At 44.3% G+C, this 72,089-nt stretch overlaps 4 protein-coding genes across 6 annotated transcripts; 3 read left to right on the top strand and 1 right to left on the bottom strand.

Annotated features, from left to right (window-relative positions):
* Positions 1 to 12,830: 12,830 nt before the first annotated feature.
* LOC115135702 (short transient receptor potential channel 7-like) lies at positions 12,831 to 25,942 on the top strand. Its single transcript, XM_029670678.2, has 12 exons — positions 12,831 to 13,574; positions 20,084 to 20,846; positions 21,665 to 21,847; positions 22,233 to 22,397; positions 22,529 to 22,745; positions 22,927 to 23,169; positions 23,641 to 23,905; positions 24,058 to 24,253; positions 24,553 to 24,774; positions 24,874 to 24,960; positions 25,075 to 25,150; positions 25,235 to 25,942. Exons 1-12 carry the CDS (start codon positions 13,183 to 13,185, stop codon positions 25,372 to 25,374), a joined length of 2,949 nt encoding a protein of 982 aa, XP_029526538.1. The 5' UTR covers positions 12,831 to 13,182; the 3' UTR covers positions 25,375 to 25,942.
* Positions 25,943 to 28,461: 2,519 nt separating this feature from the next.
* LOC115135701 (eukaryotic peptide chain release factor subunit 1) lies at positions 28,462 to 37,194 on the top strand. Of its 2 annotated transcripts, none has more exons than XM_029670675.2 (11): positions 28,462 to 28,794; positions 29,204 to 29,314; positions 30,485 to 30,660; positions 30,801 to 30,940; positions 31,227 to 31,365; positions 31,464 to 31,654; positions 31,782 to 31,911; positions 32,041 to 32,223; positions 32,341 to 32,405; positions 32,627 to 32,774; positions 32,919 to 37,194. In XM_029670675.2, exons 2-11 carry the CDS (start codon positions 29,229 to 29,231, stop codon positions 32,999 to 33,001), a joined length of 1,341 nt encoding a protein of 446 aa, XP_029526535.1. In that variant the 5' UTR covers positions 28,462 to 28,794; positions 29,204 to 29,228; the 3' UTR covers positions 33,002 to 37,194. The 2 variants fall into 2 exon arrangements, with proteins under 2 accessions (XP_029526535.1, XP_029526537.1); XM_029670677.2 differs by having other exon boundaries at positions 28,462 to 28,829.
* Positions 37,195 to 38,826: 1,632 nt separating this feature from the next.
* Positions 38,827 to 50,805, top strand: LOC115135699 (F-box and WD repeat domain-containing 11-B). The gene is made up of 13 exons (XM_029670672.2): positions 38,827 to 38,978; positions 41,711 to 41,773; positions 43,928 to 44,150; positions 45,342 to 45,528; positions 45,732 to 45,822; positions 45,910 to 46,047; positions 46,228 to 46,346; positions 46,465 to 46,714; positions 48,285 to 48,403; positions 48,539 to 48,649; positions 48,976 to 49,054; positions 49,137 to 49,301; positions 49,873 to 50,805. Exons 1-12 carry the CDS (start codon positions 38,940 to 38,942, stop codon positions 49,296 to 49,298), a joined length of 1,581 nt encoding a protein of 526 aa, XP_029526532.1. The 5' UTR covers positions 38,827 to 38,939; the 3' UTR covers positions 49,299 to 49,301; positions 49,873 to 50,805.
* On the bottom strand, positions 50,418 to 57,851 carry LOC115135700 (fibroblast growth factor 18-like). Of its 2 annotated transcripts, none has more exons than XM_029670673.2 (5): positions 57,163 to 57,851; positions 55,789 to 55,834; positions 55,514 to 55,691; positions 53,176 to 53,282; positions 50,418 to 52,856 (listed from the first exon to the last, which is right to left on the bottom strand). In XM_029670673.2, the coding sequence occupies exons 1-5, from the start codon at positions 57,192 to 57,194 to the stop codon at positions 52,569 to 52,571; spliced, it is 651 nt and encodes a 216-aa protein (XP_029526533.1). In that variant the 5' UTR covers positions 57,195 to 57,851; the 3' UTR covers positions 50,418 to 52,568. The 2 variants fall into 2 exon arrangements, with proteins under 2 accessions (XP_029526533.1, XP_029526534.1); XM_029670674.2 differs by having other exon boundaries at positions 55,795 to 55,834.
* Between the last annotated feature and the right edge of the window lie 14,238 nt (positions 57,852 to 72,089).

Raw genomic sequence — 72,089 nt, 5'->3', positions numbered from 1 at the left:
ACTGGTGTGATTCCTTATTTTGTATGTCAGAGGATGTGTTTGTTCGACATACTATATTTCCCATCTACTTTCCACAACGTTTGGCCTTGCTGAACGCATCCAAAGTTTTACATACACTCATCTGCCTCCCATAACACAGAAAGCAACAGAGGTTTGCAGACCCTGACTGCTGACCACAACCAGTAGTTTGGCCTGTTCTGGACCCATGGCTCCTGGAGCGGTCTCCACTGCACTCTTTAAGAGGCCTCGGACCTCAGAACCAACCGCCTCAATATGTCGCCATAATCCGTCACATTTGCCCGAAAATATCTGTATGCAAAATAAGGTCACCACTACGGTCTGTCAATAATTGCAGATTAACTTCATGATATATTCAAATGCATTTTTAAAACCGAACAAACAAAAGCATAATGGATAACGATCTACTACATGATCTGTATTGTTACACTGATAACATTGCAGTGGTGCATTCAGAAGTGGAGCCTGCTGATTATTCTCACTTTACCTGAGGTAGCAGATTTTCCAGAATTGCAGCAGGGAAAAGGAGATACTAAATCCCTGTTAATCCATTTCTGCCCATTTTTTTGCACTGTCTTGCAGGCCTTCTCATGCAGCTGCAACTGTAAATGCATTCGTAAATCAAGACCTTTCTTGAGTTGGGCTCTGGGATGGTGCAACTGTTGAGAATGTGAGTTTATGGTTGTGTGGGGGGAAAGGGTTGAGTGTATGTGTGTATCCCACAACTGTTGCGAAGGAGTAAAATATGTTAGGGACAATAGAGGATGATCCACAGCTATATATATAATACAAATCGAGGTGAGCGCGATGGAAATGCATTTGGCAGTTGATCTACTTCAATTCAGTAAATGGCACTGTGTGCTCTTTTCGAAGGATGGCTCCCAGTCTGTTCAGGGCTATGGGATGCGGGTGGTCGGAGGTGATCTGCCGGGCATTGGGATGACGGCCCAGCTCAGGATGAGGAAGGCTTTTAGCAGGTGGAATGGTGGGGAGCAATTGGAGGTTTACTTAGTAGCAATGCAAATATCATGGTACAGCTATATAGACACTCAATCATCATGTTACTTTTTAATGGTGCGTTTACAAACATATATTTTGATAAATAGAATTGAAAGTTGTCTCATTATGGTAAGTGGTGAAATAAGTATAGCCAGTTACAATTGTAATGGCCTAGCAGATAGTAAGAAAAGACAATCAGTATTTACCTGGCTAAAAGAGAAGGAATATAATATATACTGTTTACAGCAAACCCATTCTACAATTTTAGATGAAGTTTTGTGGAAAAAGAACTGGGGGGCGAAATACATTTCTCCCATGGGCAAAGAAATTCAAAAGGAGTGATGGTTTTAATTAACAGTGATTTTGATCCAAATGTGCAAATTGTCCAAACAGATTATCAAGGTAGATGGATCATTTTAAATATGTTATTGTCCAAACAGATTATCAAGGTAGATGGATCATTTTAAATATGTTATTGTCCAAACAGATTATCAAGGTAGATGGATCATTTTAAATATGTTATTGGACAATAAACAGATATGGCTTATTAACCTATATGGTCCGAATAATGATGATCCAAGCTTCTTTGAAAATATTTATGAATTTATCAACTCTACATGCAACACTAGACTCTATTATTATGGTGGGAGATATTAATACGGTCTTAAATACCTCTATGGACCGGAAAGGAAATCGCACTACAAACTATCACCCTCAGGCACTTAAGGAAATCATGAATGTCATGGATATATTGGAATTAGTGGATAAATGGAGACTTAAATACCCTGACCTAGTGAGATATACATGGCGGAGGTTAAATCAAGCTAGTCGTCTTGACTACTTTCTTATGCCATTCTCTCTGGCACCAAAAGTTTAAAATGTGTTGATAGGGGACAGAATGCGGTCGGATCATCACATAATTGGCATATATATTACTCTTACAGAATTTCCACGTGGGCGAGGATATTGGAAATGTAATCAAAGCCTACTAGATGATAAATTGTTTAGATCTAGGACAGAAGAATTTATAACTGACTTTCTCCTACATAACATAGGTACAGCAGATCCCCTTACTGTATGGGACACTTTTAAATGTGCCTTTAGAGGCCATGCAATTCAGTACTCATCTATAAAACAAAAGCAATTTAGATCAAATGAGTCCATATTAACAAAGGAAATTGAAGGACTAACAGTACAGTTAGATAGCAATAAAAATGGTACCATAGAGGCACAGAATAAGTTAGAGGAAAAACAAAAAGAAATGGAGGAACTTATTCAAGAAAGATCCAGTGTAATAGATTATAAAAAATAAAGCGAACTGGGTGGAATATGGGGAAAAATGCACCAAATAATTTTTCAATCTTCAATATAGAAATGCTACCAAAACAAATGTATTAACTTGTTACAAATGATGGAGTCACGCATGATTCACCAAAATATATTTTGAAAGAGGAAGTAAAGTACTTTAAGAATATGTTTTCGTTTCAGGCTCCTCCATCTCCACTAACTGAAACTAATTGTACGGATTTTTTTCCTAATAATATTGTAAAATTAACATCTGTACAGAAAGACTCTTGTGAAGGCCAAATTACAGAGGATGAACTGCTTGATGCAATTGGGGCCTTTAAGGCTGGGAAAACTCCAGGGCTGGATGGCATACCAGTGGAAGTATACAAAACCTTTTTTTGATAAACTCGAAGGACCATTTATTAGCATGTTTTAACCACTCCTATATAAATGGTAGATTATCAGACACGCAACAAGAAGGTCTGATATCATTATTACTGAAACAGGACCCGAGTGGTATATATAAAGATCCGGTCCATTTAAAAAATTGGAGACCTCTTACTCTTCAGTGTTGTGATGCAAAAATCCTAGCGAAATGCTTGGCACATACAAAAGTACTGTCAGATATTATTCATCCTAATCAGACAGGTTTTTTACATGGACGATACATTGGAGATAATATAAAACAAGTACTGGAAACAATAGAATACTGTGAAATATCGAGGACACCAGGCCTGGTTTTCATAGCTGATTTTGAAAAGGCTTTTGATAAAGTATGACTGGAGTTTATATATAAATGCCTAGAATATTTCAATTTTGGGGAATCTCTTATAAAATGGGTTAAAGTTATGTATAGTAACCCTCAGTGTAAAATAGTAAATAATGGCTACATCTCAGAGAGTTTTGGACTCTCTGGAGGAGTAAAACAAGGTTGTCCACTATCGGCATATCTATTTATTGTTGCCAAATTATGATAAATGTACCATATTACGTATTGGATCACAAAAAAATGAAAATTTTACATTACCATGTAGTTTACCAATGAAATGGTCTGACGGAGATGTAGACATACTCGGTATACAAATCCCAAAAGAAAGAAATGATCTCACTCCAATATTTTTTTATAGAAAGTTAGCAAAAATAGATAAGATCTTGCTACCATGGAAAGGAAAATCTATTTGTCTATTTGTGGAAAAATCACCCTGATTAACTCTTTAGTCATATCACAGTTGACCTATTTGCTTATGGTTTTGCCTACACCTAGTGACCTGCTTTTTAAATTATATGAACAAAAAATATTGAATTTTATTTGGAACGGCAAGCCAGACAAAATTAAAAGGGCCTATTTATATAATGAATATGAATTCGGAGGGCAGAAATTAAATATTAAAGGCATCAGTCATACAAAAGTTATACTTAAATCCAAACTGGTTCTCTAGTAAATAGGATGAGACATTCGTGCCAATGTTCAAGAAGGGCCCTTTTCCCTTTATTCAGATTACACCGGCCCACTTTCCAAAATATATTTAATTTTTTAAACAAGCCTTAGAAAGTTGGTTGCATTTTCAGTTTAATCCACCTGAAAAGATAGAACAAATATTGCGGTTAAATTCAAATATACTAATTTTATTTTTATTTTTTTAATTTCAAAGAAATGTTTTAAAAATGTATAATTTTTGTGACTGATATCATAAATAGGACTGGTGGAGTTGTGTCACACATGCAGCTAACACAGACATATGGAAATGTCTGCTCTATCCAAAATTACAAACAATTAATTGCAGCATTACCACAAATGGAAGAGGCAAGTAGAAGGGGAAAAAAGTATGTCGGCCCTGTATTAAAGAACATAAATGGTTAAAGAAAAGTGTGATAAATAAAAACATATACCAATTTCATTTAAGGACCAAAAAACTGACAGCTTAAATTGCAAAATAGTTGGGAAGAGATTTCCGATGTATCCATTCCATGGCACATGGTTTATGAATTGATACGCAAAACAACGCCAGATGCAAAACTTCGAATTTTTCAATTCAAATTACTGTACAAAATTCTTGCAACCAATAGAATGTTATATATATATGGGGTATACAATTTTCCCAGCTCTGCAGATTTTGCTGTGAGGAGGCAGAGTCGTTAGTTCATTTATTTTGGTATTGTCCATATGTAGCTTGTTTTTGGTCACAGGTCCAGGAATGGCTGAAGAATTGCAACATTTGCCTACGCTGCAGATAGCAATACTGGGTGATTTGAAAAGCCATAGTCAATCAGTAACATAATAATTATTTTAGCAAAAATGTTTATTTTTAATTTACAATCCATTGAGAATAGAAAGGTTCAATTCGTTTGTGAAGCATCACAGCACAGTTGAAAAATAAATGGCAAATAGAAATCCAAAATGGATGATGTTGAGAGATAGATGGGAGGGGTTGAATGGAGCTGAAGGGTGGGACTAATAACAAGATAAAACATGTAAAATGTATTTATGGTCAGAACATTTGTGAAATAGCACAGTTACAAATAGAAATCAAACTGGATGGACATCAGAAACAGAGGAAGGACTAAAAACAAACAAAAAATAACTATTGTAAAATAGACTGTAAAATGTGTATAAGATGTATAAATTGAAGGTAAAAAGCTGACGTGTTTATTCCAATTGGGGGATCGGTGGTAGGGTTTGCGGGGAATAATAATAAAGGTATATTCTTTTAAAAATGTATGTCTATATATAGGTATATGTATGCATGCGTGTATGGATATATATTTACCCCAAAAATATATGGGGAATTGGAAATGATGCAGACCATTTTAAAAAAGAAAGGAAAAAAAAGATGCCTTAATAGAAAATGACTCAAGTGAAAGTCACCCTGTAAAATAATACCTTAGTAAAAGTATTTGGTTTTAAATATACTTAACTACATTTACTTTTGATACTTAAGTTAAAAGTACATATACTTTTTTTTAAAATCCTTATTAAGCAAACCAGACTGCACAATGTTCTTGTTTTTATTTTATTTACAGATAGGCAGGGTCACACCAACTCTCAGATTTCATTTACAAACAAAACATTTGTGTTTAGTGACTCCGCCAGATCAGAGGCAGTAGGGATGACAAGGGGTGTTCTCTTTATAAGTATGCGAATTTGACCATTTTCTGTCCTGCTAAGCATTCAAAATATAATGAGTACTTTGGGTGTCAGGGAAAATGTATGGAGTAAAAAGTATATTTTCTTTAGTAGTATCTGTTCTGTACTATTTATATTTTTGACAACTTTTACTTCACTACATTCCTAAAGTAGTACTTGCAATTATTTGTAGTACTTTAGTACCACTGATCCAGTGCTTGTCATGAATTTTGGGTTGACAATTAATTATAGTTGCTATGTTTAACTAAATATAATACCCAACAGTAAATTGAATGTCCCTAAAAATAAAAAATAAACTTTTAGGTCTCATGGGTAGCACCCTAATAGGCCGGTGCACATTTCACATGCACACTTTCCATATCTCAAAGCCATATCAAATATCTTGGTTGATAAGTAGTTGCCATTGAGCTGAATATTGAGACTTGAAAGCTGAGAACCTCTCTTCGACGGGGACAAGGGGACGATGCTTCCAAATCGGTGTCTTTCCCGCAATTGCATTTTGAAATGTTATACGATCAGAATGCAGTTCTCTCTTGAGCACATGGGGGAGTGGAGAGTGGTGTGCTCATCACAGTAGCAGGCCCTAGAGAGGGCACAAGGGCAGGGCAGACACTTTCATTACACATAATTTTGTGTCACTTCTAGCATGAGGATAATGCTCTTTACTGTTTGACCAATTCATGGTTTTACCCATCTAAAAAATAGGACGTTTTGAGTGAGGTGATAATGTCGAATGTGCTCTAAGTTTTATAGGCACCCATTCCATTTTTTACCATCCATGATCTTGGCTGTCTAACTGATGACAGAGTCGGAGCAGGTCTCTTTGCTGATGCCGCGTTAGCCCAGTTTTCTGACTCCTATTTAAAGTCGATCTTGGTAGGGGGCCGGCCATTGCCCACTGATCAGTCGAAGGCTCATTATAGATAACAATAGTATAATAGAGAAACAGGCCCATATGCTGCCAGGCAGGTCAAATTTTTCCATGTTTAATTTTGATATTTAAAAAGAAAGTGCGTCAATTTCAACCAGCACACCCAACAAATGGTCTAGCCCTTCTGGCATTTGCCAGAACTGCCAGATGGCCAACCCACTCCTGTCCCAAACCAATCAGCACCATCCCTTGCTAACAAGCCTTAATTGGTGGTCTAACTGTCACTCCTTGACAACACTTAAAAGTCAATGCAGATTGAGGAAAAGAAAGTCACTATTTAATATTGACTTTGCCCAGAGGGTATCTTATGAAGCTATATCTACTCAAGGTTTTCTAAAGATTCAGCTTCAGTTACCTTTACATTCCAGCTCAGGCTTGATCCATACTTAAACTGTGAATATTTGTCTTCCGCCTGCTGCAAACTCCAGCAGGCTTGTAATTGTGTGTGCATGTCACAATGGCTCGTCAAATGCTGAAAAATCCATGGGTGAGTCACTGCCTAATTTTCATTTGTGTCAATCAACATTTTTAAAAGTTCTTGCAAATCCAAGTAACATTGGAGCTATCAAGGAACTATAACTGATGAGCCATTCGCAGTTTCACTGTACTCTATTAATGTGTACTTTGACTTCGAATCATATTTTAGTGGTCACAAACACGTGTTTAGCAGATGTTATTGTGGGTGTAGCGAAATGCCTGTGCTTCTAGTTCCGACAGTGCAGCAATATCTAACAAGTAATATCTAACAATTTCACAACAAATACCCAATGGACACAAATCTACAGAATGAAATTAAGCACATATAAATATATGGACGTGCAATGTCAGAGCGACAAAGACTAAAATAAGGTAGAATAGTATAGAATACAGTATATACATATCAGTAATGAAAGATATGTAAACATTAAAGTGACTAGTGTTCCATGTATTAAAGTGTCCAATGATTTCAAGTCGGTGTATATAGGCAGCAGCCTTTCTGTGCTAGTGATGGCTATTTAACAGTATGATGGCCTTTTTGACCTTCCTGTGACATCGGGTGGTGTAGGTGTCCAAGAGGGCAGGTAGTCACAGAAGAGGACTGGCCACCCCACATAGCCTGGTTCCTCTCTAGGTTTCTTCCTAGGTTTTGGCCTTTCTAGGGAGTTTTTCCTAGCCACCGTGCTTCTACACCTGCATTGCTTGCTGTTTGGGGTTTTAGGCTGGGTTTCTGTACAGCACTTTGAGATATCAGCTGATGTACGAAGGGCTATATAAATAAATTTGATTTGATTTAGTCGTCGTCCCCCCCCCCCCCCCCCCCAGTGACGCGTTGGGCAGACCGTACCACCCTCTGGAGAGCCCTGCGGTTGTGGGCAGTGCAGTTGCCGTACCAGGCAGTGATACTTAATCTTTGAGACAAGCATATGCTACTACGAAGCTTAACCAGTTATCCCCCAACAACATTGTGTTTAAAATGGGCACACAGCAAGGCGCAGGGGCACAGTCCTTTCATTTTATTTCATCACATCATGTTTTTATTGCTTGTTATACTTCAATTGTACTTTATGTTCATGATTTTCATATTTAATGTCACATATGGTGTCGCACCAAAGGACTAAAAAAAAGACTCATTTTATGGCACTGCCAGAAAAGTGTCATATTTGTATCAATATTTCTAAAAAGCTTAGTCTGTCTAGACCATGTGCTCCATCAATGACTTTTGTACTTCCTCATTGCAAGAGGACCATCCCCTGTGCAATGGTGCCCGAATGCATACCCGTTTTTTAATCACAGTATTGTGTCACACCAAGTAGACATTGATTACATTTTGTCACCAAAACCAATGACAACTATTTGGAAATGTCATGAATTGACATGGAGACTTTTATTTCTTGAAATAGACTTGTGTGTCACGCCCTGACCTGAGTATTCTTTGTTTGTTTTATATATTTTGGTTAGGTCATGGTGTCACATGGGTGATGTATGTGTTTTTCTACTGTCTAGGGGTTTTGTAGGTTTATGGGGTTGTTTACCATCTGTGTTTATGTATGTCTATGGTTGCCTAGATTGGTTCTCAATTAGAGGCAGCTGTTTATCGTTGTCTCTGATTGGGAACCATATTTAGGCAGTGATCTTCTTTGGGTATTTGGTGGGTTATTGTCTATGTGATGTTGCATGCTAGCACTCAGTTTCGATAGCGGTCACGTTCATTTTGTTTGTTTGTTTGTTTAGTGTACTTCGTGTTTTTTTGTCATTCTTTAAAAGTATGTATTCACACCACGCTGGGCTTTGGTCTCCTCACTACGATGATCGTGACAGAATAACCCACCAACAATGTACCAAGCAGCGTGGTAACGGACAGCAGCGGCAAAGAACGCAGGACTCATGGACTTGGGAGGAGATTCTGGACGGCGAAGGACCCTGGGCACAGCCAGGGGAATATCGTCGCCCCAAAGCAGAGCTGGAGGCAGCGAAAGCAGAGAGGCGCTGGTATGAGGAGGCAGCGTGGCTGGAAGCCTGAGAGGCAGCCCCAAAAATGTATTGGGCGGGGGCAAACGGGGAGTGTGGTGAAGCCAGGTAGGAGACCTGCGCCAACTTCCCATGCTTACCGGAGAGAGAGGGACCGGGCAGGCACCGTGTTATGTGGTGGAGCGCACAGTCTCCCCAGTGCGTGTGCATAGCCCGGTGCGGTACATTCCAGCTCCTCGTATCGGCCGGGCTAGAGTGGGCATCGAGCCAGGTGTCATGAAGCCGGCTTTACGCATCTGGTTTCCAGTGTGTCTCCTCGGGCCGGAGTACATGGCACGAGCCTTAAGCATGGTGTCCCCAGTTCACCAGCACAGCCCAGTGCGGGCGATTCCACCTCGCCGCACTGGCCTGGCTACCGGGAGCATTCAACCATGTGAGGTTGGGCAGGCTCGGTGCTCAAGAGCTCCAGTGCGCCTGCACGGTCCGGTCTATCCAGTGCCACCTCCACGCACCAGCCCTCCGGTGGCAGCCCCCCGCACTAGGCTGTCTCTCAGTCTCATCCCTACAAGTGCTCCCACCTGCCCAGCGCCGCCAGAGCCTCCCTGCTGCCCAGCGCCGCCAGAGCCTCCCTCCTGCCCTGAGCCGCCAGAGTCTCCCGTCTGTCCTGAGCCGCCAGAGTCTCCCCGTCTGTCCTGAGCCGCCAGAGTCTCCCCGTCTGTCCTGAGCCGCCAGAGTCTCCCCGTCTGTCCTGAGCCGCCAGAGTCTCCCCGTCTGTCCTGAGCCGCCAGAGTCTCCCCGTCTGTCCTGAGCCGCCAGAGTCTCCCCGTCTGTCCTGAGCCGCCAGAGTCTCCCCGTCTGTCCTGAGCCGCCAGAGTCTCCCCGTCTGTCCTGAGCCGCCAGAGTCTCCCCGTCTGTCCTGAGCCGCCAGAGTCTCCCGTCTGTCCTGAGCCGCCAGAGTCTCCCGTCTGTCCTGAGCCGCCAGAGTCTCCCGTCTGTCCTGAGCCGCCAGAGTCTCCCGTCTGTCCTGAGCCGCCAGCCAGCCAGGAGCCGCCAGAGCCGCCAGCCAGCCACGCCCTGACCTGAGTATTCTTTGTTTTCTTTATATATTTTGGTTAGGTCAGGGTGTGACATGGGTGATATATGTGTTTTTTTACTGTCTAGGGGTGTTGTAGGTTTATGGGGTTGTTTACCATCTAGGTGTTTGTGTATGTCTATGGTTGCCTAGATTGGTCCTCAATTAGAGGCAGCTGTTTATCGTTGTCTCTGATTGGGAACCATATTTAGGCAGCCATCTTCATTGGATATTTAGTGGGTTATTGTCAATGTGATGTTGCATGTTAGCACTCAGTTTCGATAGCAGTCACGTTCATTTTGTTATTTTGTTTGTTTGTTTAGTGTTCTTCGTGTTTTTTCATCATTCATAAAAAGTATGTATTCACACCACGCTGGGCTTTGGCAGTCTTTTTCAAACCAAACACAAGACCTGTTAGTTTTGAATGATGTGTCTAATGTAGAGACCTGTGTTTTTGCCAAAAAAAGTGTGTTTTACAATTGCAAACTAAGTGTAAAGCAGATAATATGCTTGCAGTTTTGCAGACTTGGTCTGAAGATTCGGTACATGAGTTCATGGTTTCACTGAGCGTGCCTCAAGTATCACTTTTAGTGTGTAAGAGATTGTAAAAAAAACTGCAAGACTGACTTAGCAGATAACTTCTTTGTTGAGGAAAAATGTACTTTTCTCTCCTAGCTATCTGAAGATGATTACACTAAATGTAAGTCGCTCTGGTTAAGAGTGTTTGCTAATGACTCAAATGTAAATTAATGGACCAACTCCGATTAAATTCCTCGGCTGCATCTGTAATGTCGCATCACTTCCACAGTAACATGATGTTAATCCTGTGGTGATGTGGTTAACTATTTTGGGACAGCTTAACCAATATCAAAGTGTGTGTGTGTGTGTGTGTGTGTGTGTGTGTGTGTCCTGTTCCTCTCAGACAGGCAGAAACAGCATTATAAACAGTGATGGGATTATTGGTCCATGTGAAGCTGGAACACTCGGCTTTTTGTGTATTCTGTGGGAGTTCAGTTATATTGTCCTTCGATACTCAAAGACAGTCTTTAAGAGAGTCAATAAAACATTTTGGGAAACTTCAACACATTTTCTATGAAGGTAAGAGTAAATGTTACCCCTATATCTACATCTAACCGATAGATGATACATGTGTATTATGCAGCTTACGTCATTTGAACTATGGGACATTCTGCATCTATCCACGTTTGCAGCATGTAGGTCTATACCTCGGGTTGCAAAGCTACCGGTAATGTAACAAAGTTAGCAGAATCGTCTGTAATTTTGATAATTAACAGTTAATGGCAATATATGGTAATTTTATATTTGAATCATTTATTTTTAAAAGTATTCATATTTGTTTGTTATCTGTGTCCATTTTGTCCATGTGTTTCTAGTGGGTAGATCATATGGTTGAAGAGAACTGCCTAATTAATGAAAACATATTCTAATCAACAATGGCATTATTTTCTATTAAGTTTGCAACTCTTCCAACTATTTACTTTTTTCACAACCGCCACAGGTTTGGCGCCAAAATACTGAGAACAAAGACATAAAAAAATAATAATAATAATAATATTGACAGTCAAATAAGTCTATAGAAAATATATAAATTCTATTTCATGCTTAAACTCTCATATAAAACACTAATGATATTCACTAAGTTGATGGTTTATATTTAAGATGTTTTACAGCTTCGTCATTCTATTTTATATTTTAAAATCATCTTATTTAATTTTTTTTATACATTTGACAAGGCCACACAAAGGACTAGAGATAATTACAGACACCTGTGATAATCTGTAGTACCCGAAAGGGCCACCCTACCTACATGTACAAAATAACTTGACTAACCTGTACCACCGCACATTGACTCGGTGCCGGTACCCCCTGTATATAGCCTCATTGTTGTTTTTATTTGACTATATTTACTTTAGTTTATTTAGTAAATATTTTCTTAACTCTCATGAACTGCATTGTCGTTAAGGGCTGGTAAGTAAGAATGTCACTGTAAGGTCTACACCTGTTGTATGTGGAGCATGTGACTAATACAATTTGATTTGATGTCTTGTGATAAATTACATAAAATCCTTAAAAGTTACCAAAATTCTGGCAGTTTACGGGTTCCCTTTACAACCCTACCTATACCACCACTACACATTATACATTTTCATATGGCCCAGAGATCTAATATTCAGTATGTTAAGTAGCCTTCATTTATGTTATGATACCCTTTGTCTCGTTAAAACATATAATTTTCACTCTAATTTTGTGGAAATTGATTTCCTGGAGCAGCACTGTCTGTGACAGAGGTGTTCCTCCAGTAATCGAAGCCATTAATCCTGACATCTAATTGGTCATGCAAGGCCATTGATTCGGCTAAACCAGAGGGTCCCATAATAACCTGGACTCTGCTGTTGATCCGTTTTTTTTCCCAGCACATTCTGTACTTTATCTTTTCTTTGTCATCTTAAATGCTTTTTATTCATTACAGCTGCATATGCAACCCATATAGGCACATCTTTTGTATTCTAATCTAATCCACTGAAAATAATTAGATGAATGGGTGCAAGCAAGATTGCATACACATTATGATTTGTTATAAATTCTCACAAAATCAGGGCCCGACCACACATCATTCAAGTTAAAAAATCCTTAAAATAAAACCTTCAGCCACAAAATATCTTTCAATCCTCAATGCAGAAAGGAGGAAGCTGAGGGCCAAATTAGTTATGTTTTCTGGCAAAGACAAAATTGTTTTAGCTTGGATGGTGTGCAGTCACATTAGATTAGCATAATGTACAACATGCTGCACTACAGAACAGCCCTGTTTGCGCCTTTGAAGTGGATCAAAGCCCCACAACAGGATGTTGGGATTTAATAGACAGACCCAATTCATCAGAGAAGATTTGGCAGTTCACAGGCGGCAATTAGTGCACCTGACATGTTATATATGGGTACCTACTCCACTACAGATCACACAGGAGTTGAGTTCATGTCAAGCCTTTCAGAGAAGAGTTGAAAACTGAAAAGCCGTTTTGATTAGGCTACCACTGGCTGACAGACAAAAAGGTCCCAATTGAATTGGATTACAGCCTACTCCATATTTAGGCGTGTATCAGTTGCAGAGAGAGAACGAGAGAGAGAGATTTTCTCTTGTCAATTTATTGCGACTGCTCAAGAGTGTTTTATGGTTAACTATTTGGTCAATCTTTCTATTCAGAACCACTAGAAGACTGTTGGAACTGGACGAGAGGTAAAGACACCTGGAGCCATACACTCGTGATGAGGGCAGCAGCGCTTTCCTCCCCACCTAATAGAGACTGTCATGAGAGCGCATCTGAGCAGTGGGAGGTTGATCCTCAACCATTACCATCCACTGTCGTCGATGACACCCAGTTTTTTAATCCCCCAATTTTAACCCGATGTATGACTCTGCCAGATGCTTTATACAGACGACGACAGAATCCGAGAGGAGAGTGGTATGATAACACGGTGTACAGTGACGCCAACCATCACGACCAACAAATCGTCTCGATGAATACATATGAGGACCACAACGGTGCATATCAGTCTCAAGTAAAAGAAATCCCTTGGAATTCAGATGTCGGGCTGCACGATTTCAACAGCCAGTGGGATCATTCTGAGTACGATCACAGCAACTCACCTCAGAAAACGTAAGTGCGACACTTGTTGGGCGATACCGTAAATAACCACCATAATAATATCAGGACATGTTATCATATTACCGAGAGTGGTGTATGTTGAGCCAGTTTTTACATTCTACATCAAGGCAGTGGTGCCTGGTGAAGTGGGTATACTCTAATTTAGCCGAAAATGTCCCAAACGGTCCGCTCAGCGAAGGAAATAGGCCCTGTGTGAAAAATAATATGACAAACATGTGACATACACTCTGAATTACCTACAATTATAATTCCCATATTTGTCGTTCATAGCCAGGCCAACCCAAACTGTACTGTGCAAGTAGGCTAATAGTAGGTCTACTACTGAATGATACATAAGTCCGTCACCTGAGTCAGAAATTCAAAGGTTTCTGATTTTTCTTTTATTATTCAGGTTTTTGCTCAAACCTCTTATAAGGATCCGCCCCGTTTTCTTTCAATTTTCGCCTAAAATGACGTACCCAAATCTAACTAGCTGTAGCTCAGGCCCTGAAGCAAGGATGTGCATTTTCTTGATACCATTTGAAAGGAAACAGTTTGTGGAAATGTGAAAAGAATGTAGGAGAACATAACACACTAGATATGGTAAAAGATAATACAAAGAAAAAAAAAACTGTTCGTTTTGTTTTTGTTTTTAACCATCATCTTTGAAATGTAAGAGAAAGGCCATAATGTATTATTCAAGCCCAGGTGGAATCTAGACTTTGGCCACGAGATTGCAGCAATTTGTGCAGTTTTAGACTGATGCAATGAACCATTGCATTTCTGTTCAAAATTGTGTATAAAGACTGCCCAAATGTGCCTAATTTGTTTATTAATAGCTTTGTGTTCAAAATTGTGCACTATCCTCAAACAATAGCATGGTATTATTTCACTGTAATAGCTACTGTAAATTGTACTGTTCAGTTAGAATAACAAGAATTTAAACTTTCTGACAATATCAGATATGTCTATGTCCTGGGAAATTCTTGTTACTTACAACCTCATGCTAATCGCATTAGCATACATTAGCTCCACTGTCCCGTGGATGGTACAACGATCCCAATTATTTTAATGTCACTTTTTTTTTTTTATGCATTTTTCCAAAACAATGCTTAAACCACAATGCTTACTCAGTGCTTCCTCGGAAGATCACTCTTGATGTCTGGAAAAAATCTAAGACATTTAGATTTTTCAGTGTAGTTAACCTTCAATTCAAGTGCACAGGCACCTAGCACTGTTGTCAGTTAGCAGTGTTTCTGTAGTACAGGAGATGGAGTTTGCAAAACAGATGGCCAATGGATTAACGCAAATAATCATGATATCATTCTGCCTGGTAGGCATAGAGTATCATTAGTATGGCTATATTTTTCCTGTCCGTTAATTGTTTGAAACCTGGACGTTTTACTTCATATGAGGAATGTCTTATCTTGCTTCAAAGTTACCTATAGCCAAAATCCCACCATAGAAACGTGTCGGCAATTATTTTTATAAAGACTTCCTCATACGTTCACATAGACTTCTTATACATTCTCCTGTTCTGTTGGTTTTCTTTCAACTTTCGTTCGTTGTCATTTCATAGTCATATTAGCAACTCACGATGGTGGTTGCATCTTTAGATCTTCCCTCTTTCAAAATGTCTAACTGATATTTCAATCTCTGTCCTTGAAACCGCTATGCGCAGTGCTCATTTTAGAACTGTTTTTCCGGCAAATTGCATTTTGGAACAATCGTACATAGGCCTACCTCTATTGCTGCGCCTAAAATGTGATGATGTAATAGTTCATCAACATTTTAAGCTAAATATTCTGATCTGTTCCATCAGCCTTATTAATTGATTTGGCGCATACCGCCACTACACTACTTTGATATGCATCCGTGGGGATTATTAAGAAACGAGTATGCTCACATACAATAAGTGGGTATACCTGTGTATACCCTCCACTACACCACAGCATCAAGGGAAGTATACTATTATTTCTAACAAACATATCTACATATATTTCAGGATGTTGTGTATCCCTGGAAATAATTCAAATTAATGGAAACATATTATTGAAAACATAGCTTGTCCAAAAAAAAAGTAGTGAACTTACCCAGTGTCAGGGATTCTTGAAAGACTCTTTTTAGTACACATTTTCAAAGACCAAAGTATCAGCTATCAAGATCATCTAAAGGAACAACCTAATTATTTTATCTTGAAATGTAACTTAATAACTGGATTTATGTAAACTCCGTAAGACACCTTAAATGGTGTATTGAGAAATATTTTAAGTCAGACAGGGCTATTCCAAGAAATTACATTATTCATTGTCGATCGTTTTTGGAATTTCAAACACTTGAGAGTTTGAAATAGACAAGAGCATTGACAGGCATAGAGCCGCCATCTTTTCTATTTCAAATCTTCTCTCATTGATTGAGAAATGTGGGTGTCCACCGCAAAGTGCTGAATTACATGGTGACACTCGTCTCGATCAATGAGAAGATTTGTACCCGTTGTATTACTTCATGGAGCAAAACATTTATTTAATAACGGATCATTTTCTAAATTCAAATGAACCCCTTGGAACTAGACATTGAAGTTTAGAAGATGGTTGTCTTCCAAGTCGGAATTGAGGAAGTATGACCAAGTAAAGGTTGGTCGAAAATTCTGTGCTCTGCTTTACACTACCTACTGTGTAACTATCAGAACTCAGAATAAGACCCAGATGCAGATCATTTGAATCATAGAAGTTTATTTACAATGCAGGGGGCAGACAAACAGGTCAAGGGCAGGCAGAGGTCGGTAATCCAGGGCAGAGTCTGTAAGGTGCAGAACGGCAGGCAGACTCAGAGCAGGCAGAATGGTCAAAACCGGAAGAACTAGAAAACAGGGACTAAAGCGAAAATGAATATAGAAAAACATGCTGGTAGGCTTGACGAGACAAGACAAACAGAGAACACAGGTATAAATGCACAGGGGATAATGGGGAAAATGGTGTAGCTACCCCTGTACTCCAGGTTGGCTCAGTGGAGAAGTCACATAGATTTTTGCTATAGGTCAAATCAAAGGAACAAGCTTGCCTTTTATAATGTGCAAAATGTACACAACAATACACACCAACCTCAAAAGTAAAATAATGGAATTAAGAAATATTAGGATGAGCAATGTCAGAGTCAGGAGTGTGTGTGTGTGTGATGGGATGTAATAGACAATATGGACAGTATATGGATAGAATGTGCAGTATATCTGAAGAATAGTATATGTAGTGCAATAGTTAAATAGGATAGACCTTGACGACTACAGAAAATATACATATGAAGTGGGTAAAATAATATGTAAACATCATTATAGTGACCGGTGTTCCATCACTATGCACTGTACATAGGACTGCAGCCTCTGAGGTGCATGGTAGAGTAACTGGGTGGTAGCCGGCTAATGACAGTGACTAAATTTCAGGGCAGGGTACTGGGCGGAGGCTGGCTGGCTGGGCGGAGGCTGGTGACTATTTAACAGTCCGATGGCCTAGATAGAAGTTGTTTTTCAGTCTCTCAGTCCCAGCTTTGATTCACCTGTACTGACCTCATCTTCTGGATGGTAGCGGGGTGAACCGGCCGTGGCTCGGGTGTGTCACGTTCGTCATAACGATGAGACCAAGGCGCAGCATGAGATGAATACATTCTTCTTTTATTAAAACGAAGCACACTTAAACAAAACGAATGTGATGCTATAAACACGAGTGCTGGCATGCAACTACACACAGACAATAACCCACAAAACCAAAATGGAAATGGCAACCTAAATAGGATCCCCAATCAGAGACAACGATAAACAGCTGCCTCTGATTGGGAACCAATTCAGGCCACCATAGACCTACATATACCTAGACAAACCAAAACCCCATAGATGTACAAAAAAACCTAGACAAGACCAAAACACACATACCACCCTCGTCACACCCTGACCTCACCAAAATAATAAAGAAAACAAAGATTCCCCCCCAAAAGGTGTGGACTCCCGGCCGCAAACCTAAACCTATATGGGAGGGTCTGTGTGGGCATCTAACCTCTGTGGCGGTTCTGGTTCTGGACGCCGCCCCCTTCTTTACACTGAGTCCGCTCTTTTAGCACTGACCCGTGGATCATCGTCGGAGGCTCTAGACTGCGGATCCTCGCCGTAGGCCCCGGGCTGGGGACCCTCAATGCGTGGATCATCGCCGGATGTTGTGGACTGTGGCCCATCGCCTGGAGGCCTGTCGTTTCGTTGGAGACCCCGGGCTGTGGCCCGTCGTTTACGGTTCCGGGTAGTGGCCCGTCGTTTGCGGTTCCCGACAGGTACTGCTTCCGGATGCTCTGGACTGGGTACTGTTGCCGGATGCTCTGGACTGGGTACAGTCGCCGGACGCTCTGGACTGCCGAGGCACACTGTAGGCCTGGTGCGTGGTGCCGGCACTGGTGGTACCGGGCTGGGGACACGCACCTCAGTGCGAGGAGCAGGAACAGGGCGTACTGGACTGCCAAGGCGCACTATAGGCCTGGTGCGTGGTGCCGGCACTGGTGGTACCGGGCTGGGGACACGCACCTCTGGGCGAGTGCGAGGAGCAGGAACAGGGCGTACTGGACCTTGGAGGCGCACTGGAGGCCTGGTGCCGGCACTGGTGGTACCAGGCTGGGGACACGCACCTCAGGGCAAGTGCGGGGAGGAAGCACAGGATACACTGGACCGTGGAGACTCATTGGAGATCCAGAACATAGAGCTGACTCAATACGTCCTGGCTGGATGCCCATTCTAGCCCGGAAAATGCGAGGAGCTGGAATAGAGCGCACCAGGCTAGAATAGAGCACTGGAGACACCTTGCACATCTCTGCATAACATGGTGCCTGACCAGTTACACGCTCCCCACGGTAAGCACGAGGAGTTGGCTCAGGTCTCCTACCTGACTCAGCCAATCTCCCTCGCGTCCCCCCCCCCAAAGAAAAATATTGGGGCTACCTCTCGTGCTTCCGTGCTAGCCGTGTACCTTCATTTCTTCGCTGTTCCTCTATTCTCCTCTATTTCTCCTCATAGTATCGCCATTCCCCTTTCGCTGCCTCTAACTCCTCCTTAGGACGGCAATACTCCCCCGGCTGTGTCCAAGGTCCTGCCCCATCTAATATCTCCTCCCAGGTCCATCTCCCCAATAAGCGCTGTTCCTCCTTTTCATGCTGCTTGGTCCTTGTTTGGTGGGTTATTCTGTCACGTTCGTCATAACGATGAGACCAAAGTGCAGCGTGAGATGAATACATTCTTCTTTTATTAAAACAAAGAACACTTGAACAAAATAACAAAACGAACGTGACGCTATAAACACGAGTGCTGACACGCAACTACACATAGACAAAAACCCACAAAACCAAAATGGAAAATGGCAACCTAAATAGGATCCCCAATCAGAGACAATGATAAACAGCTGCCTCTGATTGGGAACCAATTCAGGCCACCATAGACCTACATTTACCTAGACAAACCAAAACCCCATAGATGTACAAAAAACCCTAGACAAGACTAAAACACACATACCACCCTCGTCACACCCTGACCTATAAAAAAATAAGGTCAGGGCATGACAGGGTGGCTGAGGTCCTAGATGATATTCTTGGCCTTCCTGTAACACCGGGTGCTGTAGATGTCCTGCAGGGTAGGCAGTATGCCCCGGTGATGCATTGGGCAGACCTCACCACCCTCTGGAGAGGCCTTCGGTTGCGGTCGGTGCAGTGCCGTACCAGCCCGACAGGATGCTCTCATTGGTGCATCTGTAAACGTTTGTCAGGGTCTTAGGGGCTAAATCTAATTTATTCAGCCTCCTGCGGTTGAAGAGGTGCTGGTATACCTTCTTCACCACACTGTCTGTGTGGGTTGACCATGGTATAGCCATAGATTCCTGAAAAATAATTTATAAATCCGTCTTAAGTTTAGTACAACTGTCTTCCTACACCTGTCTTACTACATTATTTATGAGATACTACATTATTTATGGGTAGGCCTGCTATGATATGACATTCCTATTATGTCTAACACTCCCATTTTGAGTATTTGTAAACAAACATAATATAACCAAATGTGTAAAACTACTGTATCCTGTTGAGCTCATGGACCTTGATGCAAGCTCATGGACCTTGCATCACCATCAGTAACTTAAGTATATGTCTTGCTTAGCTAGTACTGTAGGCCCACACACAGCAAACCTCTGGCTGTCAAATAAAGCCATCATTCAACAGATGCAGATCACACCTATCTTCATAGAGACACACCTGTCATCCAATGGCTTAGTAAAAAAATCTGTGGAGACTAAGAATGTTGTGTATTATACATGCTGAAATTACATACTCATGCCATTGTAGCTAACAAAAAAACTATTAAAGCACTCCCGACTCTATCATTTGGAAAAGTCTAAATAAACATCTGCACTGAATGTTGTTTTCTTCAGCTTACTCTTCTCTTCAGTTCCTGTCCACTTCCTTGTAGTCTGAATAGTGTTTTTTTGTCACCGCCTTTCTCCATCCAGAGTTGAGAACATGCACCGTAGAAAAACGACTGTGCGAGAGAAGGGCCGTCGGCAGGCTATCCGTGGGCCTGCTTACATGTTCAGTGAGCGGGGCACCAGTCTCACTTCAGAGGAGGAGCGCTTCCTAGATGCTGCTGAGTACGGGAACATCCCAGTGGTGCGTAAGATGCTGGAGGAGTCCAAGACCCTCAACGTCAACTGTGTGGACTACATGGGCCAGAATGCACTGCAGTTGGCTGTGGGTAATGAGCACTTGGAGGTGACAGAGCTGCTGCTGAAGAAGGAGGGGCTGGCGCGTGTGGGGGATGGTCTACTCTTTGCCATCAGTAAGGGCTATGTGCGGATCGTAGAGGCTATCCTGGCCCACCCTGCATTCGGAGGTGGGCTGCGCCTAACCCTAAGCCCCCTGGAGCAGGAGCTAAGAGATGATGACTTTTATGCTTACGATGAAGACGGTACACGTTTTTCCCATGACGTGACCCCGGTCATCTTGGCTGCACACTGCCAGGAGTATGAGATAGTGCACACTCTGTTGATGAAGGGAGCACGCATCGAGAAACCCCATGATTACTTTTGTAAATGTAATGAGTGTCATGACAAGCAGTGCCGTGACTCGTTCAGCCACTCCCGCTCCAGGATGAATGCCTATAAAGGGTTAGCCAGCGCTGCCTACCTCTCCCTGTCTAGTGAGGACCCTGTATTCACAGCTCTGGAGCTCAGCAACGAGCTGGCTCGCCTCGCCAACATCGAGACTGAGTTCAAGGTGAGAGAAACACAAAGACCAAGCTTGAGGGTGAAGGAAAGGGTTTACTTTTCACCTATGTAATGTATTGGCTTGCTTTCTCTCACACATGCTCTCCCCCCTCTTACTCATTTTGCAATATTTAAAAGCTTTGTGCAGATATTTTTGTGAAAGCCCTAGAGCTGACTTTTGTCTTTTGATTACTCACAGAAATGATTAATTGGGAAGAGATCAAATCAGTTAGTCCATGTACAGCATACTTCACCAAATGACACACTCTAATATTATTGGAACCCGCTGTGAGAAAATGAAGATTGGTCCCAATCTCAAATCGGTCATTGACCGGTTAGAAATAATCGCAACATTAATTTATACTGATTACAGACCTCTGCAAAAAGTTTGGGTGGAGGTTTAACATAGATGGGTATAAACACAGACACACACACACAAGGACACACACTGTATCTCCTCTGTCTGAGGGACAACCACAGAAAGACGTACAAATGCATGCATACACAGTTTATGCACATTATAAAGAACCATGTGTGACCAACACAAACAGTGGCATGCAAACTCACACCCACACACCCTGCCTGAATGAGATAAGAAAATATACACAGCCTTTGTCAGTGCAGAAAAGGTCTGTGGTTTTCCAGGTTTCTATTGGAATATTTTACATGTAGAGCAAAAAGTGAGAGACTGACATTAACAATTCACCAAAAGGTGTGACCCCTGGGGTTTGCCTCATTTTAAATAATTCTCACATCTCTTTTCCTCTCCTTTTCTTTCTCTCCCTATCCTTCTCCCTTTCTCTCTCTCGCTCTCTACTCTCTGTGTAGAATGACTACAGGAAGCTGTCCATGCAGTGTAAAGACTTTGTGGTGGGAGTGCTTGACTTATGCAGAGACACGGAGGAGGTGGAGGCCATTTTGAATGGGGATGTGGACCAAGCTCTGCCCAGTGATCACAGTCGACCCTGCCTCATCCGGGTCAAACTGGCCATTAAGTATGAGGTCAAAAAGGTTAGCTGAACCCACTCAACCCTAATCTGAAATCAAACATGCTATTTTAAATGTTTCCTAACTCTGGTGTTTGTCTTTGTACATCTCTGTTATTGTGTCTAGCGTGATTTAATAGTCTTAAATTTGAATTGCAATCAGTCTCAAGAGCACAATGAGAAAGACACATTTGATTATATTCTCCCAATCTTCACGTCCCCTATAAAGGGTTTATTTAAGAGGCAATCTGGAATGGGATATAAATTAAATCTGTGTTTTACAGCTGTTTCACATCCAACAATGGATTCTACAACACAATAATATGCAAGGTATGACAAAGCAGTCACCCTTGGCCTATGGTTATCAATGTTGTAGTTTGTCATAGTTATTTTTCATCATGTCTCTGTAGTTTGTGGCCCATCCTAACTGCCAGCAGCAGCTTCTGACCCTGTGGTATGAGAACCTAGCTGGACTTAGGCAGCAGTCTGTTGGGGTCAAATGCTGGACAGTCCTGGGAGTGGCGATCGGCCTTCCTTTCCTCGCCATCGCATACTGGGTCATGCCCTGCAGTAAGGTACACACAATCCCCTTTCTATTGTGTTCTTAGAATCACTCATTAACACGTTTGTGTTATTAAAAATAGTGATATGTTTATATCATGAGGTTGATGGTTGCCATTTATGCGGTTGATTTCCTCTATATCAGTTGGGTCAGATTCTCCGCAGTCCCTTCATGAAGTTTGTGGCCCATGCTGTGTCATTCACGATCTTCCTTGGACTACTGGTAATCAATGCCTCGGACCGCTTCGAAGGGGTCAAGAACCTTCCCAATGAGACAATAACAGACCACCCTCATCAGGTGTTCAGGGTCAAAACCAGTCAGTTCTCCTGGACTGAGATGCTCATCATGAATTGGGTGCTTGGTAATTTATTCTGGTTTTCAAACAGCTGCTTTTGTGGGAGAGACTTTATTATCTAGTCTATTCATATGTCTTTGTACCTGTCTCTTCACCATGAATAAAATCTTAAAGTATTCAAATCATACCACTCGTATGCTCAAAACAGAGAGCTTTTGCACCTACTGAAAAGCACTCTCTTCATTAGGGATGATCTGGTCGGAGTGTAAGGAGATCTGGGCTGATGGGCCTAGGGAGTACATCATGCACCTGTGGAACGTGCTAGACTTTGGCATGCTGTCCATCTTCGTGGCATCCTTCACAGCTCGGCTCATGGCCTTCCTGAGGGCCTCTGAGGCCCAGCTGTATGTGGACATGTATGTGCCCAACATGCCCAACATAGACCTGAGCAACGCCTCACTGCCACCAAATGTAGCATACTACACCCATGGTCAGTGACACTTAGAGAATGATAATAACAATGCTTAATCTCTGGTCATTCTTTTGAAAAAGCGGTGATTAAAAAAAGTTATGTAAAAAGAGGACTGCAACCTATGATATGAAAATTCAAGGCTTGGTACTATGAGGTTCTATCTGTTTTGAAATGAGTATTTTTCAAGTCCCAGATCTCAGAACTGTTTTGTGATGTCTTCCTCTTTCATGCCTAAATAAATATATCACCTTGCATACACTTATTTTTGATTGACATACGCAGTGTTGTGTGATCAGACTGCAGGTAGAACCTTATATAGCGCCAAGATAAAAAGGTGTTTGCACAGATGTTTCTAGAGTCTCCCATGTGAAGTACCACCTAATGAGCAATTCCATGTGAATAACACATTTTTTATCGAAATGTCATAGAACCTGAGTCAGTCCCCAGGTCACAAAGTGACATTTAACAGCAACTCTCTCTCTCTCTCAGCCAGGAACAGGTGGTTACCCTCCGACCCTCAGCTGATCTCCGAGGGTTTGTACTCCATTGCGGTGGTGCTCAGTTTCTCCCGCATTGCCTACATCTTGCCTGCCAATGAGAGCTTCGGCCCTCTTCAAATCTCCCTCGGCCGGACGGTCAAGGACATCTTCAAGTTCATGGTCATCTTCATAATGGTCTTCCTAGCGTTCATGATTGGCATGTTCAATCTATATTCCTATTACCTTGGTGCCAAGTACAACCCCGCCTTCACCACGTAAGTGCCCTCCTGCCTGTTCCTGTAAATTAAGTGCTTTGAGTAGAGATGTATGTATGTATGTCTATGTATTCATTTGTGTGTTATTTATTCATGTCCGTGTGTGTGCGTTTGCACGCGTGTGTGTTTTGTTTGATTATGTGTGTTCACAGGGTGGAGGAGAGCTTTAAGACTCTATTTTGGTCCATCTTCGGCTTGTCCGAGGTTATCTCTGTGGTCTTGAAGTATGACCATAAGTTCATAGAGAACATTGGTTATGTTCTCTTTGGCGTCTACAATGTAACCATGGTAATCGTACTGCTCAACATGCTGATTGCAATGATCAATCACTCCTATCAAGAGATTGAGGTGAGACTAGGAACCAATAGGCCTAAACACCACTAGGGAATTCACAGGAGATATATTGTCAATAATCAATGATTTGAGGTCAGAGTGGAATTATGTCAATTTACAGTATGGGTGAGTTGTTATACTGTTATGTTCATGTTGTATTCATGTACCATTTTGTGAGTACACTGTTGTGAGCAGTTGTGATAAAATAATCAGACCATATTAGATGAATTGTATGATTGTGCTCCAAACTGAGTCATTGCCCCTCACCTATCACTACTCTCCATTTATATCATGGCCTGTCTCAATCTCAACAGGAGGATGCTGATGTGGAGTGGAAGTTTGCCCGTGCCAAACTCTGGCTATCCTACTTTGACGAGGGGCGTACTTTGCCCCCACCATTTAACCTGGTTCCCAGCCCCAAGTCTTTCTACTACCTAGCTCTGCGCACAAGGGCTTGTCTGGTGAGGCTGTGCAAGGCCAAAGCTCGTCACCGTGACAACCAGCGTGAGACAGCCATGATCAATTTGCGATTTAAGGTCAGAAGTTGGCTTTTAGGGAGAGGCTGTAGCCAGTTATATATCTTCCTCTTTAATTAATGAAATTTTAATGGGTGTGTGGTTTCTGTTCCATTTCAGCTTAATCAGTACAGACCTCAAACCAGGACACCAGGGCAGGATGACTTCACCATTAGAAAACCCATCAAACATCCTACTCGATACCAGGTACTTCCTTCATACAGGTCAATTTGATTAATTAGCAAGATCAGACGATATTCAGACATGCTACATTCTGAACTGTTGTCTCTAAAGTTCTGATTCTCCCTATTTTCTTGAAAGAAACTGATGAAGAGGCTCATTAAGAGATATGTGCTAAAGGCTCAGGTTGACAGTGAAAATGACGAAATCAACGAAGGTGAGAATGATTCCTATCCATTTATGTAAGATCTCAAAGCTGTTGTGGAATACTCCTCAATAACCTGTGGTGCATGCCTTGCAGGTGAGCTGAAGGAGATCAAGCAGGACATCTCCAGCCTGCGATATGAGCTCCTGGAGGAGAAGTCTCAGGCCACAGAGGAACTAGCTGACTTGATCCAACAGCTTGGTGACAAGCTTAGCAAGAATGCCAAGAAACCCTGATGGGAATTGAGGGGTGTTCTCTGTATAAGAACTTTGTATAAAACCTTCAAACTTAGATCCATAGTGTGTTGTTAAATTCTGGGATTGCACTCCACTTTGAGATGTAGTGTAGGCTCGCTGTAGTTGTGTTCCTCTATATTAAAATATATATATATATATATTCACATTAAATCATTCTGCCTGTAAAGTAGTAGGATAACCTTGGCGGAATGCTGATGAATGTGTGTAGACAAGAGTATTTTACATTTGTAAAAAAAAAAATGTTTGTATTGAAATATTTAGACATTTTTAAATAAAATTATTATTATTGAGTAGGCCTGCCTGTATTATTGATGCTGTTGCAGCACACTCCTCAGCCTGAAACATCCCCACTTGCACCACCAAATAGCTAGCTTGCTCGTGTGGTGCCAATTGGTAAGGCACTTCAGGAGGGTGGTCATGTGTGCTACCAAGGCAGAGGTCCTGGGTTCAAGCCTCAGTGTGAGCTGAATCAGGTAGTGGTAATCACTAAACAGGCAGTGTTGTGTCCTTTACAGTGGTGCCTTGACCCAGATCTACAGTTGCACTCAGCTCAAAGTTGGAGTAAGTGGGATGTGTGAAATGTACTCCCTAGCTAGCTTTTTCTTTTAGCGCTGACTGGTAAGATCCTTTAGGAGGGCGGCTACATGTGCTAGCAAGACAGAGGTCATAGGTTCGAGAATCTGTGTGCGCCGAATCAGGAGTAAGTGATACTTGCTATTTAAATAAGCGGCATGATGGACGCCATCGATTTGAGTAATCCACTCGTTCAACTTGCAAAGAAAGGAATACAAAAATCTACAAATATCTACATCCAAAAGTCAAAATATGTTTGTATTTACTCCACATACACCCTAAAATGTAATCAAACTATAATATTTATTTCGGAAACTACTTTATTTGTTTTTGAAGTTACAAGCCTGAAACTTTGAACATAGACTGCTGACACCCAGTGGAAGCCATATGAATTGCATCAATATGACAATATACAACATGACATTTCTCTTGCGTTTCTAAGAGGACCTTATAAATATAATTGTGCTAAAGGCAAAATGTAATATTCATAAATGTAAATTTACTAATTAAAAAAACACACTTCTGTGTTTTCTATAAGGAAATCGAGCAGTACATTAAGACCATTATACATTCGTCTAATAAGAAAGCTGTTATAACAATCAATATGTGTGCATCTTTTAAGGTCTTTGTATAATCTGTCATTTGTTGTACCCCCTAGCATATGTTATCATTGTCTGTTTGTATACTTATATGTATACTGATTTTTCTCCAATAAAAAAAAAATAAAGAAATGAAAAAAATGAAAAAAATAAAATTCTAAGAGGATGGTCTCGCCCCAAAAAAATCCCAGTTAGTTTTTCTTTGGATTTTCTCCTACAATATATTTTGTGTTATATTCTCCTACACTATTTTTGTAATGGCAGATTTCCTCTTCGTCTGAAGAGGAGAAGGATCGGACCAAGATGTAGCGTGGTAAGTGTTCTTGACGATTTATTAAAAACAAACTGAACACTGAAATACAAAACAATAAACGATGTGCTGAAACCGAAAACCGGAACAGTACCGTGTGGCGACAAACACTAACACGGAAACAAACACCCACAAACCAACAGTGAAACCCAGGCTCCCTAAGTATGATTCTCTATCAGAGACAACTAACGACACCTGCCACTGATTGAGAACCATACTAAGCTGAACACAAAAACCAACATAGAAAAACAGACTGCCCACCCCAACTCACGCCCTGACCATATTAAATAAAGACAAAACAAAGGAAATAAAGGTCTGAACGTGATAATTTTGACATTTCTACAAAATTCTAAGTGTTGTTTTTCCAATGGAACCAATTGTATGCATATGCTGGCTTCAGGACCTGAGCTACAGGCAGTTTACTTTGGGCATGTCATTCAGGCAGAAAGTGGATAAAAAAAGGGGGGCCTATCCGAAAGAAGTTAAATGCAAGGGTTCACATACTTTTCCCACCCTACACGGTGAATGTTTACACGGCTTGTTCAATAAATACATGAGCAAGTATAGTTGTTTGTGTTTTATTAGTTTAAGCAGACTGTTCGTCTATTGTTGTGACTTAGATGAAGATCAGATCAAATTTTATGACTAATATATGCAGAAATCCAGGTAATTCCAAAGGGTTCACATACTTTTTCTTGCTACTGTATGTTACTAAAAACCAATGAGAAGATGGCACGTGGGTATATGCTTCTAAAAATAAATTAGGAGATGGGAGATGCAAGACTTGCAGCGAGTTCTGCGTCATAAATAGAATCAACTTCTATTTTAGCGCCCGCCAGCACACGAGCAGTGTGGGTACAATGATTGAATAACGTGTGTGTACATTTACTTTTGCAACGCTCGCGACCAGTGCATGTTACAGCGAGCTGTCATTAGACCACGCACTTCACGCAAGACTTCCTATCATTATCAGGAAGTCTACCACTGTCTTCACAGTAGGAATATGGTGCGGTGGGACTAAATTTGGATTCAGATATGTATTTATTATTTTACGACTTTATATTTTTATCCAATTTTACATTTTACCCACATAAAAATATATATCCCACATTGTCTAGTGTATTTTGTTTTGTCGATATTTTAAAAAATTACCGAAAACTGTTTCCATCAGGCCTGTCGTGACATTTTTTTATCGCACATGTACTTTACTCGCATAAAAAGCTTGGATGGAAACTTGGTTTATTAGCCTACAGAAGCATTTCCCAAACTCGGTCCTTGGTTTTGCCACAACATTTCAAAATTGATTCAAATCTTGTTATTTTAATCAGCTGTGTAGTACTAGGACAAAAACCAAAACGTGAACAGAGATTGGGAAACCCTGGCCTACAGCAAAAATATTGGAACACACTGAATTGACTTCCTCTCTGATTACAGGTACGTTTTCAGGTGCATTTTCTCAGGTCCACCCATCCACTCTTTAGCCCAATGAAACATGTCCGAGTGAACCGTAACTATGTCGTTTCCAGGAAGTGATCCTCAACCGGAATTATTTCAACCGCCTACAAATCAATCGTGTCTCTAGTTACCAAAGCCACAGCTATGTCGTAAAAATTCGTGAAAACAAAACATCGCTTTTTTGGTCTTAATTCAACATTTGGCATAAGGTTAGCACTGTGGTCAGGGTTAAGGTTAGGTTTAAAATCAGATTGTAAAACAATACATTGTCGAAATGGGCGGTGGTTAAGCCTAAATGGAAGATGACAATATATTTTCAACCTAGGGTTTACCATAATTATGAATTTGTGGCTGTGGTAAATAGTGACGACACCAACATAACGAGGCCCCATCGGGAAGCAACAAACCGGCTTGAGTAGAGCTCGAGCTCAACAACGTCAGGGCTGACGACAAATTAAATAGGTGAGAGATAACGTGCAGACAGAACGGCACTTGGGGCAAGTAACATTACATGTTTTTGAGCGATCATTGTTAGGAATTGGCGTTTAATCCATATGTATAATTATGTTTCTAATAACGTTGACATTCCGCAATACTTGAGCTAGTGGGGTGGACTCTGGGGCCTGGGCATGATTTAAAAGCCAGGGCATTTCCCAGCCGATACCGGTAGCTACTAGGACCCGGTTGGTGACAAGATCAGCTGGGCAAATATTATCGTCCTTGCTGGTGTGTTGGGGAAATAGTATTATATATCCATTTAATGTTGCTATATTTTTCTTGAGGCGTACAACAAACCGTCTGTGTTGTTAACTTGATATCGCCGTCCATAGTTTGATGCTTCTGCTAACGTTACTACATACCCTCACACTAGGTCCTAAATAGACACCGCGGGAAAAATGGCGGACGACCCCAACGCAGCAGACAGGAACGTGGAGATATGGAAGATAAAGAAGTTGATCAAAAGTCTGGAAGCTGCTCGGGGGTACGTGTGGACATGACTAGTGGAAGACATGGCAAATGCCTGGTTTTGTCAGTGACTTTCTTCATCATATTGAGCCACTAACTGGAAGTTAATGGTACCAGGCCCATATATGAGCTAGCTAACAATTATTTTAGTGTAAGTTTTAGCTAGCTTACTAACTAGCAAGTGGTGTTAGTTTGAATGTTTATTTGAACGCATAGCTAGCTAGTCGGCTAGCTGACAAGCTAAGTCACATGTCAGTGGCAGTGATCTATGTTTTCGAAAGTTTGAGTAGTCATGTAGCTAGCTAATGTTACCACAGCAAACGTTAGCTAGGCAGTTATTCGTTTTGTAACTTCAAGGGCTTCTTTACATTCACAGCTAGCTAGCTGACAATACTAGTCTCTGAAATTCACAGCTAGTTAGCCTACTAGTATGATCCGCTGACTATCTAAACCTACACATGATTTTAGTATAGCAAACACAGCTGATGCCCAACCATATCTAGGTCATCTTTACATTCAAATTGTTTGACACTGGACAAGTTTTCTGATTTAAATTGTAATTTCATGGCAGTTTTCACTAAGTTAAAACTGTCAGTGCCACATCACGCCTTGACTGGCTGGCAATAGACATGTCAGCCGGAATAGCTGATGTAGTTGATTTTAGATCAAAAGGTCAAGCAATTCCTATGCCTTTCAGTGACCTTAGCTTATCTACATTCCACACCTGTCCTGTGCAATGAACACTCTCCCAAGTGGTTGTCTATATAGTGCAGTGGGTCAAGTTGTTTTGAGTTCACTCTGTGAACAAACTACTGTGACCTTCACCCCCTTGACTAGGGGCAGCAGAAAACTTGTGGCCCACACCTGTCAACATGGTCAAAACAAAAATGTGAAAATATGAAGACCACTACTGTAATAATGTCATCATCTGACAACCTGTCATAAGAGTTTGCCTTAGAGCAGTCAGGTTTAATACTATACGTGTATGAAAAGGCCTAGCTTGCTTAGGTAAAAAGGAAACATCTGTAGGACAGGTTTAGCTATCCATAGATTGTGGTTCTTGTTTTTACAAAGTTGTTTCAATAAATAGCTTGCCGACATATTTTCGTTTGACTTACTGTGCAACTTACTTTCTACTCAAAGGATGTGTTTTAACGTGGTTTTAATGCAGTTGATCTCCTCTCAGGAATGGTACGAGTATGATCTCCTTGATTATCCCTCCAAAGGATCAGATCTCCAGAGTGGCCAAGATGTTGGCTGATGAGTTTGGCACTGCATCCAATATTAAAAGCAGAGTCAACAGGCTCTCTGTGCTCGGAGCCATCACCTCTGTACAGCAGAGACTCAAACTCTACAATAAAGGTGTGTATGTGTGAAGTCAGTAGTGAAACCCTCTCTCTCTGTATGAAGTCATTTGGGGTGGTCCTGGCTTGGTTACGGGCATTTCTTATTTCAATCAATTGATCTCTGAGAGCTAACTTATTATTTTTTTTACCCTGCAGTGCCTCCCAACGGCTTGGTTGTATACTGTGGCACCATTGTGACGGACGAGGGCAAAGAGAAAAAAGTCAATATTGACTTTGAGCCTTTTAAACCCATCAACACTTCTCTGTATCTCTGTGACAACAAGTTCCACACAGAGGTAAGGTTGTTCAATACTCTGGGTTCATTATATTCCCACCTTACTATCTTTCCTATGGGCCTATTGGCTTATTGTGACTAACTGGGAAATAAGGAGTTTTGGATTGCACAAAATTGTATTTTCTGACATAAAAAAAAAATCTGTGTTGCCTGTTTTGGTGAAACAAGTTGGTGTTGTGTGTGTGTGTGTGTGTAGCCTGAAGTTATGCATAGCTGACAGTCAATATTGACCACCTTCTATTTAGATGAGAAATTACATCTTACCTAATGTATTTTCTGTCTCTTAGGCTCTTACAGCCTTGCTGTCAGATGACAGCAAGTTTGGTTTTATTGTGATTGATGGAAGTGGCGCCCTCTTCGGAACCCTGCAGGGAAACACCAGGGAAGTGCTGCACAAGTTCACTGTGGACCTACCCAAGAAGCACGGTTAAAAAACCTACATTCACATGCAACATGCACTCATGAACAGAATTACAGCCAGCCTGTCCACACACAACCACGTATAACAAATGGTCTTCTTTCAGGCAGAGGAGGGCAGTCTGCCTTGCGTTTTGCTCGTTTGAGGATGGAGAAGAGACACAACTATGTCCGAAAGGTGGCGGAGACGGCAGTCACGCTTTTTGTTTCCAATGACAAGGTCAACGTAGCAGGCATGGTCTTGGCTGGTTCAGCTGACTTCAAGACGGAGCTCAGCCAGTCCGATATGTTTGACCCGGTCAGTATCTCCAGACCCACCATTCCAGGGTTTTCTGGTGCCATTGTCAGCATTGCCATTGTAGCATTATACGTCTGATATGTGATCTGTTTGTTGACTGATGAATTGCTGACTCATGTCCATGCAGAGGCTACAAGCAAAGATCCTGAAGCTGGTTGACATATCATATGGTGGGGAGAATGGGTTCAACCAGGCCATTGAGCTGTCCGCAGAAGTGCTTTCCAATGTTAAATTCATTCAGGAGAAGAAACTTATAGGTACTTGGATACAGCTGATTTGTTCATTTGTGTGAATGTCTACTCCAATATCTATCATGAGTGTCTCTCTGGCATGGACATGATTCATCCTGTTGTCATATTGATAATATAGAGGACCTCTTCTCCCAGGACGATACTTTGATGAGATCAGCCAGGATACAGGGAAGTACTGCTTTGGGGTGGAAGACACACTGAAAGCCCTGGAAATGGGTGCTGTTGAGATTCTGATTGTCTACGAGAACCTGGATACCATGAGATACATCCTGAGATGCCACGGAGCAGAGGGACTTGCTATGGTGGAGAAGGGTACAGGTATGTAAATGATGTGCGCCCTATACAAAATGCATTCAGTTGCGGGATTCTGGTCTTAACACGTCTCTCTATTTCTTGCCCTATGTCTGTTCTGTTCAACCTTTTCCACTGATCCAGATGAGAAAACATTGTATTTGACACCAGAGCAGGAGAAAGACAAGTCTCACTTCACAGACAAAGAGGTCAGTGAGAAGTTCTTTCCATAACCTACACAAGTGTATGAAGGAAGTTCTGTTATGGTTCTAGAGGCACTTTTTAAAATGTGATGTAATTTAGTCTTATTAAATTTCACCTATGTCTACTTCCTGTGTTTTGCATCCACCACTTTTATAAGGAGAATTCTCATAAAGGATCTCGCAGTTTTCCCTGATCTACTTTTTGGGGTGTGGGTGTATTTATACAGACTGGGCAGGAGCATGAGCTGATCGAGAGCATGCCGTTACTTGAATGGTTCGCCAACAGCTATAAGAAGTTTGGAGCCTGTCTGGAGATTGTCACTGACAAGAGTCAAGAAGGATCCCAGTTTGTCAAGGGCTTTGGTGGAATTGGTGGTAAGAGTTTAGTTATGAATGTATAATCAAAGGCTTTTACTATTATTCTGGGGTCATGTGAATATATAAACAAATATTTTCACTGTAATGCACCTCTGCAGAGTTACCTAAGACTATGATTCTTCCTTTACTTCACCTCCACAGGGATCTTGCGGTACAGGGTGGATTTCCAGGCCATAGAGTACCAAGGAGAAGACGATGAGTTATTTGATTTGGATGACTACTAGGTAGTTGAGACTGACAAGAAATGAATCAATTGAAAGGCTTTCCCTGATTTGACCGAGATACTGGTGGAAGGAAAGCAAGTAGTCAGGAGGGAGACCCAGACCTTCAAATAAAAGACATGGATGTGATGCCGTATATCAACGTTTCCCTGACTTGAAGCAGTGACTCATCACCTGGCTGGATGGAGCTAGTCTTGGTTTGTTCCTCTCCATTCTACATTAATGACTGATTCAAAGTGACTGACAGCAAGGCCACACTCCTCCTGCCTGCTTGGCCTTCTCTAGGCCACACTGATAGGTTATACAAATCTATTTTTGTCATCACTCCCCACCTTCCAACTCAATTTCCCTTTATTTTTTAACATTTTTACTGGTACCAGCTGCTGTTGTGTTTTGAGATTTTGATTCTTATTATTTTGTTTTCCTTTTTAAAATCAAATTTATGTAGAGGGCAAGGAAATAATGATTAAATTGGAGCTGCTTTACTATCCCATACCCAGTCCCTGCCTCCCGTCTCATCCGATCTTTATTTCAGCACCTGCTTTATTTTGTCCCAGCTCCCCCCTGGTAATTTATTCACTGTCACAGGTGCTGTACTCTTAGCCCGTACTGTTTTCTTGTATGTTTTTTTCATTGAGGACCCTTGCCCTTTATGACTCATACAGAGTTCCCAGAGCTGAGATTTAGGTTTGTACGTCTGCCTTTATATTGCCTTGTACACACACCACTCTATTAAGCATAATGAACCATGCCCTCAGTGCTGTGACCATTCATACTTTCACCCCCCCTGTTCCAGAGACATGTGTCCAATGTTTACTGTGATTGATTGGTCAGTTTGGCACTGTGCAATTCAGACAATGAGAGCCAGTGTGCTTGTTGCCAGGCAGGTTTGTATGTCTTGTCTTCCAGGCATGTTACTGGGTAGTGTTCAATACTGAACGACCAGTTGAAGAGTGTGATTATGATGGCCCAGGGGGCAGTTACCATACGGTGTGTAGTATGAGTTCTGTGATTTTTAGATGGTCACAGCCATGTTGATCATGCCACCACCAAAGCTGTTGAAGAACGGTGTGTAGTGTTTTTGGGGAAATGTGTCATTCAATACAAACCGTCGCGCAATGTTGCAAACGTTGAAGTGTTCTGAATGCACTCCTGGTATGAGCACTCTATAGGCAAGAAGATTGCCCACCAGGGATGGGGGGGTGGATTGGTGTCACACTTTTCCCCCCATCCATAGCAAACAACTGATTGTAAACTAATTGCATTCTAAACTGTAGAGCTTGATTATTGGCATCACATGCTTTGTTATTAACAGGTGTAGACTCAGTGAAATGCTTACTTACTGGTCTTCCCAACAATGCAGATTTTTTTTAAAGACATAGAATAATAGTAATTGAGGTAGATATGTACATATAGGGAGGGATAAAGTGACTAGACAACAGGGTAGATAAACAGCAACGTATGTGATGAGTTTGACTTAGTGCCAATGCAGATAGTCTGGGTAGCTATTGCTTAACTATTTAGCAGTCGTGGCTTGGGGGTAGAAGTTGTTCGGGGTCGTGTTGGTTCCAGTCAGGCGTTTCAGCTGGGGTTGGGGGAAATGTGACAACAATCAGGCCCCTGAGGACTGGAGTTGCCCATCCTGATCTACATCAATAGAAATCTGTATAGTTACATTTGAGTACAATGGTACTGGATGTGAATGACTAATGGCTCTGACTGTCTCTAGTCTTTCCCCTACCATTATATATACAGTGGGGAGAAAAAGTATTTGATACACTGCTGATTTTGTAGGTTTTCCTACTTATATGTACACTTCAACTGTGAGATGGAATCTAGAAAAACACTTTATGATTTTTAAGTAATTAATTAGCATTTTATTGTATGACATCAGTATTTGATACATCAGAAAAGCAGAACTTCATATTTGGTACAGAAACCTTTGTTTGCAATTACAGAGATCATACGTTTCCTGTAGTTCTTGACCAGGTTTGCACACACTGAAGCAGGGATATTGGCCCACTCCTCCATACAGACCTTCTCCAGATCCTTCAGGTTTCGGGGCTGTCGCTGGGCAATATGGACTTTCAGCTCCCTCCAAAGATCTTCTATTGGGTTCAGGTCTGGAGACTGGCTAGGCCACTCCAGGACCTTGAGATGCTTCTTACAGAGCCCCTCCTTAGTTGCCCTGGCTGTGTGTTTCGGGTCGTTGTCATGCTGGAAGACCCAGCCACGACCCATCTTCAATGCTCTTACTGAGGGAAGGTTGTTGGCCAAGATCTTGCGATACATGGCCCCATCCATCCTCCCCTCAATACGGTGCAGTCATCCTGTCCCCTTTACAGAAAAGCATCCCCAAAGAATGTTTCCACCTCCATGCTTCACGGTTGGGATGGTGTTCTTGGGGTTGTACTCATCCTTCTTCCTCCAAACACGGCGAGTGGAGTTTAGACCAAAAAGCAATATTTTTGTCTCATCAGACCACATGACCTTCTCCCATTCCTCTGGATCATCCAGATGGTCATTGGCAAACTTCAGACGGGCCTGAACACGTGCTGGCTTGAGCAGGGGGACCTTGCGTTCGCTGCAGGATTTTAATCCATGACGGCGTAGTGTGTTACTAATGATTTTGAGACTGGTCCCAGTTCTCTTCAGGTCATTTGACCAAGTCCTGCCGTGTGGTTCTGGGCTGATCCCTCACCTTCCTCATGATCATTGATGCCCCACGAGGTGAGATTTTGCATGGAGCCCCAGACCGAGGGTGATTGACTGTCTTCTTGAACTTCTTCCATTTTCTAATAATTGCGCCAACAGTTGTTGCCTTCTCACCAAGCTGCTTGCCTATTGTCCTGTAGCCCACCCCAGCCTTTTGCAGGTCTACAATTTTATCCCTGATGTCCTTACACAGCTATCTGGTCTAGGCCATTGTGGAGAGGTTGGAGTCTGATTTTAGTGTGTGGACAGGTGTCTTTTATACAGGTAACGAGTTCAAACAGGTGCAGTTAATACAGGTAATGACTGGAGAACAGGAGGGCTTTTTTAAGAAGCCCTAACAGGTCTGTGAGAGACGGAATTCTTACTGGTTGGTAGGTGATCAAATACTTATGTCATGCAATAAAATGCAAATTATTTAATTAAAAATTATACAATGTGATTTTCTGGATTTTTGTTTAATTTTCGGTCTCTCACAATTTTCAGTCTCAGTGTACCTATGATAAAAATTACAGACCTCTACATGCTTTGTAAGTAGGAAAACCTGCAAAATCTGCAGTGTATCAAATACTTGTTCTCCCCACTGTAGGTAACTGCCAAAATATAGCAAATAAGTAAATGAGGGATACAAAGTATATTGAAAGCAGGTGGTTCCACACAGGTGTGGCTCCTAAGAATTTGTATGCTTAATGTCACGTATAAAAATGCTGGGCAAGCCCAGTTGCCGATTATTTGGACTACCATGGCTATGCCCCCCCCCATAGGAAGACAATGCTCCCATCCACAAGGTATGAGTGGGCACTAAATGGTTTGATGAGCATGAAAACAATGTAAACCATATGCCATAGCCATCTCAGTCACCAGATCTCAACCCAACTGAACACTTATGGGAGATTCTGGAGCGGTGCCCGAGATGGTGCTTTTCACCACCATGTCCAACAAAACACAATGATTGCATTTCTCGTGTAATAATGGTGTCACATCCCTCCAATAGACTTCCAGACCCATGTAGAATCTATGCCAATGCGCATTGAAGCTGTTATGGCTCGTTGTGGTCCGGCAACCTATTAAGACGCTTTAAGTTAGTCTTCCCTTTATTTTGGCAGTTATCTGTAGGTTTGACACAGCCCTGCCTGGCTCTGTTTCTCCCTGCCCGAAAGGATTTAGTCACGGAACATTTTGGTCAGAGGCACTGGATGTTGGTTTGGGGGACTTTGTGGCTTGCAGTGTCTAAACAAATATATTTTGTCAGCCTGAATGTGAGCTATGGGGATGGGGACTATTGTCTGGATCTGGCACGTAAGAATGGGATGGTTCTATGTAGCCCCTTTTGGGGCACAGTGAGCTTATTTTATCAAGTTATGAATATGATGTGTGATGACTTTTCAACATCAAAAGCCCATGTTATGACATTTTCTGGATTTGATCTATTCATCTGTCACCATTTTGTATGAGATGTATTAAATGACCTCATTGTTTGCAAATCAGGTGTCAAGACTTGGTTGGCCCAGTGGATTTCCTATTAGAAAGGTTAATAAAATTAAGATTATGGGATATATATATATATATATATATATACACTGCTCAAAAAAATAAAAGGAACACTTAAACAACACAATGTAACTCCAAGTCAATCACACTTCTGTGAAATCAAACTGTCCACTTAGGAAGCAACACTGATTGACAATACAGTTCACATGCTGTTGTGCAAATGGAATAGACAACAGGTGTAAATTATAGGCAATTAGCAAGACACCCCCAATAAAGGAGTGGTTCTGCAGGTGGTGACCACAGACCACTTCTCAGTTCCTATGCTTCCTGGCTGATGTTTTGGTCACTTTTGAATGCTGGCGGTGCTTTCACTCTAGTGGTAGCATGGGACTGAGTCTACAACCCACACAAGTGGCTCAGGTAGTGCAGCTCATCCAGGATGGCACATCAATGCGAGCTGTGGCAAGAAGGTTTGCTGTGTCTGTCAGCGTAGTGTCCAGAGCATGGAGGCGCTACCAGGAGACAGGCCAGTACATCAGGAGATGTGGAGGAGGCCGTAGGAGGGCAACAACCCAGCAGCAGGAACGCTACCTCCACCTTTGTGCAAGGAGGAGCACTGCCAGAGCCCTGCAAAATGACCTCCAGCAGGTCACAAATGTGCATGTGTCTGCTCAAACGGTCAGGAGAAACAGACTCCATAAGGGTGGTATGAGGGCCTGACGTCCACAGGTGGCGGTTGTGCTTACAGCCCAACACCGTGCAGGGTGTTTGGCATTTGCCAGAGAACACCAAGATTGGCAAATTCGCCACTGGCGCCCTGTGCTCTTCACAGATGAAAGCAGGTTCACACTGAGCACGTGACAGAGTCTGGAGACGCCGTGGAGAACGTTCTGCTGCCTGCAACATCCTCCAGCATGACCGGTTTGGCGGTGGGTCAGTCATGGTGTGGGGTGGCATTTCTTTGGGGGGCCGCACAGTGTGTGATTTTGTTGTCAGCACATTCAGCTATGTAAAGAAAAAAGTATTTAATAAGAATATTTCATTCATTCAGATCTAGGATGTTATTTTAGTGTTCCCTTTATTTTTTTGAGGTGTGTGTGTGTGTGTGTGTGTGTGTGACTGCAGGTGTGTGCTGTTTGATTCAGGGCTTATTTAGTATACACAAAGTAAATATTACCCTTTGCATTTTTTTCCAACAGGAATTTTAGTGTATTGAATGTCTTGGTACATCCAGTGACAAGTACACTATTCTCTTCGCTATTAAACGGGAAAGTTACGTGACATATTTATATCCAGCCCGTGCCAATATAACAGTAATTAGCTGTGGGATGCATCAAGGGAAGACCATTTATAATATATAACTTTCAATATAATTGTAATGATCATTTCCCCAATTCTAGACAGTGTAGATTTGCTAATCTTTACATCATAAACTGTTGTAATCAGTCTTTTGCAAGTGGAGGTGATTTGTAGATCAGATCATCTGAGCAGCACCTGGCGGAAGTCGACCCTCGAACAAGCACAACCTCTTTCCCTTAGCAGCAGAAAAGCGCCAACCACAGAATGACAATCCCTTCTTTATAATTTCTCGACCAACCAAGGAAGTCTATGCTTCAGTGAACCCACCCCCGAAACCCCAGTCCAGTTGTGTTCTGTGACGTCATACGATCTGCGGCCCGTCGCGGACTCAGGGCTGGGTTTCCATTTTCGCAGCGAGCGAGTTTCGGGGAGCAACAATATGGAGCCGGAGATGGAGGACAAAACGTTGGAGCTGATGGTGAGTTTTGGATTGGATGATTACTTTCTGCCCCATAATATCGATGTCGGAGTGCGTAATATGGTATTAACACTCGAGTAGAACCGATCGAAACGATTTTGAACAAACGGGAGAGCCGAGATGACATACAAAATAGAATATGCCTAGCTAACATTAGCTAGTAGTACCGTTCGCTACCTAGCGAGTAGAGGGAGGGCCCGATGTCTGATCTAACATTAACCCGTGGCTCATGTTTGTAATTATTCTAGGTAACACCATAATGATTTTGGAAATGATTGGGAAGTGAATGATTGTCATCTGAATGGTAGAGGTCGACAGGACGAGGAGTGAGTCTGCTAGTACGAGAAAGGACCGGGAAGTGGCCCCGTCTTTAAATACTTACATGCTAACCAGTTAACTAGCAAAGGAACTAGCTAGGCGATTGGATCTCACTGCGTCGCCGCTGCGCCATTTGTCCGACTCCAAGTTAGCCACAAGCTTTCCAGGTTAAACATAAAGTTAGGTTTCCGATAAATGTGTACTGTTTCTTGAGCGCCAACCATTGGCTAACGATTTCTTGTTAGCCGACTAGGTACATAACTACTCTGATTGTCAACCACGCACATAGATACATATATGTATAACTAACGTTAGCTAAAAGAGGCACTCCCCACTCTGTCCATTACCGAACACTAGAGTTTCTGTCATTGTGAATCAGTGGCGTTTCGAGATGTTTAGAGGAAGTGCTGACGTTAGCTTGCGTAATAAACAAGTAATTATGTTTGATATGTTCGAAGCAAACAGCTGGAGTTTTGTCTACATTTTCTGAGTAGGTAACGCTAGCTAACAAGTCAGTATGACAATCTCGTCAGGCAAAAAGACCAGGTAGTCAGGTTAGCTATTCAGAAATGAACGTAATGTTAGATACAATTATGATGGGTAACTATTATCGTGACGCTATTTTTGATTTAGCCATCCGTAGATTGTCAGCCGATTATTTACATTTACATTTAAGTCATTTAGCAGACGCTCTTATCCAGAGCAACTTACAAATTGGTGCGTTCACCTTAAGACATCCAGTGGAACAGCCACTTTACAATAGTGCATCTAAATCTTTTAAGGGGGGTGAGAAGGATTACTTTATCCTATCCTAGGTATTCCTGAAAGAGGTGGGGTTTCAGGTGTCTCCGGAAGGTGGTGATTGACTCCGCTGTCCTGGCGTCGTGAGGGAGTTTGTTCCACCATTGGGGGGCCAGAGCAGCGAACAGTTTTGACTGGGCTGCGCGGGAACTGTACTTCCTCAGTGGTAGGGAGGCGAGCAGGCCAGAGGTGGATGAACGCAGTGCCCTTGTTTGGGTGTAGGGCCTGATCAGAGCCTGGAGGTACTGAGGTGCCGTTCCCCTCACAGCTCCGTAGGCAAGCACCATGGTCTTGTAGCGGATGCGAGCTTCAACTGGAAGCCAGTGGAGAGAGCGGAGGAGCGGGGTAACGTGAGAGAACTTGGGAAGGTTGAACACCAGACGCTGCGGCGTTCTGGATGAGTTGTAGGGGTTTAATGGCACAGGCAGGGAGCCCAGCCAACAGCGAGTTGCAGTAATCCAGACGGGAGATGACAAGTGCCTGGATTAGGACCTGCGCCGCTTCCTGTGTGAGGCAGGGTCGTACTCTGCGGATGTTGTAGAGCATGAACCTACAAGAACGGGCCACCGCCTTGATGTTAGTTGAGAACGACAGGGTGTTGTCCAGGATCACGCCAAGGTTCTTAGCGCTCTGGGAGGAGGACACAATGGAGTTGTCAACCGTGATGGCGAGATCATGGAACGGGCAGTCCTTCCCCGGGAGGAAGAGCAGCTCCGTCTTGCCGAGGTTCAGCTTGAGGTGGTGATCCGTCATCCACACTGATATGTCTGCCAGACATGCAGAGATGCGATTCGCCACCTGGTCATCAGAAGGGGGAAACAATATTATCTTGTTAACGTAGCTACTACATAGGTGCATTTTGTTCCAGACAGTGTTCTCTGTTTTGTCACCTTAGCCAGTGACATATGGGCAAAGATTTGCTATCACATAATAGGTCACTGGCTGTCTTGCAAAGTAACGTTAGCATCCTAGTCCTATGCTTCTGTATTGGACAAAGCGTGCCAATCTAGGCTTGTGGCATATGGCACAATCACTTAATGTCGATACAGGCAAGAGTAATGTCGGCTAAATACAAATGACTGCATGTGTTTAGGTTCAGTTGTAGATAATCTGTTGCCCCAAACAAACATACCCACATTCTCCTAGGACGACACAAAGACGGATCACATTTAGACACAGCCGGGACTGTTTTAAATGGAATTATCATACCATCTGGTGTCGCCTCTCACAGCCAACCCTATAAGGTCTGATGTCTTTATCAGATTTCATGTCAATCTTCTGAATACATGTCAGATTGACATGGCTTTGCGGGTCTGAATAAGGGGCAGCTGTTGACAAGCCATGGATTCCTCCCTCCCTCCCTCTTCAAACCCAAGCCTCTGCTAATACCTAATGCATATCAATGTTGAACCCAGTCCCCCATGCTTAAACAATTAGCTTACTTTGACTGACTGTTTCTTCAGATGAGAAATGATGACAAGCCTGCTGGAATTGTAATTGGTCCCCCATGGTACATTGGATGTTGTACATTTTGGGCCAGAAGGTTTGGACTGACTGTGTGTTTATGTTAATGAATAATGTCTCGTGATTTACCAATGGCCTCTCTCCCTCAGAACACCACTTTCATGGACTCCCAGACAGATGACCTCTCATCAAAGAAGATCATAGTGTTCAAGGTGAGGCAACAGACCCATGGGTCCACGGCCAGACAGTCACCGAAGCGTAATGGTAGTATATTAGCCTAGTCCACCTCCAAAAAACACATTTATAACCTGTTAGCGTATCTCCCCTTTTTATGTCTTCATAATTATCTTTAAGGTGTGCCTTGTGCCATCAATAGTGCCATCAATATTGACAATCTCGTTGTGGTTTCCAGTGGGCAGTGAAACGGTGTGTGTACTAATGCCAGACTACAGTGTCATCAAAAACCTTTCTCCGAACACAACGTCATGGCAATTTGAAGAGGAAATCCACACACACCAAAGCCGGATTCATTATATAAAGCCAGTTTCCCAGACATACAGTTGAGGTTGGAAGTTTACATACACTTAGGTTGGAGTCATTTTAAAACTCATTTTTCAACCACTCCACAAATTTCTTGTTATCAAACTATAGTTTTGGCAAGTCGGTTAGGACATCTACTTTGCATGACACAAGTAATTGTTCCAACAATTGTTTACAGACAGATCATTTCACTTATAATTCACTGTAGCGCAATTCCAGTGGGTCAAATGTTTACATACACTAAGTTGACTGTTTCTTTAAACAGCTTGGAAAATTCCAGAAAATTATGTCATGGCCTGGTCTGATAGGCTAATTGACATTATTTGAGTCAATTGGAGGTGTACCTGTGGATGTATTTCAAGGCCTACCTTCAAACTCAGTGCCTCTTTGCTTGACATCATGGGAAAATCAAAAGAAATCAGCTAAGACAAGTCCAAGTCTGGTTCATCCTTGGGAGCAATTTCCAAACGCCTGAACGTTCCACGTTCATCTGTACAAACTATAGTACGCAAGTAATAACACTTTGGGACCACGCAGCCATCATACCGCTCAGGAAGGAAACGTGTTCTGTCTCCTAGAGGTGAACGTACTTTGGTGCTAAAAGTGCAAATCAATCCCAGAACAACAGCAAAGGACCCTTTGAAGATGCTGGAGGAAACAGGTGCATAAGTATCTATATCCACAGTAAAATGAGTCCTATAACGACATAACCTGAAAGGCCGCTCAGCAAGGAAGAAGCCACCGCTCCAAAACCGCCATATAGCCAGACTACGGTTTGCAACTGCACATGGGGAGAAATATTTTACTTTTTGGAGAAATGTCCTCTGGTCTGATGAAACAAAAAATGTACTTTTTGGCAATGATGACCATTGTTATATTTAGAGAAAAAAGGGGGAGAATTGCAAGCCAAAGAACACCATCCCAACCGTGAAGCACGGGGGTGGCAGCATCATGTGTGGGGGTGCTTTGCTGCAGGGGGGACTGGTGCACTTCACAAAATAGATGGCATCACGAGGGAGGAAAATTATGTGGATATATTGAAGCAACATCTCAAGACATCAGTCAGGAAGTTTAAGCTTGGTCGCAAATGGGTCTTCCAAATGGACAATGACCCCAAGCAGACTTCCAAAGTTGTGGCAAAATTGCTTAAGTACAGCAAAGTCAAGGTATTGAAGTGGCCATCACAAAGCCCTGACCTCAATCCCATTAGAAAATTTGTGGGTAGAACAGAAAAAGCTTGTGCGAGCAAGGAGTCCTACAAACCTGACTGTTACACCAGCTCTGTCAGGAGGAATGGGCCAAAATTCACCCAACTTATTGTGGGAAGCTTGCGGAAGGCTACCCAAAAGGTTTGACCCAAGTTAAACAATTTAAAGGCAATGCTACCAAATACTAATTGAGTGTATGTTAACTTCTGACACACTGGGAATGTGATGAAAGAATTAAAAGCTGAAATAAATAATTCTCTCTACTATTATTCTGACATTTTACGTTCTTAAAATAAAATAGTGATCCTAACTGACCTAAAACAGGGAATTTTTACTAAGATTAAAGATCAGGAATTGTGAAACTGAGTTTAAATGTATTTGGCTAAGGTGTATGTAAACTTCCGACTTCAACTGTACATTCATTCTAGTACTGGACTTAAAAAGAACACTCCCGGGAAACCGGCCCATAGAGTTCTGTACACTGACTAGCTTTATCAAGGCCCAAAGCCCGTCCCTCATTTGACGAGATCCATGTCGACTGAAGCTCAGAGTCCATACATTTGACAGTACACACCACTGTGGACTGATAGTTTATAACCGTTCCATTTCTGTGTTCAGACGATCACCAATGGTCCGATGACGGGCTCAAGGAAGCGGCCATCGGAAGGGAACTACGAGAAGGAGAAGGACGTGTGCATCCAGCTGTTCGACCAGTGGTCTGAGGCTGACCAGGTGGAGTTTGTGGAACACCTGATTTCACGCATGTGCCACTACCAACACGGCCACATCAACTCCTACCTCAAACCCATGCTCCAAAGGGACTTCATCACTGCACTGCCAGGTATGGTTCACACTGCAGTTTGATATTACTTTGATAGCATGGTCTCGTCATGTATTATATTAGGGGGGGTGAATGCGAAAATGTTTAAACAAAATTGGGATCCTTAATGTTAAGAAAAATCACAAATGGAAAAATGATGTATTTTTTAATATTCCTTTCAGACATTTTAAATCAGTGCAGCTGGCCCACCTGCTTTTTCTCTTTGCTAATGATGCGATTGTGTGTTCAGGCTTCGGTCTGTTGCGTGTATAATATCCTTGTCTATTCATTGATCATATGCCCTGCCAGCCAAGAAATGACAAAATGGAGCATGCCATTGCGAGATACAGCTTTTGAATGCCGATAGATGGGCCTAGTGCTCTGTTCTGACTCTGCCTGCCAAGTGGCCGACCTGCCTGTACTGTGCCCCTCCCCTCTCTCTCTCCGTCCCTTGCTACCTCGCTATGAAAGATGCGTGTGTTTTGATTAGTTGCCGTTCTTCCGAGAACAGTCTCAGTTTAGCGGAAGATGTTTTCTTTCTACTAAACGCCTTGGTAAGTCACGGTATTTAACAAACCTTAAAGTACTTTTTTTAGGAGTCAGTGGTCTGCGTGCAGGCAGGCTCCTAGTGATGGATGTGAGTCCTGCTTCAGAAGCGTCATTCCTTTACAGAGAGAATCCCACTTCAGGGGCACTCTGAAACCCTTAGACAACCAAATATGTCGTAGCCGAGGCGTTTTCAACCATATGACCTTGGTAGATAACTTCATTGCCCGGCCATATGAAATAAGGCCATTACTCTGCATTTTGAATTGAAGTGGAATTTGGGCATTTTCTCTTATAATTTTACCGGTAAACTGATACAAAAATGTCTGTTTTTAAACACAAAACTGTCCATTTGTCACAGCCCTAAAATGAGTGCGCTTATACGGAATATACCACAACCAATAACTTCTACCTCGCCACCAGTAAATGCTCCAAAGGAAACCACTTTAGAGGTGTATATTGACTAGGAACCAAACTGAAGCTATTGAAACCGGTAGGGACCTACCTGGATTTGTCCAATAAACTCATTTACGTGGGCAAAACCTTTTCATTAGGCTAAACATTTTGCAATTGTTTGCTGCGCTATCTGACTAATGAACACACCCTAGGCTCAGTTCATCTACACATTCACAATTACATGAGTACTTCTACTCCTTGTGGTTCTAGCTCAGGGTCTGGACCACATAGCAGAGAACATCCTGTCCTTCCTGGACGCGCGCTCGCTGTGCTCGGCAGAGCTGGTGTGTAAGGAGTGGCAGAGGGTCATCTCGGAGGGCATGCTGTGGAAGAAACTCATAGAGCGTATGGTCCGTACAGACCCTCTCTGGAAAGGCCTGTCAGAGAGGCACCAGTGGTGAGTACAGACTGGGATCACTGGTCGGGCCACCCTGAATCGCAATGAGTTTCATTCAGATCACCAGTAGAATGGATCAACAATCGACATAATAGAATGTATCCAAGCAACTTCACCTTAGGAAAAGACAATTGATGTTGTGGAGATGAATATATTTGGTCGTTTAAAAAAATAAATAATTGTGAATGTGTTCTCTCTTCTAGGGAAAAGTACCTGTTCAAGAATCGAACCACAGAAGTCCCACCAAACTCCTACTACCGCTCCCTGTACCCCAAAATCATCCAGGACATAGAGGTGAGTGTTTCTGCTGCTCCCCTTGTCCCCTTCAACCTCCCTCTCTTCTCACTGATCTTTCCTGTGTTTCCCATTCACTCTCTTTAGACAATTGAGGCCAACTGGAGGTGTGGTCGGCACAATCTGCAGCGGATCCAGTGTCGCTCAGAGAACAGTAAGGGGGTTTACTGTCTGCAGTATGACGACGACAAGATCATCAGCGGCCTCCGAGACAACTCCATCAAGGTCGGCGTTCTTGTTTGATGTTGATTGAAGAGCGGGGGGGGGGGGGGGCGCGTGTAATCTAATGTCTACTGGATATTGTATAACAAGAAAGCTTCTTACAATGTGTCAATGCAACGCATAGTACATTTAGTTTGATAAATATTATTTTGTGTGAATTTCTCCCCCTCTGTTTCTGTGTAGATCTGGGACAAGCAGTCTCTGGAGTGTCTGAAGATCTTGACGGGTCATACAGGTTCAGTGTTGTGTCTGCAGTATGATGAGAGGGTCATCGTCACCGGGTCCTCAGACTCCACCGTCAGGTCAGCAACTCCTCTGCCCTCTTACCCATGCTCCAGGAAGCTCCAAAGCTTATTTAATTCGAGAGGCATGTGGTATGTTGTGTTTGACGGATGTTGATGATCTCTCTCGGTGTCTCAGGGTGTGGGATGTGAACACTGGGGAGGTGCTGAACACGCTGATCCACCACAACGAGGCGGTTCTCCACTTGCGGTTCTGTAACGGTCTGATGGTGACGTGCTCGAAGGACCGTTCCATCGCCGTGTGGGACATGGCCTCGCCCACAGACATCAGTCTGCGCCGCGTGCTGGTCGGCCACAGAGCAGCGGTCAACGTGGTGGACTTTGACGACAAGTACATCGTGTCAGCGTCCGGTGACCGTACCATCAAGGCAAGTTTGCCCCGATGACCTAAGGTCAACTCACGAGAGCCTCAAGCATGGCAACATCTCAACAAGCATATGTTCTAGTACTTTTGCAGTGGCACAAGACTTACTAACTTAGATCCCAATAGGGCGAAATAAGACTAAGGCCGCAACAACCTCTGCCACTACAGTCTTTTTGCCGTAGCTTGGGTCCTGTCCCATGAGAGATCCAGCCAGCTCAGCCACCAGTCTGTCGCCATGTTGTCTTTGGTCTGCCTTCCTTGTATTTTCCAGAGAGCAACTTTTTAGGGATCCTTTCTTGAGACATTCTTAGCATGTCCAACACACTGGATCCTGTGCATCTTGATCTTAAAAGTCTTTATTTAAAAAAAACTTTAAAAAGTGTTGCCTTATTTGCTGTAGAGATCTTCTGCCTGTGGATGTTGCAGATCTTGCAAAGACAACCATTTGGCATCAACTTGGTTCATGTCTGTCTGAATGATCCTTCAGCACACTGAACCACACAAAAAGAATGACTATACATTGCTTTAGCAGAGTCTACTGAATGCACAACCAGCGTTATTCAGCCGGGCTTTGATTTCTTGGCTAGTGTGTGTGTGTGTGTGTGTGTGTGTGTGTGTGTTTATCTTCCTGTGAGCTAGAATGATAAATGAGTGGCTTCAGTTCTCTCCCCCTGCTCTGCATGACCATGGTGCTTTTAATCAAAAGCTAGTTATCTTCCCCATCATCACTGCTTGTCATTGTTCATTCACAGAATATACTTGAAATGCAAAATACAAGCCAGCCACACCTATCAAGTGTCCCCTACCCAAACCTACCAAATCCTCTCATTCTGGTTGAGTTCAGTTGTGCAACGTGTCCAGTAGAGGGCAGCATAGAGCTTGAGTTAGCCCAGAGTGTGAGGCCTGCTGTGGGAAGCACTGACTGAACCCAGAGTCCAGAGCTGACGTCTTGTCTCTTCCTGGGGTTAAACTGTGGACCTGCATGTCTGTCTCGTCTCAGCCCCAACCCCAGTCTCATCCGCAGCTCCCCAGTACCTCCCCGTATTCCAGACGGTGGATTTGTGGGCAGCCAGGATTCCAGGAACAAAGAGACCCTGGCTAGCCCACCCATCGCCCTGGGAGACTGGCCAAGGCATTCCGTACCGAGCCGTCTCCCGCACACTACGCCCCAGCTCTCTGAAAACATTCCCCAAGTAATAAGGGAGGGACGGCAGACTGCAATATCTGTGTTTGGGAGAGGGAGTGTTACTTGACACCCCTAAATGTGTATCACTGTTATACCTTTGTGTTTACATTCATGTTTTCATGCAGCTGCACAGTGTCACTCTCTGACACGTGTGTGTGTGTGTGTGTGTGTGTAGACAGAGGTGTACAGCTGGATTATAGCTCTGGCTGCAGACTGTTCTCAGCAGCTTCATTCTAGTACAGAAGCATTCTAATGAAGGAAAACAGGATGGAAGAGATTTCAAAAGTAACAACTGTTAGTGTTGACATGAAGGATTATTTAGGCTAAATGCTTCTTTTTTTGTGTTGACCTCTGGGTGGTGTGTGTTTTTGCCTTGACGCCCCTCCAGGTGTGGAGCACCAGCACTTGCGAGTTTGTACGTACGCTGAATGGCCATAAGAGAGGCATTGCCTGTCTGCAGTACAGAGACCGACTAGTGGTCAGCGGCTCCTCGGACAACACTATCCGGTGAGTGTCTGTCGTGTTTGAGGGTGGAATATTCTTCTGGGTGTTTCTTACTGGTCTATATTTATAGAATCTGTAACCGGGAGATGAACGTGCCTTTGTCATGTTACTAAACTAACACGGATTCTCTCTCCTCAGGTTGTGGGATATTGAGTGCGGGGCATGTTTGCGGGTATTGGAAGGCCATGAGGAGTTGGTCCGTTGCATTCGCTTCGACAACAAAAGGATCGTTAGTGGAGCCTACGATGGGTAAGGGAGGGTTCGTCTCACGGTGGCTGAGCTGATCTCTCACTACTAATGGAGATCTGACTGTTAATGGCTTTATTCCCTCACTCTAATCCTGCACTTGACCTCTGTTAATCCTTGTTATTCTCTCACTGCTGATCTCAGACTCCTGATTCCCCCCCAATCCTGGCTTCGGCCTGTTAATCAGAGTGAATTTGTTAGGCTGCTAGTCAAACTTTTATAGGCCGGAGTATGAGGTCCTCCAGCGTATCCACTGACGAGACTTGAATACTGTGTTGTTTCCATTATGATGTTAAGAGGGTGTGCTCGCCTGTGCTGTTCCTTTGTAGTAAAATCAAAGTATGGGACTTACAAGCTGCTCTGGACCCTCGTGCCCCTGCCAGCACCCTCTGTCTGCGCACACTGGTGGTGAGTTTAGCTTGGATCTAGAGCATGATGGTGGAGATGATGGTTATTGTAGAGGATACTGATGAATTTGACGGTCTTTCAGGAGCACTCTGGGCGTGTATTCCGGCTACAGTTTGATGAATTCCAGATCATCAGCAGTTCCCATGACGACACTATCCTCATCTGGGACTTCCTGAACGTGTCGACCAATGGACAGACTGAGGGCAGGTCGCCCTCTCGCACGTATACATACATCTCCAGATAGCAGGTACACACGACTCTCACACACTGTCAGGAGTATGCGCCTGCATACACTCACCAGAACTTACACACAATAGGAATGAATACAACAAACTAAAGTGATATTTTTAATGAACAAGATGCTCTGATTCAAATTGTGTGGCTTTTCGGTAGTTAAGATAAGTAAGTAAGCAAGCACATGTCTATCTATATTTTGCAGGCCAGATTCATACAAAAACAAATATTTGATTCATCAGCCCCTCCCCCCCACACACACACACTTTTTCCTACAGGCAAATAAATGAAGTGACACCCGTACAGGAACAATAGTGGAAGTAAGATTGCGATGCAAGACACTGTGCATATGGGTGGGCTTCAGTTGACCTGAAATTGCTGTTTACTTTCTGCATTGCCGACTCTATCTTTAAGCCTCCCACCCTTTTTCTTTTAACTCTACCAAAGGGTGGGGTAAGCACTGCAGCTCATTTACAACTCCAACTTCATTCTTTGCTTGGAGGGGGGACTCCTGACCTAAATTGAACACATCTACAGGATTACTTGCATAGTGTGCTGAGTGTGTCTTTCTCTCTGCATGGCAGGCCCGGTGGAATGTGATGTGTGTGCGGGGACAGTCCTAATGGCCAAGTCAATGTGCCAGGGTCAGAGGTCACTTCCCACTCCATCCTTGCTGCATCATCTCTGTCCTCCTGGTGTTCGTGTGGAGGGGTTGTCCCGCCCTCATCGGGCCTTCGGTGCTCAAACACATTGCCCCTTACACCCCCCCCCCCCCCCCACCCCAACCAAATCGCACACAAAGCGGAGTCTACTAGGTCACACTCTAAGGCCCAACTCCCCTTACTCTGGTCACTCAAGACCGAGTAACAGACATGGACATGAAGGAATCTGAACTGAATGGAGAAAGAGGGTTGGAAATGGCCTGTTAAAGATGCCCTGGGGAGGAAAGGAAGGAAGGAAGGAGGCAGGGCCGGGGCTCAACTCAACGGGGCTCTTCATCCAGACTGAGTGACAGATGCCTCAGGCCCGCCCCTTTGGGCACCAAGGACATATCTATCTTGTTATTTTCTCATTTTGTTTGGTAAAAAATTTTTTGTGGAAGAGAGCTGATGTTTTTTTCCCCCCCCTGAAGACAGTACTGCATGGATAAGTGATGGGACAACAGTGTGCTAGTGACCTATTTAAGTTTTTCTATATATTTTTTTTATTTTTGACCCAATTAATTTAGTTTGTTAGTGTACTAAGAATTTTTCTTCTCTCCAAACCCCTCTCAAATTCACCCCCTCTCATCCTTAGTTCTCTTCCCTGCGTTCGTCTTTCACTTACTCTCCCTCTGTCCTGTTCTGTCCCCCCCCTCTTGCTGCCTGTCTAGGTTCTGAATGACCCCTTACTGAGGTGAAATTAGTTGTAAACAGAATTGTCTTGTCTAAAATGGTGTTGTATATTGAAAAGATTTTTTTTAAAGGAAAAAAAAAACATGAATAAGAATAAAGTACTTGAATGTGAAGGAGTGTAAACCAGAGTGTGAGTAATGTACTTGTTCAGTATCATGCATCTATGCCATCGGTACTGTATGTACAGACCAAACCACCACTCATTTGAAGTGAACCTCCCATTGCTAGTCTATTAAATATAATCTTGATATATAGAGAGGGAGGCCTGGTCTGAAAATGACCAGCAGGACGTGTTGTGTGTTTCACATTTTTTGGTTTAATGAGTGTGGCTCTGGAAATTGGCAAGAAACTAGAGAATTTAGGATATATTATTAACTCTGAATTGGTGTTTGGAAAGTGTGTGTGTAGTGTATCGAGGGGAGGATCAAAGTCTGTCTGCAGACGGAATGCCGGTACCCAGAAAGGGTGATCAGGAATGCAGTAATGCACTGGAACCCACATTCCTCCACACACACGTCCAGCCCATTCTCTGCCTCGCACATTCTCTCAAGAAAATGTTTCATGGTGTTGGGCAGTGAGAAACTGCCTCTCCCTCCTCCGTACTAGTGCCCACATGTCTGAGCTGTGCAGGCTGCCTGCCTGGGAAAGACATCCCAGCTGCAGGAAATGACATGGTTATGAGTGTGGCTGTTGAGGCCTTGATCCAGTTATGAAAGGGCTGTACTCCTCACAACTAGATACATTCAGATATGTTTGTGTAGATATTCCCTGCGTGTTTTTTGGCTAATTTTCACATTCAGTTTTCAACTCGTGTATTAACCTGGTCAGAATTGATTCTATGTATTGGCAGCTGCATTCCATCGAGAAGGTCACTATAGGCTCAGCTTGTTTTCCAAGGGATAAATCAGTGGACTGTGGTTTGGCACGTTCTGTGCAGATGCTCCCATTTCCAGTGACCACTAGATGGCACTTGTACTTTTTTATTTTTATGGAACCTCAATGACCCAGAGTATGGTGCCTACAATGTCAAGGTTAGGTTATGAGTCATTTCCTGTATGGTCCACAAACACTGAGTATTTACATTTCTTTTAGAGAAAAACAATTGTGGATTAGCATATTGATAATGAGTATCACACAATATCGCAAACCGGTAACATTTTAGGACCATATGTTTGTATTCTATTTGGCAATACCATTGGTCTAAAACAGCTATCATACCATCAAGTTAAATAAATAATTGTAATAATAACAATGGTAATAAAATGCATATAGTTTCAACAATTCTCCTTAAATATTTCCATACAAGACAGACTGAAGATCGTGTACTTCTATGTTACAGCAGCTTTCTGTATTGAGTGAAAAGGCAGGAACAGTAGCTCCTAAGTCATATGAAGACAAAACATACAAATAATGCGTTGAGAAACATTGACTGTCCCTCTGTGTTGGGTACACGCTACAGTCGCCTTTGGTGGTGCGGGTGTTTGGTACTGAACAGTTGACCAGTTGTCTTTGGGATGTTGAAAACACGGATATTCGCTATTGAACGCTATGGTTCAGTCGTCTTTGGTAGCTCAACTTTAGTGCCTCTGGAAACAAACACTGAGTATAGCTGTCTTCTGTGGCCTAACTAGAATGGTTGGCACTGGACATTGTAATTCAACAGTCTTGGAGACAACACGGTCTTTGGAATGGGGAGGAAAAGGGCAAGGACAACATCTTCCCTGATGTGGTCAGATTGTTTAGCTCCAAGTCTTTAGATGCACATATTGTACTATGCACCACTTAGTTAGGTCTTTACCTGGGTTCAGCCCAGCAAACTCCTTTACATTCAATTCACACAGGGGAGGACAGTTGTCGAGTCATTTGGGTATGTTGTGTGGCATTGACTATGTAGGTGCTGTAGTGGCTGTGGGTCGGGTCCCTCTCACTTTCTTGCTTCTCTTGCTGACCGTGGTGAAGCGGAAGGGCTGCAGGTCGGGCTGCTCCCCGGGGGGCAGGCGCTTCATGAAGTGAACGTCCTGCTGGTTGGGCAGTGTCTGAGGGCCTCTCCTGGGGCGCCCCCTCTTGGTGAAGCCCACGTACCAGCCCGTATAGCGTGCTGACATCAGAGCTGTATAGTGGTTCTCCAACACCATCTCAACGAAGACACAGTCTGCACTGCGATTACTAGCCTTCTGGAATACACACACGTATATGATCATTTCCAGTGTCTGACTTGGACTGAAATATGTGCCGGCACTCATTTTGGCTGCCAAAACTATATTTAGGTGCAGGGGTTCAACAATACTTTTGAGCTAATATTCTATAAAAGGAACAGGAGCTCAAGCAGTAGACATGTTGAGGGGCCGGTACTCCACTCCAGCAAGCTCCTGCCCAAGTCAAGCACTGGTAGTGTCAATATGAGATGCAAAGTGAATAACTCCAGGTTGTTTAAATGTATACATTAAAAGGAACGTGCAGCAAGAGTCAGAATTAGAATTGTGTTTGTCTCACCTTCCCCACAAGCTTGCCTCGATGGTTCATGCACAGGTAGAAGTTGGTCTCTTTACCACGGATTCTCACCTGACTTCCAAAAGTATCAGCCTCCACAACAAGCTGGGCTTGGAAAGAGACAGAGGCACAAAAATACAGATTGTAAGAGCCCACATGACAAAATGCTATATGGTATGAATACTGTAGTATTACTATATTTATGTACTGTAGTATTCACTGAAGTGTTTTTGTGGACTTTAATGTAGTATACACTGTAGTGTTTTTGTAGACATTACTGTAGTATTTACTGTAGTATGCACATAGTGTGTTTGTTGTGTTGTCTTTGACACAGAAGTGGGGGCTTTCTCCTTGAGGAAACTTGCTGGATAAATACTAAAATAGTCATACACTGTCGGTAAGACTGGAGTATGAATGGATAGTTCAAAGCTTCTGCTTAACCTGTAGGGAACACAATATATGGTATATACTTGACATGTAGGTGTCTCGCTTGTGAGTGGCACAAATTGGAATATGTGGGAGGGGAATGGGTGGGGTATATGCAAATGAAATACGGTAGTACTACTATTGTTAAAAAACTGCAGTATTTTTGCAGACACTAGTGTTTTTTTGGACATTACTGTAGTATTTACTACATTGTTTTTTGTGGATAATACTGCAGTATTTACAATAGTATTCTACAGTATACTACACAATTCTATACTAAGTATTACTAAGTTCCACGAAATGGGTGTCTTTTGGATACATGCAAACTTTTAAGAAATGAAATATATTTTAGCCTACGGAAAAATACTTTTTCCCCATCTCAGTCATTAAAATCCTATGAACTAAGAGCATTTTATCTGCACTTGAACCACACTGTCAACCCTGTTACAGACACTTATGTAACTGCCTAACTATTATTTATTAAACTCATCTTTGAGATAAATCTAACAATTTCTCATTGATCTAGTATCCCTTGTACAAATGAATTCACATATAATATCAACCTGATAAAGTTACCGTTGGGCCTCTAACAGGGTTGACGATAACAGGTTTTAGGTGAATATTGGCCATTACTCCCCATGTGGTGAAGAGCATGATGAAAGATAAATCAAATTCAATTTTCCCTAACGTGAATTGAGCTTACAGGGTTGATGTGTTAAGCGCGACCATCTCAATCAAAGATGATAAAACAATTATAAATAGACCAAAAAGAGAGAGAAGACTTCCTTCCTTTTCCACCATGCTGTTCAGAAGACCCAAATGATGTCACCTGCTGTGAATAATTTAACTTGGTGGAATGGTCCATTATTTTAAAGGGGTAAATTGTTTGCATAACAGGGTTGGCCTTAACATGAGGGACAGATGTAAATGCGTCACTAATATTATGAATATAAATAATAATCTTCAGAAATGACTTTGTCAAAGCAGAAAAATAACTAGGCATTTAGAATGATGGTGAAACGTGGATACATTTTCGGGATTAAGTGGGTTGAAATCGTCCTAGAAGTGACACAGGGTTGACGAAGGGACGTGTCAAAATACTGGATTTTGGCACTTTAGAAAGCCTTTGTTCATATTAAAGATGTACTTTATTCTCTATTTGGTCTATATTAAAGTCCACTTCATTGACTATAACAGGCTTTTTCAAATTAAATATTGGTGCATAATTTCTACTTCCATGAAAAGGCACCCTTTTTGTGGAATGACCCACACATGATTGAGGGACACTTCAGTGTGTACTATAGTATTTTACATTATACTACAGAATTATATAGTAAGCACTACATAATCGAGGGCTACTACAGTGTGTAGTATAGTATACTACAACATTATATGGTAAGTTCTATATGTGTTTGAAGGATATTACAGTGTGAAATATAGTATTCTACAGTATACTACGGAATTACATAGTAAGTACTACACATGATCGAGGGATACTACAGTGTGGAGTATAGGATTCTACAGTATAGTACAGTTTACTACAGAATTATACATAAAGTACTGTAGTATTATATAGTAAACTGTAGTATTTTGTCATGTGGGAAAGGGCATAGATATTGAGCACATAGGACGGGATGGGGGGATTGTTACATACAATTAGTTCATAGATGTAGCCACAATACAGAGGTCAAATCAATAACATTAGTCTCCCTCTCACTACCCAAACCCCCCTCCATCCCCCTACAACAAAGCAACATAGCGGGGTAAATGGGAAATCAATGACCTTATCGATATCGGGACTGAGTCTACCACACAGAAACCGCAGCGCCATCTTTCTATTTCTCTCTGTGTGTTTGTTTCTGATTTGTATTGGAGTGTTCTGTATATTGTAGGAAGTAGTAGTACTATATCTTACCATATTTATCCCCATCGTCTCCCTTGGCACTGATTCTCCTCCCCATCACCTGCACGTGTTTGCCACTTGTCCTGCTGTACAGCTGGTACACTCTGTGCTGCCGGCGACTCATGGCGTCTCGACCCCGTGTCTGATTCTCCACGTATACGCTGAAATTAACATGGTCATGCGCTAAGACCTGTGCCACCACAAAACAGACAGGCATGTGGTTAGAATGAGAGACTTTATTCAGAATGGAATATTAGAAAACATAATGGATACAATTGTATACACACATTTACCTGCAGGGGGCTGCAGACCACCAGTAAAGCCTGGACAGATCTGAGAGAAGGGGAGAATGGATCTGCATTGAGATTACATGTGTTATTTTTGCATCCCAAAATAATACAAAAGCAGTCTGTCTGCCACACTCCTGCCTCTTTTCTGTCTCCACCACCAATTTTAAACCCGTCTCTATGCCTCCAAAAAAGGTCATTTCTAGATAAAGCCATCACAGCAACAGACAGTGGCCATGCTGTCTCTCTCTAGGGACAGCTGCTGAGCTCAGCTCATATCTATGATGAGCTAATAGGATATCAATATTCACTAATCCGTCCAGCCATCTATCTAAGCACTTCAATCTCTCATCGCTCCCTGTATAAATACAGCACACACAGCACATGCATAGATACATAGATTACAGCACACAAATAAGGCTGACCTCCATCTTAAATAAAGAGGGGGAAGAGCAGGAGAAACATTAGCAGACACGTTAGCAGTAGAGAGTGTTCTTTCATATCTTCCTGTACCCCCTGGCCTTGTGCTCATTAGGGGACCCCATACCCCCTGTGCTGTCCAGATGTAGGGATGCCTGGAACGCAGCCTACAGCTGGCCCAAAGCACACACAGATGTCTGGGCTCCAATGCTACTTTTGTTCTACTTCTGTGTTACCTCAGATGAAACCTCTGTAAAAGTGGAGAGTAAGTTTGAGAGATACAAGGGGGTGACAGGGACACTTTAAAGGTAAATTTGTCATTGTAAATGTAAGATTCGTTAACGAGTCTGGCAGAATTGCTTTAGGTTTGGTTAAAGTGGATTGATGCCCTAATTTGGGGAAGAGCTAATTGCTGATAATCCCCTTCACGAATCACATGATCCTGTTAAACACAGACACCCATCAAAGACACCAATAAGGCACAGTTATACTGTACATCCACTCATTCATTCATAACCCGTTAGCAGACCTTCTGCCAGTGACAAATGTCTGGTCTTTCAGTCTGGGGAGAATGAAAAGAGGTGTCTGGGTCATGGGACATGGTTGAGTGGCCAGAGGAGCAATATGCTACCATGTGGAACAGCCTCAGAGGAATTGTACTGATAACAAAATAAAAGATTCCACCACCACTTGGTATTGGAAAAACAGATGGCATTTCTATTTCAGTTAGCTGTTCAGAAAATAGTTTTTCATTATTACAATGGGTAAAGGAGAACATGCACCCTATATGACCGTGTACGAAACACCACACCTGCTGTGCTGGACTGATGGTCAGAGCATGCATGAAGAGAAACATGTGCGCTGACACACACACACACATACACAATACCTCCATTCATTTCTCTCCAGAAAACCGTAGGTTGCGCATCAAGGGTTACTGCACATTTAACTTACAACATGACTAGTGTAGAGAGGAGGGAACTCATCTCTCGTCCCGCGCAGCTACCCGGCCAGCAAAAGTCAGGCACCGTTACCGAGGATCTCTAGCTGGTACTGTCTGTAATCCGTTCGTTTGAGAAGGGTTTGGGGGACTGCAACAACTCCTGCGGTAATTCCTGCGGGCATCAGCAGAGCATGCCGAACACATCGGTTAGAATGCTGGCGGAGGGGAATGGGTTTGCTCTGCAAAAATGGTATCATGTAGCCAAAACTTGAGCGAATGCGCGCTGGGTATGTCCAGTTTGTTCAATTCTCTGAAATCATGACAGGTGTTTGGCGAAATAGGATTTTTCGCAGGTTTGCCTCCTTTTTAAAAAACTTAGTATGTTTCTACAGCTATGCCTACAATGCTTCTATGAGAAAATGGTAAAATAGGCTTATTTTACACGCATAACTCAGTTGCACTTGTATTGCCATTGTCCATTCGTTCCCATTGTCTTATTTTCTTTCTTCTGTATATCACTTTTCTTTGTCCGACAATCTATGTTAATTTGTCACGTATAGTCGTTCAGAAAAACAGCAATTCCTAGTATCACGGAAAGTCTATTCGGGGAGTGAGAGCGGGGCATGAGAGGAGTAGTGGCGGGGAAGGGGAGGCGGCACACGGCCGGTGTAATCCCAGTGATGATATAGGTGTGTCCCGCGGGAGACGAGACCACTTGGCAGGACAGAGGCGAAGGCGGAGTAGAAAGGGGAACAGATTACAGAAAACGTCAGTCATAGCAATACCTAGTAAATCGAGCAATGGCAATGCGACTTTCAGAGAACCCAGTGAGTAGCAGACACCGAGGAAAATTAAAAGTGGTTCATCTAGACTGGTCATATAGACTAGACATAACATAGTGAACGTAAATCTAGGACACTGGGACTAGTATAATATGTTACATTTGGTATGGTTATATAAAATAGAAGGTTACTTAAGGCAAAATCAAAAGGCACAGTAAACACAAACCTGGGACGCTCAAATTAGTATGATATGTTACGTTTAGTATGGTATGTATTAATTTGTGAAGTTTCAAATTACAATTCATATGATATGTTACAAATTAGTCTACAATTCGTATGATATATTCTGATTTGCAATTCGTACATGTTACGAATTTGCAATACATATTATTTGTTACAAATCCCAATTTGTTGTTACTAATGTTAGTAGGCTAGGGGTTAAGGTTAGGGTTAGGTTAAATGGTTAAGGTCAGGATTAGGTTAAAGTGTTAAGGTTAGGGGAAGGTTTAGCTAACATGCCAAGTAGTTCCAAAATAGCTATAAAAAATGTAGTAAGTAGTTACAAAGTTGTTAATTAGCTAAAATGCTAAAGTTTTCTGTGATGAGATTTGAACATGCAACCTTTGGGTTACTAGACATTCGCATTATATATCCACCCATCCACTCCGACAAATTTGATCATCCTGGATTTTCGTTTACTATGTTACGTCTAGTCTGTGTGTCAAGTGAGTAGGCTACCATTGCATTTGCACTACACAAACATGATGGGTACATTGGAGGACTGCTCATGGTTTGAGAGGGGGACACAGTAGTAGCCTATAGTCCTGCCATGTTATTTAGTTTTAAATTCCGTTAAGGTTATGAAATACATAATGGAAAAGGAAAGGGAATGAGAAAGTTGGAAATGAGGGGGAGGGTGGGTGTGCGTAAGGTATGTAAGCAAAGAGTAGAATCCAAAAAGAACATTTCTTAGGGGTTTAACAACACCAGGAGATCCTCACTCCCCTCCACCACAGAACCGCAGACATACGGTCAGCCAACCATACTAACGCCTACTACCCCCCTCTCTCCCTTTCTCTCTCTCTCTCTCTCTCTCTCTCTCTCTCTCTCTCTCTCTCTCTCTCTCTCTCTCTCTCTCTCTCTCTCTCCCCTCTCTCTCTCTCTCTCTCTCCCCTCTCTCTCTCTCTCTCTCTCTCTCACATACACAGAGATATCCACTGTTTTCTTTTCTCACTTTAAGGATGATGAACTACCTTAGCTGGCACCTGAGGTAGAGGTCAAATCAGGGTCAGTAGAGTTGATGTTACACATTTCATTCTTTCTAGTGCGTTTGAGTGTGAATTGAGTGAGTGCGTCATGCACTGCCAGATCCAGAATGTTCAAAGTGGTCCCATTAGTGTAATTACACAGACTAAAATAGCCTATGCCTACTGCATATTGTCTGTAGGTGTCATTTCAATTATCCTTGTAATACCCAGTGCCATGGTCTCATTTGGTACGAATTTGAGGATTATTGGGTCCATGGGATAAACCATCTTGTTCTGCTACAATAGTGCAGCCTATGCAGAGTACTTTAGGTAAGCGGTACCTCACATTCAAGTTGTCAGACATGAGCATTTGCCCCATAGGGCTAGGCTACCTACCGTTTAGGCATATAGTCTGGCCTTGAAATAACTAGGCTACAATATGGCATCAAATTACTGTTCATTGGGGGTGGCCTAGCTGTCAAATAACATTTACTTTGTTGAGATGTTACGCCTCAGACATTTGTTTGCTAGTTAGTTTGGATGCAGTAGAGATGATTCATGTGGATCAGATCTTCTTCTGACAACCGCAGATGAAACACATAGTTTTAAGACTAACAGGGCTTGGTGGCACTGAGCCTACTAGACAACACTAGCCACCACTAGCCTCCATCACCACTAGCCTTCATCACCATTAGCCTCCATCACCACAAGCCTCCGTCACCACTAGCCACCATCACCACTAGCCTTCATCACCACTAGCCTCCATCACCACTAGACACAACTAGCCTCCATCACCACAAGGCACAACTAGCCACCATCACCACTAGCCTTCATCACCACTAGCCTCCATCACCACTAGACACAACTAGCCTCCATCACCACAAGGCACAACTAGCCACCATCACCACTAGCCTTCATCACCACTAGCCACCATCACCACTAGCCTCTACCAGCACTAGCCTCCATCACCACTAGCCTTCATAACCACTAGCCTCCATCACCACTAGCCTTCATCACCACTAGCCTCCATCACCACTAGCCTCCATCACCACTCGCCTTCATCACCACTAGCCTCCATCACCACTAGCCTTCATCACCACTAGCCACCACCACCACTAGCCTTCATCTCCACTAGCCTTCATCTCCACTAGCCTCCATCACCACTAGCCTTCATCACCACTAGCCTCCATCACAGCTAGCCACCACTAGCCTTCATCACCACTAGCCTCCATCACCACTAGCCACCACTAGCCTTCATCACCACTAGCCATCAATATCCTTCATCATCACTAGCCTCCATCACCACTAGCACCACTAGCCTTGATCACCACTAGCCACCACTAGCCTTCATCACCACTAGCCTTCATCACCACTAGCCTCCCCTAGCCTCCATCACCACTAGCCTCCATCACCACTAGCCACCACTATCCTTCATCACCACTAGCCACCACTAGCCTTGATCACCACTAGCCACCCCTAGCCTAGCCTTCATCACCACTAGCCTCCATCACCACTAGCCTCCATCACCACTAGCCTTCTTCACCATTAGCCTTCATCACCACTAGCCACCACTAGCCTTCACCACCACTAGCCTCCATCACCACTTGCCTCCATCACCATTAGCCTCCATCACCACTAGCCTCCACCAGCACTAGCCTCCATCACCACTAGCCTTCATAACCACTAGCCTCCATCACCACTAGCCACCACTAGCCTCCATCACCACAAGCCTCCGTCACCACTAGCCACCATCACCACTAGCCTTCATCACCACTAGCCTCCATCACCACTAGCCACAACTAGCCTCCATCACCACAAGGCACAACTAGCCACCATCACCACTAGCCTTCATCACCACTAGCCACCATCACCACTAGCCTCCACCAGCACTATCCTCCATCACCACTAGCCTCCATCACCACTAGCCTTCATCACCACTAGCCTCCATCACCACTAGCCTCCATCACCACTCGCCTTCATCACCACTAGCCTCCATCACCACTAGCCTTCATCACCACTAGCCACCACCACCACTAGCCACCATCACCACTAGCCTCTACCAGCACTAGCCTCCATCACCACTAGCCTTCATAACCACTAGCCTCCATCACCACTAGCCTTCATCACCACTAGCCTCCATCACCACTAGCCTCCATCACCACTCGCCTTCATCACCACTAGCCTCCATCACCACTAGCCTTCATCACCACTAGCCACCACCACCACTAGCCTTCATCTCCACTAGCCTTCATCTCCACTAGCCTCCATCACCACTAGCCTCCATCACCACTAGCCTTCATCACCACTAGCCTCCATCACAGCTAGCCACCACTAGCCTTCATCACCACTAGCCTCCATCACCACTAGCCACCACTAGCCTTCATCACCACTAGCCATCAATATCCTTCATCATCACTAGCCTCCATCACCACTAGCACCACTAGCCTTGATCACCACTAGCCACCACTAGCCTTCATCACCACTAGCCTTCATCACCACTAGCCTCCCCTAGCCTCCATCACCACTAGCCTCCATCACCACTAGCCACCACTATCCTTCATCACCACTAGCCACCACTAGCCTTGATCACCACTAGCCACCCCTAGCCTAGCCTTCATCACCACTAGCCTCCATCACCACTAGCCTCCATCACCACTAGCCTCCATCACCACTAGCCTTCTTCACCATTAGCCTTCATCACCACTAGCCACCACTAGCCTTCACCACCACTAGCCTCCATCACCACTTGCCTCCATCACCATTAGCCTCCATCACCACTAGCCTCCACCAGCACTAGCCTCCATCACCACTAGCCTTCATAACCACTAGCCTCCATCACCACTAGCCACCACTAGCCTCCATCACCACAAGCCTCCGTCACCACTAGCCACCATCACCACTAGCCTTCATCACCACTAGCCTCCATCACCACTAGCCACAACTAGCCTCCATCACCACAAGGCACAACTAGCCACCATCACCACTAGCCTTCATCACCACTAGCCACCATCACCACTAGCCTCCACCAGCACTATCCTCCATCACCACTAGCCTTCATAACCACTAGCCTCCATCACCACTAGCCTTCATCACCACTAGCCTCCATCACCACTAGCCTCCATCACCACTCGCCTTCATCACCACTAGCCTCCATCACCACTAGCCTTCATAACCACTAGCCTCCATCACCACTAGCCTTCATCACCACTAGCCTCCATCACCACTAGCCTCCATCACCACTTGCCTTCATCACCACTAGCCTCCATCACCACTAGCCTTCATCACCACTAGCCACCACCACCACTAGCCACCATCACCACTAGCCTCCACCAGCACTAGCCTCCATCACCACTAGCCTTCATAACCACTAGCCACCATCACCACTAGCCTTCATCACCACTAGCCTCCATCACCACTAGCCACAACTAGCCTCCATCACCACAAGGCACAACTAGCCACCATCACCACTAGCCTTCATCACCACTAGCCACCATCACCACTAGCCTCCACCAGCACTATCCTCCATCACCACTAGCCTCCATCACCACTAGCCTTCATCACCACTAGCCTCCATCACCACTAGCCTCCATCACCACTCGCCTTCATCACCACTAGCCTCCATCACCACTAGCCTTCATCACCACTAGCCACCACCACCACTAGCCACCATCACCACTAGCCTCTACCAGCACTAGCCTCCATCACCACTAGCCTTCATAACCACTAGCCTCCATCACCACTAGCCTTCATCACCACTAGCCTCCATCACCACTAGCCTCCATCACCACTCGCCTTCATCACCACTAGCCTCCATCACCACTAGCCTTCATCACCACTAGCCACCACCACCACTAGCCTTCATCTCCACTAGCCTTCATCTCCACTAGCCTCCATCACCACTAGCCTCCATCACCACTAGCCTTCATCACCACTAGCCTCCATCACAGCTAGCCACCACTAGCCTTCATCACCACTAGCCTCCATCACCACTAGCCACCACTAGCCTTCATCACCACTAGCCATCAATATCCTTCATCATCACTAGCCTCCATCACCACTAGCACCACTAGCCTTGATCACCACTAGCCACCACTAGCCTTCATCACCACTAGCCTTCATCACCACTAGCCTCCCCTAGCCTCCATCACCACTAGCCTCCATCACCACTAGCCACCACTATCCTTCATCACCACTAGCCACCACTAGCCTTGATCACCACTAGCCACCCCTAGCCTAGCCTTCATCACCACTAGCCTCCATCACCACTAGCCTCCATCACCACTAGCCTCCATCACCACTAGCCTTCTTCACCATTAGCCTTCATCACCACTAGCCACCACTAGCCTTCACCACCACTAGCCTCCATCACCACTTGCCTCCATCACCATTAGCCTCCATCACCACTAGCCTCCACCAGCACTAGCCTCCATCACCACTAGCCTTCATAACCACTAGCCTCCATCACCACTAGCCACCACTAGCCTCCATCACCACAAGCCTCCGTCACCACTAGCCACCATCACCACTAGCCTTCATCACCACTAGCCTCCATCACCACTAGCCACAACTAGCCTCCATCACCACAAGGCACAACTAGCCACCATCACCACTAGCCTTCATCACCACTAGCCACCATCACCACTAGCCTCCACCAGCACTATCCTCCATCACCACTAGCCTTCATAACCACTAGCCTCCATCACCACTAGCCTCCATCACCACTAGCCTCCATCACCACTAGCCTCCATCACCACTCGCCTTCATCACCACTAGCCTCCATCACCACTAGCCTTCATAACCACTAGCCTCCATCACCACTAGCCTTCATCACCACTAGCCTCCATCACCACTAGCCTCCATCACCACTTGCCTTCATCACCACTAGCCTCCATCACCACTAGCCTTCATCACCACTAGCCACCACCACCACTAGCCACCATCACCACTAGCCTCCACCAGCACTAGCCTCCATCACCACTAGCCTTCATAACCACTAGCCTCCATCACCACTAGCCTTCATCACCACTAGCCTCCATCACCACTAGCCTCCATCACCACTCGCCTTCATCACCACTAGCCTCCATCACCACTAGCCTTCATCACCACTAGCCACCACCACCACTAGCCTTCATCTCCACTAGCCTTCATCTCCACTAGCCTCCATCACCACTAGCCTCCATCACCACTAGCCTTCATCACCACTAGCCTCCATCACAGCTAGCCACCACTAGCCTTCATCACCACTAGCCTCCATCACCACTAGCCACCACTAGCCTTCATCACCACTAGCCATCAATATCCTTCATCATCACTAGCCTCCATCACCACTAGCACCACTAGCCTTGATCACCACTAGCCACCACTAGCCTTCATCACCACTAGCCTTCATCACCACTAGCCACCCCTAGCCTCCATCACCACTAGCCTCCATCACCACTAGCCACCACTAGCCTTCATCACCACTAGCCACCACTAGCCTTGATCACCACTAGCCACCCCTAGCCTAGCCTCCATCACCACTAGCCTCCATCACCACTAGCCTCCATCACCACTAGCCTCCATCACCACTAGCCTTCTTCACCATTAGCCTTCATCACCACTAGCCACCACTAGCCTTCACCACCACTAGCCTCCATCACCACTTGCCTCCATCACCACTAGCCTTCATAACCACTAGCCTTCATCACCACTAGCTTCCATCACCACTAGCCTCCATCACCATTAGCCTCCATCACCACTAGCCTCCACCAGCACTAGCCTCCATCACCACTAGCCTTCATAACCACTAGCCTCCATCACCACTAGCCTTCATCACCACTAGCTTCCATCACCACTAGCCTCCATCACCACTAGCCTCCATCACCACTAGCCTCCATCACCACTCGCCTTCATCACCACTAGCCTCCATCACCACTAGCCTTCATCACCACTAGCCACCACCACCACTAGCCTTCATCTCCACTAGCCTTCATCTCCAATAGCCTCCATCACCACTAGCCTCCATCACCACTAGCCTTCATCACCACTAGCCTCCATCACAGCTAGCCACCACTAGCCTTCATCAGCACTAGCCTTCATCACCACTAGCTTCCATCACCACTAGCCTCCATCACCACTAGCCTCCATCACCAATAGCCTTCATCACCACTAGCCTCCATCACCACTAGCTTTCATCACCACTATCCTCCACCACCACTAGCCTTCATCTCCACTAGCCTCCATCACCACTATCCTCCATCACCACTAGCCTCCATCACCACTAGCCTTCATCACCACTAGACTCCATCACAGCTAGCCACCACTAGCCTTCATCAGCACTAGCCACCACTAACCTTCATCACCACTAGCCACCACTAGCCTTCATCACCACTTGCCTCCATCACCACTAGCCTTCATCACCACTAGCCTCCATTACCACTAGCCACCACTATCCTTCATCACCACTAGCCTCCATCACCACTAGCCACCACTAGCCTTCATCACCACTAGCCACCACTATTCTTCATCATCACTAGCCACCACTAGCCTCCATCACCACTTGTCTCCATCACCACTAGCCACCATTAGCTCCACCACCACTAGCCTCAATCACCACTAGCCTCCATCACCACTAGCCTCCATCACCATTAGCCTTCATCACCACTAGCCACCATTAGCTCCATCACCACTAGCCTCCCTCACCACTTGCCTCTATCACCACCAGCCTTCATCACCACTAGCCTCCATCACCACGAACCTCTATCACCACTAGCCTACATCACTACCAGGCTTCATCACCACCAGCCTTCATCACCACGAACCTCCATCACAGCTAGCCACCACTAGTCTTCATCAGCACTAGCCACCACTAATTTTCATCACCACTAGCCACCACTAGCCTTCATCACCACTAGCCTTCATCACCACTAGCTACCACTATCCTTCATCACCACTAGCCTCCATCACCACTAGCCACCACTAGCCTTGATCACCACTAGCCACCCCTAGCCTCCATCACCACTAGCCACCCCTAGCCTAGCCTTCATCACCACTAGCCTCCATCACCACTAGCCTTCATCACCATTAGCCTTCATCACCACTAGCCACCACTAGCCTTCACCACCACTAGCCTCCATCACCACTAGCCTTCATAACCACTAGCCTCCATCACCACTAGCCTTCATCACCACTAGCTTCCATCACCACTAGCCTCCATCACCACTAGCCTCCATCACCAATAGCCTTCATCACCACTAGCCTCCATCACCACTAGCCTTCATCACCACTAGGCTTCACCACCACTAGCCTTCATCTCCACTAGCCTCCATCACCACTATCCTCCATCACCACTAGCCTCCATCACCACTAGCCTTCATCACCACTAGCCTCCATCACAGCTAGCCACCACTAGCCTTCATCAGCACTAGCCACCACTAACCTTCATCACCACTAGCCACCACTAGCCTTCATCACCACTTGCCTCCATCACCACTAGCCTTCATCACCACTAGCCTCCATCACCACTAGCCTCCATTACCACTAGCCACCACTATCCTTCATCACCACTATCCTCCATCACCACTAGCCACCCCTAGCCTCCATCACCACTAGCCTCCATCACCACTAGCCACCACTATCCTTCATCACCACTAGCCACCACTAGCCTTGATCACCACTAGCCTTCATCACCACTTGCCTCCATCACCACTAGGCTTCATCACCACTAGGCTTCATCACCACTAGCCTCCATCACCACTAGCCTCCATTACCACTAGACACCACTATCCTTCATCACCACTAGCCTCCATCACCACTAGCCACCACTAGCCTTCATCACCACTAGCCTTCATCACCACTAGCCTTCATCATCACTAGCCACCACCACCACTAGCCTTCATCTCCACTAGCCTCCATCACCACTATCCTCCATCACCACTAGCCTCCATCTCAGCTAGCCCCCACTAGCCTTCATCAGCACTAGCCACCACTAACCTTCATCACCACTAGCCACCACTAGCCTTCATCACCACTTGCCTCCATCACAACTAGCCTTCATCACCACTAGCCTCCATCACCACTAGCCTTCATCACCACTAGCCTCCATTACCACTAGCCACCACTAGCCTTCATCACCACTAGCCTTCATCACCACTAGCCTTCATCATCACTAGCCACCACTAGCCTCCATCACCACTTGTCTCCATCACCACTAGCTTCCACCACCACTAGCCTCAATCACCACTAGCCTCCATCACCACTAGCCTCCATCACCAATAGCCTTAATCACCATTAGCCTTCATCACCACTAGCCACCATTAGCTCCATCACCACTAGCCTCCCTCACCACTTGCCTCTATCACCACTAGCCTTCATCACCACTAGTCTCCGCCACCACTACCCTCCATCACCACTAGCCTCAATCACCACAAGCCACCACCACTAGCCTCCATCACCACTAGCCTCCATCACCACGAACCTCTATCACCACTAGCCTCCATCACTACCAGGCTTCATCACCACTAGCCTCCATCACCACTAGCCACCACTATACTTCATCACCACTTGCCACCACTAGCCTTCATCACCACTTGCCTCCATCACCACTAGTTTTCATCACAACTAGCCTCCATCACCACTAGCCTCCATTACCACTAGACACCACTATCCTTCATCACCACTAGCCTTCATCATCACTAGCCACCACTAGCCTCCATCACCACTTGTCTCCATCACCACTAGCCTTCATCACCACTAGCTTCCACCACCACTAGCCTCCATCACCACTAGCCTCCATTACCACTAGACACCACTATCCTTCATCACCACTAGCCTCCATCTCCACTAGCCACCACTAGCCTTCATCACCACTAGCCTTCATCATCACTAGCCACCACTAGCCTCCATCACCAATTGTCTCCATCACCACTAGCCTTCATCACCACTAGCTTCCACCACCACTAGCCTCAATCACCACTAGTCTCCATCACCACTAGCCTCCATCACCAATAGCCTTAATCACCATTAGCCTTCATCACCACTAGCCACCATTAGCTCCATCACCACTAGCCTTCGCCACCACTAGCCTCCATCACCCACCACTAGCCTCCATCACCACTAGCCTCCATCACCACGAACCTCTATCACCACTAGCCTCCATCACTACCAGCCTTCATCACCACTAGCCTTCATCACCACTAGCCTTCATCATCACTAGCCACCACTAGCCTCCATCACCACTTGTCTCCATCACCACTAGCCTTCATCACCACTAGCTTCCACCACCACTAGCCTCAATCACCACTAGCCTCCATCACCACTAGCCTCCATCACCAATAGCCTTAATCACCATTAGCCTTCATCACCACTAGCCACCATTATCTCCATCACCACTAGCCTTCGCCACCACTAGCCTCCGTCACCACAAGCCACCACCACTAGCCTCCATCACCACTAGCCTCCATCACCACGAACCTCTATCACCACTAGCCTCCATCACTACCAGGCTTCATCACCACTAGCCTTCATCACCACTAGCCTCCATCACCACTAGCCTCCATCACCACTAGCCTCCATCACCACTAGCCTTCATCACCATTAGCCTTCATCACCACTAGCCACCACTAGCCTTCATCACCACTAGCCTCCGCAACCACTAGCCTCCATCACCACTAGCCTCAATCACCACAAGCCACCACCACTAGCCTCCATCACCACTAGCCTCCATCACCACAAACCTCTATCACCACTAGCCTCCATCACTACCAGACTTCATCACCACTAGCCTTCATCACCACTATCCTTCATCACAGCTAGCCACCACTAGCCTTCATCAGCACTAGCCACCACTAATTTTCATCACCACTAGCTACCACTATCCTTCATCACCACTAGCCACCACTAGCCTTGATCACCACTAGCCACCATTCATCACCACTAGCCACCACTAGCCTAGCCTCCATCACCACTAGCCTCCATCACCACTAGCCTTCATCACCATTAGTCTTCATCACCACTAGCCACCACCAGCCTTCATCAGCACTAGCCTCCATCACCACTTGCCTCCATCACCACTAGCCTTCATAACCACTAGCCTCCATCACCACTAGCTTTCATCACCACTAGCCTCCATCACCACTAGCCTCCATCACCAATAGCCTTAATCACCATTAGCCTTCATCACCACTAGCCACCATTAGCTCCATCACCACTAGCCTCCCTCACCACTTGCCTCTATCACCACTAGCCTTCATCACCACTAGCCTCCGCCACCACTAGCCTCCATCACCACTAGCCTCAATCACCACAAGCCACCACCACTAGTCTCCATCACCACTAGCCTCCATCACCACGAACCTCTATCACCACTATTCTCCATCACTACCAGGCTTCATCACCACTAGCCTTCATCACCACTAGCCTCCATCACAGCTAGCCACCACTAGCCTTCATCAGCACTAGCCACCACTAATTTTCATCACCACTAGCCACCACTAGCCTTCATCACCACTAGCCACCACTAGCCTTCATCACCACTAGCCTCCATCACCACTAGCCACCACTATACTTCATCACCACTTGCCACCACTAACCTTGATCACCACTAGCCACCCCTAGCCTCCATCACCACTAGCCACCACTATACTTCATCACTACTTGCCACCACTAGCCTTGATCACCACTAGCCACCACTAGACTCCATCACCACTAGCCTCCATCACCACTAGCCTTCATCACCACCAGCCTTCACCACCACTAGCCTTCACCACCACTAGCCTCTATCACCACTAGTCTCCGCCAGCACTAGCCTCCATCACCACTAGCCTAAATCACCACAAGCCACCACCACTAGGCTTCATCACCACTAGCCACCATTATCCTTCATCACCACAAGCCTCTATCACCACTAGCCTCCATCACCACTAGCCTCCATCACCACTAGCCTTCATCACCACTAGCCTCCATCACCACTAGCCACCACTAGCCTTGATCACCACTAGCCACCACTAGCCTTCATCACCACTAGCCTCCATCACCACTAGCCACCACTATCCTTCATCACCACTTGCCACCACTAGCCTTGATCACCACTAGCCACCACTAGCCTTCATCACCACTTGCCTTCATCAGCCTTCATCACCACTAGCTTCCATCACCACTAGCCTCCATCACCACTAGCCTCCATCACCACTAGCCTAAATCACCACAAGCCACCACCACTAGCCTCCATCACCACTAGCCACCACTAGCCTTGATCACCACTAGCCACCACTAGCCTTCATCACCACTAGCCTCCATCACCACTAGCCACCACTATCCTTCATCACCACTTGCCACCACTAGCCTTGATCACCACTAGCCACCACTAGCCTCCATCACCACTTGTCTCCATCACCACTAGCCTTCATCACCACTAGCTTCCACCACCACTAGCCTCAATCACCACTAGCCTCCATCACCACTAGCCTCCATCACCAATAGCCTTAATCACCATTAGCCTTCATCACCACTAGCCACCATTATCTCCATCACCACTAGCCTTCACCCACTAGCCTCCGTCACCACAAGCCACCACCACTAGCCTCCATCACCACTAGCCTCCATCACCACTAACCTCTATCACCACTAGCCTCCATCACTACTAGGCTTCATCACCACTAGCCTTCATCACCACTAGCCTCCATCACCACTAGCCTCCATCACCACTAGCCTCCATCACCACTAGCCTTCATCACTTAGCCTTCATCACCACTAGCCACCACTAGCCTTCATCACCACTAGCCTCCGCAACCACTAGCCTCCATCACCACTAGCCTCAATCACCACAAGCCACCACCACTAGCCTCCATCACCACTAGCCTCCATCACCACAAACCTCTATCACCACTAGCCTCCATCACTACCAGACTTCATCACCACTAGCCTTCATCACCACTATCCTTCATCACAGCTAGCCACCACTAGCCTTCATCAGCACTAGCCACCACTAATTTTCATCACCACTAGCTACCACTATCCTTCATCACCACTAGCCACCACTAGCCTTGATCACCACTAGCCACCCCTTCATCACCACTAGCCACCCCTAGCCTAGCCTCCATCACCACTAGCCTCCATCACCACTAGCCTTCATCACCATTAGTCTTCATCACCACTAGCCACCACCAGCCTTCACCACCACTAGCCTCCATCACCACTTGCCTCCATCACCACTAGCCTTCATAACCACTAGCCTCCATCACCACTAGCTTTCATCACCACTAGCCTCCATCACCACTAGCCTCCATCACCAATAGCCTTAATCACCATTAGCCTTCATCACCACTAGCCACCATTAGCTCCATCACCACTAGCCTCCCTCACCACTTGCCTCTATCACCACTAGCCTTCATCACCACTAGCCTCCGCCACCACTAGCCTCCATCACCACTAGCCTCAATCACCACAAGCCACCACCACTAGTCTCCATCACCACTAGCCTCCATCACCACGAACCTCTATCACCACTATTCTCCATCACTACCAGGCTTCATCACCACTAGCCTTCATCACCACTAGCCTCCATCACAGCTAGCCACCACTAGCCTTCATCAGCACTAGCCACCACTAATTTTCATCACCACTAGCCACCACTAGCCTTCATCACCACTAGCCACCACTAGCCTTCATCACCACTAGCCTCCATCACCACTAGCCACCACTATACTTCATCACCACTAGCCACCCCTAGCCTCCATCACCACTAGCCACCACTATACTTCATCACTACTTGCCACCACTAGCCTTGATCACCACTAGCCACCACTAGACTCCATCACCACTAGCCTCCATCACCACTAGCCTTCATCACCACCAGCCTTCACCACCACTAGCCTTCACCACCACTAGCCTCTATCACCACTAGTCTCCATTAGCCTCCATCACCACTAGCCT

This window comes from Oncorhynchus nerka, linkage group LG10 (genome assembly GCF_034236695.1).
Source record: "Oncorhynchus nerka isolate Pitt River linkage group LG10, Oner_Uvic_2.0, whole genome shotgun sequence".
NCBI classification, from domain to species: domain Eukaryota; kingdom Metazoa; phylum Chordata; class Actinopteri; order Salmoniformes; family Salmonidae; genus Oncorhynchus; species Oncorhynchus nerka.
The sequence above is the reverse complement of the archived record's forward strand: the minus strand, read 5'-3'. Positions and strand labels throughout refer to the sequence as shown.

Excerpts from the sequence above, each read along its gene's own strand:
- LOC115135702 (XM_029670678.2), top strand. The coding sequence starts at position 13,183 with ATGAGGGCAGCAGCGCTTTCCTCCCCACCTAATAGAGACTGTCATGAG. Across the intron at positions 20,847-21,664 it reads ACATCGAGACTGAGTTCAAG|AATGACTACAGGAAGCTGTC; the intron begins GTGAGAGAAACA and ends CTCTCTGTGTAG. Across the intron at positions 24,775-24,873 it reads TGATCAATTTGCGATTTAAG|CTTAATCAGTACAGACCTCA; the intron begins GTCAGAAGTTGG and ends GTTCCATTTCAG.
- LOC115135700 (XM_029670673.2), bottom strand. The coding sequence starts at position 57,194 with ATGAGTTCCCTCCTCTCTACACTAGTCATGTT. Across the intron at positions 55,692-55,788 it reads GCAGCCCCCTGCAGGTAAAT|GTCTTAGCGCATGACCATGT; the intron begins GTGTGTATACAA and ends GTGGTGGCACAG. Across the intron at positions 53,283-55,513 it reads AGACGATGGGGATAAATATG|CCCAGCTTGTTGTGGAGGCT; the intron begins GTAAGATATAGT and ends TCTCTTTCCAAG.
- LOC115135701 (XM_029670675.2), top strand. The coding sequence starts at position 29,229 with ATGGCGGACGACCCCAACGCAGCAGACAGGAACGTGGAGATATGGAAG. Across the intron at positions 31,655-31,781 it reads AGTCCGATATGTTTGACCCG|AGGCTACAAGCAAAGATCCT; the intron begins GTCAGTATCTCC and ends ATGTCCATGCAG. Across the intron at positions 32,775-32,918 it reads GGGCTTTGGTGGAATTGGTG|GGATCTTGCGGTACAGGGTG; the intron begins GTAAGAGTTTAG and ends TCACCTCCACAG.
- LOC115135699 (XM_029670672.2), top strand. The coding sequence starts at position 38,940 with ATGGAGCCGGAGATGGAGGACAAAACGTTGGAGCTGATG. Across the intron at positions 45,823-45,909 it reads AAATCATCCAGGACATAGAG|ACAATTGAGGCCAACTGGAG; the intron begins GTGAGTGTTTCT and ends CACTCTCTTTAG. Across the intron at positions 49,055-49,136 it reads TCTGTCTGCGCACACTGGTG|GAGCACTCTGGGCGTGTATT; the intron begins GTGAGTTTAGCT and ends ACGGTCTTTCAG.